Raw genomic sequence first — 72,089 nt, 5'->3', positions numbered from 1 at the left:
GTGTTTATCATGTTTTTTCAACTACTGTAGTTCTCACCAGTCAGTTTATCGGCGGCTTAAAGAGATAAAGTAGCGGTGACCATTTTTAAAAGTTGTTGAAAAAAGAACAAACTTAATGAGTATACTTGTATTACCACTTTTAACACCAATTAATTTTTAGCAAAATAGGTTTATTGTACCATAATTGACATTTATTTTGCAATGATGCTCCAATGAGATAGGACAAAAGTTATCGTTGGGGTGATCAAGTGCCCCTGCACTGGAATGAGACAATCTTAACCATTAGACAGCAACAACTCTTTGTAACTGAATCTAACAGTCACCATTGTTCAGTCCAAAATTTGTTAACAACCTTTTCAATTCTGCGTAAGTGTAACCCCTCATTTTAGGCCTTAGAGTCTTGCCCTAATGCGCCTACCATAGGGAAAAAGTAGATCAGGACAAGAGACTAAAGCAACCCTATCCATTTCTGGAGATCAGACAAAGAGTTGTGCAAATACAACCTTGCTTTAGAGGGACACTCCCAGGGTGCCTCGAGGCGATGCACAAAAACGTTATCCAACCTAATGAAAGAGACCAAGGGATATGTTGTCACACATCCCGCTCCCACTTAGTATGAACATTCTCTCTATTCACCTTAGTATTGACCCACCCAAATGCCATCGACCCACCCAAATGCCATCCTATAAGGGGACACTCTCAGGGTGTCTCAAGTCCGAGGATAGATCTCACGGTGTAAACTTTTAGGGAGAAACGTGTAGAAGTAAGGTGAAGTATCATATACCCTAATTACCTCCCACTGAATGTTCTACCTAGGGATATATTGACTTAGAAAATTTGGCTACTGATTTTATCTAAGTGGATGTTTAATTTGCTAAAAAACAACACTTACTTTTGATGATTAAACAAGTTTGATTCAAGTCTCATTAAACACTTTAACAGACTATCATCAAATTTGCATGCATGCATAAATCTATCTAATTCACCTTTTCAGGTAGGTTCCCAGGTAGGGGTGTGACGTTTTCATCGACTTAAGTACCCCAGCCTTGCAGAGCCAACCTTAGCCAAAAAGTTCCTTATAGATAGATTTGGTACATATTTAATCTTTTATTAGTCAATTTAATCCTATTAAACCGAATTAAAACATTGAACTGAGGTTTCTAATCTCATTATAACCATGATCTTAGGTCTATCTCAATCAAATTTTAAAACTCTTTTTAAAACATGATTAAAGCCTAAATTTCCATGCAACTCTTTCTTATAGATTTTAATTCTAATTTCATTAATTATAACTCTTATAAAAAAAATGAAACAACTAAAATCAACCACATTGCTAAGCTAGACATCCACAAGGTATTTATAACTTTTATAAATAAACCTAAGTGACATGCTTCATGCAATGTTCATTCATTACTACTTTATATAACTTTTATATAACAAAGTAATGAACCAAACATACGTGCTAACATACACCCTTATACTATAACACTTATAATATAAAGATGATGCATGGATATGCTTAATGCATGCATATATTATAACTCTTATATTATATGATGCATGAGCATGCTTTAATGTAATTCAATCATGCAAACTACTATATTATAACACTTATAATATAAAGATGATGCATGAATTTAATGCATAACCTATGGTGGGTTTTAAAACTATATGACATACATTATGGCATATAATTAAACATACATCACATTTACATTCATTAAAAATTGATGGACTGGGATAATTAGCCTCAAAACTAGAAAAATGAAAGCTATCTATTACAAAATGATCGAGTCAATCGGTTCAAACAGGCAAACTGAGTCTTGATCGCCCGGGTGAAGCCTCATTACTTGACTGTGTAGCATCTCCTTTAGATCGCCGAGTAACGCTTATCGAGTATAAACGATCATGAAATATGGATCGCGTGCCTTTGGACTATGCGATGAGCATGAAGGTCAAGCAATCATGCAGCGCACATCGAGCAATGCATGCCATGCGATTAAGTAGATAACGACTATGCGATGAAGCATGATTATCTAAACGATCGAGGAGCAAGCGTCAAGTATCTCATACCGAGTGATCGTGTTGCCAGTGACTATGCGATGACCATGCTGGCCTCCACGATCGTTTAACGTGTGTGCATGCCATGCGTCGAGTATCATATACTCAGCGATCGTTTACCCCGAGCTCTACGAGATCGAGTAGCCAATACAACATGATCGAGTAAACTCTTTACTCGATTGCGTAGCATTAGCTATGCAATCATTTAGCAAATACTACATGATTGAGTAGAACTTCTCTACAAGATTGCATAGCCAAATCTAAATGATCGTTTAGCTTGGGCTACACGATGCGACCAACGATTCGTCTTCTTCCTCGAAGCGAAAAACACTTCCATGCATCTAAAGCTTTATCACGAACGACTCAAACAAACAAAAACTTGAATATAGACTCGATAACAAGTTAATTATGCCCAAAAACGTAGGGGCCCTTACAAATTAACTTATGTAAATGTAAAGAAAGCTTAAACAGAGGCAATTATCCCGTAAACATCCATCAAGAACATCCACAACCACACTTAACACTTAAATGCATTGTAGAAATCATAAAACCCACTAAGACTGTAAATGTAGTTCAATACAGCAATGGAATTTGGAATATCAGAACGACCTGGCTCTGATACCAATTGAAGAAACTCTAAATCTAGAGAACCAGTGACCGGAAGCGGATTGTTCCAAAGTCCATTGTGAAAGAACATAAAAATTTACAGTCATCCAAATAGATTACGCATAAAGATGAATTACAACATGCTTCTTAAAAAAATACAAGGGATCGAGTAAACAATACCTTTGAAGAATCCTTTCTTAACGTATTTCCCTCGATTGTTCAACAACTCAGCAAACAAGCACGAACGCAACGAGCAACTGGAAAATCTTTGATCACCAGTGAGTAAAACTCGATCCTCGATCATCGAACAAAACTCGACACCGCCACAAGATTACCTTGGTATTCTCGGTGTGAGAATCAAGGAGTTATGGTCTCTGTATGAATTTGGATAGAGGGAAGGAGGAAGTAAACGATCGAGTATGCGATGAACAATCATATAGAGGAAGAAGTCTATGGTATAGACTTGATACTCGATCGTGTAGTAAAAGCACTCTCGTATAGTGAACTCGACACTCTATCGTTTTGTCTCTCAAAAGTAATCTGATTACTTGTTTTCGCATGGAATGAATAATGAAAAACCATTTTTCTTCTTTATCCCATTTAGCCATAAATCGTCTAAAACTACCCACTAAGATAGTTATTAGAGAAAAAGGAAATTAATTATCTCATGATTAATAATTTATAAATAAATACAATAACTAATTTATCATATTATATTTATAACCCATAGTTTTAATATTGCATCATATACAACATATAAAGCATAGTTCTTTTTCAATTTTTTGGCATTTAATATAAATCATATTTATATTAATTCCTCCAATCAAATAATAATGTATCAAATATATCATATCAATTATATCATATATAATTCGATTAATTTAATTATATCATATATAATCAAGTTCCTTTTTGTTAATTTAAACATTTCAAACTAACCCAAAAACTGATTTTTAACTTGAATCTATTAAGCTACCAAGGGGACCTTATGGACCTATAGCTTGAAGCTCCAACGATACGTGAATAACTGACTAAACTGTTTAATCACAATATCCACCATCTTTTAACTACCGGACACTCCACTAAAGACTGATAACGCACTCTTCGCATTACAGATATATTTTTGTGTCCATTGGATATAACCAATCAACAGTACGATGACCCTTCACAAATTGCTCGTAAGTACATCTGGACCAATTTATCATTTTGCTCCTATAGTTACATCTAACTTCTTAAGTACTACTGATTCCTCCAATGAATAATAGATCATAGTCCTATTATGATTAAACCTTTCTCGGGCCGAGAGAGGTGTGGCACCACATTGTTCAAGCCCCGGAATCAGCCCTTAAGGGAGTAATTTATCTACTTACCCCTGTTTTAAGGAAGAAGTGAATTCCATCTTGTGTAGCTGAGTTCCCAGCTCCCCAATCAGACAAATCCCTAAAGTGGTAAATTTGAGTCGGCGATCTGGCCACTCTCACCCATACAAATCAAAGGACCGCCCTCATAGACAAGAGTTCACAACTTACTCAGGATTAAGGTCCAGTTACTTATGGCCATCCTAGTGAAATGAAAGTCTCAATTATGAACAACGTTACATAAGCCACTGGGCTATATGGATGCAAATTTTTCACCCCATGTTTACAAGTTGAACAACGCGGTTTATGGCCTCAAACAGGCACTCCGAGCATGGAACATGACGTTGAAGGCTGTCATACTCAAATGAAGATTTGTTAGTAGTAAGCATGATTGCTCTCTATTTATTTATAAAAAATAGTGTAATTTTGCTCCATTAGTGTATGTTAATGATGTTGTCCTGACTGGAAATAACATCCCCATAATAAATTCGTTAGTTACTTCTTTGGATAATGCTTTTGCTCTCAAAGATCTTGGTGTCCTAAGTTATTTTTAGGGATTCAAGTTCATCGTACACCTACTGGTCTATTACTTACTCAAACAAAGTACATTGATGATTTGTTGCTTCATTTAAACATATTTGATCTAAAGCCCACTCTTCTCCAAGTATTGTTGGCCGACATCTATCGTTACACAGTGAAAAGGTTTTAAAGGATCCTTTTACCTATCACATGATTGGTGCCTTACAGTATTTGATTTATACTCGTCAAAATATTTCTTATATAGTTAATCACTTGAACCAATTTCTAAAGCAACCGACAGATGAACATTGGAGTACAGTCAAACGGGTCCTTTGATATCTTGCAGGTACTAAAGGCCATGGACTTCTTTTTCAACTCAGTGACAACACATCTATCACAAAATATTCAGATGTTGATTAGGCTTCGAATGTTGATGATTGGAAGTCAATTGTTGCTTATTGTTTATTTGTTGGGAATACCTTTATATCTTTATCCTTTAAAAAGAAAAATATTGTTGTTCGATCGAGTACAGAATCTGAGTGCCATGCACTAGCATATGCCACAAATAAAATAATGTGGATTTGTCAACTACTTAAAGAAATTGGTCTTCCATACACAATATTCCTATTCTTTGGTGCGATAATATGATGGTTAAGGCCCTTGCATTAAATCCTATTTTTATGCTCAAACAAAGCATATAGAAATTAATGTTCAATTTGTACGTGATTGGATTCTTCACGGCCAATTCTCTAATTGGTACATTCCCTCAACAAATCAGATTGTGGGTTATTTGACAAAGCTCCTGAGTCATTCTTAGTATTAACTATTGAGGACCAAACTTGGTGTCATTGAAATCCCTTCACATTTGTGGGTGTTGGGGTTGATGCCCTAAAGTCTCGTGTCCTGTAGTTTGTACGAATGCTTGTGATGTATAATATATGATATTTTACTTCACTTCTTGATTTTGCTCAGTTGAATATTTTATTTGCTTTACCACAAACCAATAAACCTAAAATCTCTGGTTATCTTTATGTAACTTAAGCATGTACGTGGTGACATACAAGTGGATCATATCTTAAATGATAACCAAAATAGTCTGTAGTATATGGATATAGAAGGGAAACCTTATCCTGGTAATGCTACGGATGCGGCTCGCTTTGAGGAATAGTTACAAATATTGTAACTTGTCACAGATGGTCTGATCCTGATCATTCGTGTAGGGGACATACGAGCTGGGGCGTCCTATATAAAGAGTTTTTATAAGACCTGACCACGGAATGTTAACATCTCGTTATATAACACCGTTCATGACAGAGACTTCACTTCACTAGGATGACCATGGGAAACATGTCCTCAATCCTGAGTGAGTCGGGAACTCCTGCCATTTGCTGACTCAAACCTACCACTTTGGAGATTTGTCTGATTTGGGAGTTGGAAACTCAGCTACATAAGATGGAATTCACTCCTTCCCTAAAGCAGGGGTAAGTAGATAGATAGCTCCCTTAAGGACTAATTCCAGGGCTTGAACGATGTGGCGTCGCACACCTTCTCTTGGCCCGAGAGGTGTTCACACATAGTTGGACTATGTTATATTGTTCATTTGAGGGATCAATGGTACTTAAGGAGTGAGATGTAACTGCAGGGGAAAAACGGTAAATTGGCCCAACTGTACTTACGAGAATCTGTGAAGGGTTATCGTACTCATGATTGGCTATATTCGATGGACACAGAAATAAATCTGTGGTAAGAAGAGTTCAATTGTTGGTCTTTAGTGGAACGTCTGACAGTTAATAAATGGTGGATCTCGTGGCTAACAGTTTAGTCAGCTATTCACGTACCGTTGGAGCTTCGAGCCATAGGTTCATAAGGTCCCCTTGGTAGCTTGGATAAAAGTTGAGAATCAGTTTTTGGGTCAGTTTAAAATGTTCTGACAAGAGGGAGTTTGATTATGTATGATATAATTGAACTAGTTAATTATATATGATATGATTGACTAAATATATGAGATACATTATTTTGGAGGAAATTGGATATAAATATGATTTATATTATGTAGAGGAGAAAACACGATAGTAGATATATGATATCAAACTATAGGTTAAGAATATAATATGATTATAATAATTATTTAATTAATTAGGCGGTTATGAGATAATTGACCGAGTATTTCTCCGGAATCGTACGAAAGTAGGAAGTTTAAATTCAGTTCTTGTAACTGAAGAATAAAATGAATTTTTTTTTTCATTTTGTAAGACACATAGAAAAATCACTCACGGTGTGAAAGTATACGATCACATAGCGTTGAAAGCCTATACGATAGTGCCTATCTTCCTAAACAATCGCACACTCGAGCACTAAACGATCGCCCGCGATTGCTAAACGATCGCTTACGTTTACTACTCGATCGCTTAGCACGCCGAGCAAACCTAAATGATTGCTTACCATTTGATAGACGATCGCTTAGCTAAACCTACACGATTGTGTACCTTTTTCTAAATTACAAGCACCCGGCTATACGATAATCTTTTACTATCTCCCACTTACTTGTTCGTTCAACACGATCGCTTTTCCTCCTTCCCTCTACCAATTCCATCAAAGTCCACCCTTTGGATTCTCACTCCGAGAATATCGAGGGCTTCTAGTGGTGGTGTCGTCCCTGGTTGTTGTTGGTTTGTGCGCTGCTGATCGTGTAGACGACCGTGGTACTGGTAGGAGATTATTTGTTGGACGATAAGAAGCGTAGAGGAGTTTTGGAATGAGTTTGATTGAAGATTGTCTTCAATTGGTACGTTTACTTGGTCTTTTGTATTTTATTGGTTAAAGCATGCCAGTAATTAGTGTTACGATGCATATCGGTTTGTTCGAATATATGTTGTGGTAATTCTGTCACAATGAAATCGAAAAGATCCGCTTCCGCTCATGGATTCTCTTGTTTAAGAGTTCCTTCAATTGGTATCAGAGCCAGGTTTCTGATATTAAAATTTCATTGATGCAAAGAATTGCATATACATCCGCGGTGGGTGCAGCATATCTGTCTTCATTTTAATTGTTAAATCGTTTATGGATGTGCGGATTAATGAAGTTTTCTAGGATGAAACCTCGATTTGATTAATTCTTTTACATTTTTGGTTAATTATAAAGGCCCCTTCATTTTTTGACATAATTAATTGTTATCGAGTATGTAATTCAAAGTTAGTTTGAGTCTTGAGTCGTTCGTGAAGAAGTTCGAAGCAAGGGTTGTTGCTCTTCGAGGAAGAAGACGATCAAGAGTTGATCGAGTTGTGTAGACGATGGGGTAGACGATCACTGAGTGTCGGATGCTCGGGTGTTGTTTAACGCACATGCACACTAGATGATCGTTTAGCTCAGCAAGCTTCATCGCTTAGTAACTGATTAAATGATCGCAGAGCAAATTGCACAGTAAATCGTTTACCTCTTCGCGCATTAAGCGATTTCCTAGACGATCAGGCTTCGCAACCTCGTTGTCGTCTAAGCAATCATTTAGCATTTCGCAAAATCATCTAATGTGCGTTAAGCGATTGTTTACCTGCGGCGTTTACTAAACAATGGAGCTTTGCCTGGCGGTTCAAGACCCAGTTCACCTGTGAACCGGTTTGCTCGATGAAAAATGTAATAGATAGAATGATTTCATTCCGGTTTTGTAAAGGTTCATCCCGATCCATTAATTTTGGTTTATTACATGAGATGTATGGTTATTTATATGTCATATGGTATGCACATATAGTAAATCCCACCTTAGGTTATGCATTGGTCATGCATCATCTCTTTATTGTAAATGTTATAATTTAGAGAAGCATGATTTAATTATGTAAGTGTATGCTCATGCATCATATAATAGAAAAGTTATATTTATGCATGCATAAAAAGCATTGACATGCATCATCTTTATATTATAATTGTTATAGCATAAGGTGTATGGAAAGCATGTTTGCTTGGTTATTACGTGTATATAAAAGTTATGTATAGTAATGACCGGACATTGCATGAAACATGACACATAGGTTTCTTTATAAGTGTTATAAACACCTAGTTATGTGCAATGTGTTTTAGTTGTTTCTTTTTAAAGGTTAAAGAGAAATTAGAACTAAAAACAATAAGAAAGACATGCATGCTAACTTAGGTTTAATTCATGGTTTTAAAATGTTTAAAACTTGGATGACATAAACCTAAGATCACGGTTCTAATATGATTAGCAACCTTAGGCTTTAATCTTTTAATCAGTTTAATGGGATTAAATTGACTAATAAAATGTTAAAATGTACCAAATCTATCTATAAGGGATCTTTTGTCTAAGGCGGGTTCTGGTTAGGTTAGATTATTTAAGTTGACAGAAACTTAATACCCCTACCTAGGAACCTACCTAGAAAGGTGAATTAGATAGATTTGATGCATGCATGCAAGTTAAGGACAGTCCATTAAAGTGTTTAAATGTGACTACTTGAACTTGTTTATTTCATAAACAAAATTTGTTTGTAAGCAGATTAAAAAGATGACTTAGACTAAAATCAGTAGCCAGATTGTCTAGGTTAATGAACCCTTAGGTAGAACATTTAGTGGGAGGTACTTGGGGCATATGATGCTTCATTTAAACCTTTCACGTTTCTCCTATATAGTCCACACTGTGAGATCTACCTCGGCCTCGTGGCACCCTGGGAGTGTCCCCCTAAAGGGTGGTATTTGGGTAGGTCAATATCAAGATGGATGGAGAGAGTGTTCATAGTAAGTGGGAGCGGGAAGTGCGACAGCATATCCCTCGGTCTCCCACGTTGGATTGAATAAAGTTTCTGTGCATCGCCTCGAGGCACCCTGGGAGTGTCCCTCTATAAGATGGCAGTTTTGCGTGTTTCTTTATTTGATCTCCTGTAAGAGGATAAGGTTACTTAATCTCTTGTCCTAATCTACTTCTTCCCTACGGTGGGCTCATTAAGGCGGGACTCTAGCGCCGAAAGCGAGGGGTCACACTTACGCAGAATTGTTAAAAGTTAATAGTTCTAGACCAAATAAATGGTGGTTGTTAGGTTCAGTTCCAAGAGTTGGTTCTGCTTAATGGTTGAGAAGGTCTCATCCCAGTGAAGGGGCATCTGATCACCCCACCAGTGACGTTTATCATGCCTCGCTGGGGCATCGTTGCAAAATAGAAGTCTTACACTTAAGGTACTTGAAAACTATTTTGCAAAATTAATTGATTAAAATGTAGTTTAACAAAATCTTATAAAAGTTTGTTTGTTTTTCAGTAATAAGTTTTAAAATGGCAACAGCCACTTTAGCATTGCCTAGCGCCGAGAAACTAGCTGGCGACAATTTTTCAACATGAAAACACATGATCATGACTATTTTAATCATAGAGGATCTCATGCTTGCTCTTATGGAGGCTTGTCCTCGTATTCCAGCTCCAAATGTCGCTCGAAAAGTTTAGGAAGCATACGAGCAATGGACACGGGCAAATGAGAAGACCCGAGCCTATATCTTAGCAAGTCTTAATGACGTCTTGGCCAAGAAGCATAAGCCTATGGTCTCAGCGCATGAGATCATGGAGTCCCTGCGGGGGATGTTTGGACAATCGTTTAAACAGCTTAAGCATGAGGCTCTTAAGTATATATTCAACTCCAAAATGGAAGAAGGAACCTTTGTTCATAAATATGTGCTTAACATGATGGTCCACTTCAATGTGGCGGAGTTGAATGGGTCTACTATCGATGAGGGAAGTCAAGTTAGCATAATCTTGCATTCTTTGCCCGAGATCTTCATGCACTTTGTTAGTAATGTGATTCTTAACAAAGTGAAATACACCCTTACAACTCTCCTCAATGAGTTACAGACATACCAATCTTTACTGAAAAGTAAGAAGAGGAAGAAGGCTGAAGCAAATGTTGCTTCATCTTCAAGGATGTTCCATAGAGGTTCGACCTCAGGAACGAATCTGCACCTTCTACTTCTAACTCTACAAAGGGGAAGAAGAAGAAGGGTGGTAAGGGCAAAAGAAAGGCACCTGCTAACCCGCCACCTGTCGCCCCAAGAAGGCATCCGCTGCAGGTTGAAAAGGGAAAATGTTTCCACTACAATCAGGGCGGACACTAGAAGAGGAACTATCCTCGCTGACTGAAGGAAAGGAAGACCGCCAAGGCTAAGGCTAAGGCAGATAAAGGTAAATATGATTTACTTGTACTTGAAACTTGTTTAGTGGAGAATGATGATTCTACCTGGATAATTGATTCGGGCACCACTAATCACGTTTATTCTTCTTTTCAGGGGATTAGATCCTTGCGACAACTGAAGGTTGGTGAGATGACGATGCGAGTACGCACCGGGCACGTGGTGACTTATATTTGGTAACATAATTATGTGAAGCATGTCTTAGGTTATGCGTTTGTTCTCATGCGTCGGTGGTCATGCGTTGGAATGGAAAGTATGCATTGATCTCATATGCAATGACCATGCGTTTCTGTCACAAGTTTTCTTGCACTCTCGCCAAGTATAACGAGATCGAAAGTTTCTCGGGTAATAAGAGGTCGAACTTAGGGACTTGTAGCTAAATGGTATGCGATAATGTGTATACGGCGAAGAAATAAAAGAATGATGAGGGTTATGGGCTATGACTACTCCTACTCCTAACTAACAGATTAAGCGGTGGAAGTATGACTGAAAGGTAGAGACACGACAATTGTTAACGCATAGTAAAATGCATGGAAAAATAGATGAAAAGGCGAGGATGTCTTCACTGCAACACTAAGAGTGACCATAAAGGTAATCCCAGCCAACGCAAACTATGCGATCATGCTATACACACTTGACGTAGACGCATGCGATGTATATGCGATAGTGTCGAGAAGCCTATTTCTAAGCCTCTACATTCCCGCTCACGTGCTCTCACACATAAGCAAGATGACCGCATACCATCATATCCTACTAAAAAGGGTACAAACGCTGTGTAGTAGCAAATGGAGCTTATTCCTAAGTTTCTCATTCTTGCTTATGCGATCCAATCCACTCTCTTGAGTCTTAGATTTGGTTTTTAGACTACTCTCCCAAGTATGCCTAAATGATGAATGATGCGCTCATAAGACAAGGTAATCACACAAACCTGGCTGACGTAAGATTATTCTTATCTCTAATGAACACTTGCTTACATTGCTTAATGCGATCAACTACTTACCCTCCCGAGCAGTTAGTTGCTACTGATTCTACTCATAGGCAAGCAATGAGTCCGCTTATAGACAAGCGTTGCTACAAATTCACACTAAGAAAATAAGGTTTTCTCACAACATTCATGCAATGCATATCTCCTGGTGGTTTGCTACATGCTTCAGATCTCTATGCCACATGATTAAGTATGCAATACTCTAGCAGTCTTACTTAGTGTTGCAATGAAAGTAAAGGGTGCTAAGTAAATGAAGATGGAGATGGAATCGAAGGAAAATATGGAAATGCATTGATCACAAAATGTATTAATTCCTTAAGCCAAAATGTAATACAATACAAGGATAGAAGAGATATGGAAGGCCAGATGGAAGCAATGTCTTGCTACCATTAGATGTGTGTCAAGGCTGTCGGTAATGCCATGGATGGGCAGTGGAGTAGACTCTCTCGAGCTTTAACTCTGGGGAAGGCTCCAGTTGTCACTCGGAATGGTTAAGGGGATGAAGAACTCTTAAGCTATCTTCTCACGCTTTCGTCTGGATCCCAAGGATCTGCCCTCAGGCAGAAAACCCCGGATGCTTTGAAGTTATGCTCAACGACTTTTATTTATAGAGCTTGATCGCCGATAGCATTAATGGACCTGCTCTGAATCTGACACTCGCAGCGTGATGGTTCTGTTCTAAATCTCTGTTGCTAACGGCGTGGTAGGTGAAATGTCAATATCATCTTTTTGATAATCCCAGTGTATGCGTTCATGCTTGCATTCCACCAATCTTGTGATCGCCCTTGTATTATGGTTATTCTCTGTAGTCGTAACTTCTACGGGATGACCGCATTTGCTCGACAACCGCAACTTCTATGCGATGGACGCATGCGATTAATGGTCACAACATCCATGCGTCGAACGTATACGTTTGCTTCTGCGATGGAGAGATTCCTCGTATGCAGTCATCTTTGCGATAGCCTGGCTTCTGCGCATGCGATCGCTTTCTGCGATTGCTACAAAAATAAACAATTGAACACATATTAATGCATAATAGTGGGTTAGCCGAGATTCTTAATGCCAATAGATGCAAGCTCATTTTCTCATGAATTCTAAGTATAATCGCCGTACCTTCTACTTAATAGCCCTCATAATTCTAAATAAAAGGCCTATAATGACATTCATTTCTGCCTGTCATCAGCACGTCGTCTCAGTTGTGGCAATGGGAGGGATCCAATTATCTTTACGAAATAGGTTTCTAGTTTTACATGATGTATATATTGTTCCTGAACTTAAGAGGAACCTTATTTCTATAAAGTGTTTGTTGCAATGTAAATACACTATTTCTTTTAATGTGGATAAAGTGTTTAATCACAAAGATGGTGTTAATATTTGTACAGCGTATCTAGAAAGTAACTTGTATGTGATAAGTTTGTTAGCCATAAGTTCCCTCCATAACATAGAGTTTTTTAAAACTGTCGTAACTCAATCTAAATGTCAAAGAATTTCTCCAAAAGAAAATGTCCAACTTTGGCACTTTCATTAGGGCAATCAATCTCAATAGGATTGAGAGATTGGTGAAGAATGGAATTTTAAGTGAGTTAGAAGAAAATTCTTTACCGGTGTGCGAAACTTTCCTTGAGGGTAAGATGACTAAATGACCTTTTACAAGAAAAGGTTATCGAGCCAAAGAGCCTCTTGAGTTAGTACATTCTGACTTTTGTGGTCCTATAAATGTGCGAGTCCGAGGTGGCTATGAGTATTTTATCAGTTTTACTGATGATTATTTTAGGTATGGGTGTGTTTATCATCTACAATGGAAGTCTGAATCCTTTGAAAAGTTAAAAGAGTTCAAGGCTGAAGTTGAAAACGTATTGGATAGACGGATTAAAACACTTCGATTGGATCGAGGTGAAGAGTTTTTGGACTCATCATTCCAAGACTATTTGATAGAACATGGAATCGTTTCCCAACTCTCAGCACCGGGTACTCCTTAGCAGAATGGTGTAGCGGAGAGGAGAAATAGAACCTTGTTGGACATGGTTTGTTCGATGATGAGTTACGCTTCCTTATCAGACTCGTTTTGGGGTTTCGCAATATAGACTGTGGTATACATACTCAACTGTGTTCCTTCCAATAGTGTTGCAAGAACACCTCTAGAGTTGTGGAATGGGCGTAAAGCTAGTTTACGTCACTTCCACATTTAGGGTTGCCATGCACATGTGCTTGAGGCAAATCCCAAGAAGTTGGAACCACGGTCGAGGTTATGCCTCTTTATAGGTTACCCCAAAGGTATACGAGGGGGTTATTTTTATGATCTGTCAGAAAATAGGGTGTTTGTTTCCACGAATGCGAATTTCTTGGAGGAGGATCATATGAGGGAGCACAGTCCACGTAGTAAAGTCGTGTTGCGTGAGCTTTCCAATGAAAGTATTGAAACTTCAACAAGAGTTGTTGAAGAGCCTACTTCATCAGCAAGAGTTGTTGATGGTAGTTCATCTAGTAGGTCGGTTCCACCTCAAGAGTTGAGGGAACCTCGACGTAGTGAGAGGGTTGCGAACCCACTCGTTCGCTATCTGGGTTTCACAAAAATCCTAGCTATGGTAGCAGATGGCGACGTTGAGGGTCTGTTGTCTTATCAGAAGACAATAGAGGATGTAGATCGGGATGAATGGGTCAAGGCCATGGATCTCAAGATGGAGTGGATGTACTTCAATTCAGTATGGGATCTTGTAGATCAGCCTGATGGGGTAAGACCTATAGGCTGTAAATGAATCTACAAGCGCAAATGGGGTGCTGATGGGAAGGTGCAAACCTTCAAGGCTTGACTTGTGACAAAGGGTTATACCCAGGTAGAGGGAGTTGACTATGAAGAGACTTTCTCGCCTGTTGCCATGTTAAAGTCAATCTGCATCCTTCTGTCCATTGCAACTTATTATAATTATGAGATTTGGAAAATGGATGTCAAGACAGCCTTTCTGAATGACAATCTTGAGGAGACCATTTACATGGTGCAACCCGAGGGATTCATAGCCCAAGGTCAAGAGCAAAAGGTTTCCAAGTTGAATCGGTCCATTTATGGGCTGAAACAGGCATCTAGATCTTAGAACATACGATTTGATACTACGATCAAGTCGTATGCCTTTGACCAGAACGTTGATGAACCTTATGTCTACAAGAAGATCATCAATGCTTCAGTAGTATTCTTAGTGTTTTATGTAGACGATATACTACTCATTGGGAATGATGTAGGTCTACTGACTGCAGTTAAGAATTGGCTAGCGACCCAATTCAAAATGAAAGATTTGGGAGAGGCTCAATTTGTTCTGGGTATACAAATCTTTCAGGATCGTAAGAACGAGGTCCTAGCACTATCTCAGGCCTCGTACATTGACAAGATGTTGCTCAAGTACTCGATGCAGGACTCCAAGAGGGGCCTACTGCCATGTGGCCTAAGACACCTCAAGAGATTTAGGAAGTGAGACGAGTCTCATATGCATCTACCGTTGGTAGTTTGATGTATGCAATGCTCTGTACTCGACCAGACATCTGCTACGCTTTGGGCATAGTCAGTAGGTATCAATCTAACTCAGGCTAGGGTCACTGGACAGTAGTGAAGAACATCCTCAAGTATCTTCGGAGAACGATTGACTACATGATTGTGTATGGATCTAGGGATTTGATCCTTACTTGATACACAGATTCTGACTTTCATACTAATAGGGACTCTCGCAAATCCACTTTAGGGTCAGTCTTTACTCTTAACGGAGGAGTTGTAGTATGGCGAAGCACTAAGCAGGGGTGCATCATCGACTCCACTATGGAGGTGGAGTACGTAGCGGCTTGCGAAGCTGCTAAGGAGGCCGTCTGGCTCAGGAAGTTCTTAACAGAACTAGAAGTTATTCCATATATGTCTAGGCCCATTACCCTCTATTGTAATAATAGTTGTTGACCCGTTTACACATAGAGCGGAAGTATCACCTGATCCGCGAGATAGTGCATCGAGGAGACGTGATTGTCACAAAGATCGCTTCGGAGCACAATGTTGCTGACTCATTTACGAAGGCTCTCACGGCTACAGTGTTTGAGAGTCACCTTCAGAGCATGGGTCTACAGGATTGCCCGTGGCTGGACTAAGGCAAGTGGGAGATTTTCTTATACTGAGTTTTTATGCCCTAGTTTATTGTTTTGTACTAGTTTTTGTACACCCCACTTTGCTTTAGGACAAGTGGGAGATTGTTGGGGTTGATGCCCTAAAGTCTTGTCTCCTGTAGTTTGTACACAGTTTGTACGAACGCTTGTGATGTATAATATATGATATTTTACTTCACTTCTTGATTTTGCTCAGTTGAATTTTTTATTTGCTTTACCACAAACCAATAAACCTAAAATCCCTGGTTATCTTTATGTAACTAAAGCATGTATGTGGTGACATACAAGTGGATCATGTCTTAAGTGATAACCAAAATGGTTTGTAGTATATGAATATAGGAGGGAAACCTTATCCAGGTAACGCTACAGATGCGGCCCACTTTGTGGAATAGTTACAAGTGTTGTAACTTGTCATAGATGGTCTGATCCTGATCATTTGTGTAAAGGTCATGCGAGCGAGGGCGTCCTATACAAAGAGTTTGTATAAGACCTGACCATGGAGTGTTAATGTCTCGTTATATAACACCGAAGACTTCACTTCACTAGGATGACCATAGGTAACATGACCTCGATCCTAAGTGAGTGGAGAACTCCTGCCATTGAGGGCGATCCTTTGATTTGCATGGGTGTGAATGGCTAGTTCACCGACGCAAACCTACCACTTTAGGATTCATATGATTTGGGAGCTGAGAACTCAGCTACACAAGATGGAATTCACTCCTTCCCCGAAGTAGAGGCAAGTAGATAGATGGCTCCCTTAAGGGCTGATTCCAGGGCTTGAACGATGTGGTGCCACACACCTTCTTTTGGCCCGAGAGGTGTTTACACATAGTTGGACTATGTTGTATTGTTCATTAGAGGGATCAGTGGTACTTAAAGAGTGAGATGTAACTACAGGGGCAAAACGGTAAATTGGCCCAACTGTACTTACGAGCATCTGTGAAGGATTATTGTACTCATGATTAGTTATATCCGATGGACACAGAAATATATCTGTGGTAAGAAGAGTTCAGCTGTTGGTCTTTAGTGGAATGCCTGGCGGTTAACAGATGGTGGATCTCGTGGCTAAAGAGTTTAGTCAGTTATTCACGTACCGTTGGAGCTTCGAGCCATAAGTCCATAAGGTCCCCTTGGTAGCTTGGATAAAAGCTAAGAATCAGTTTTTGGGTCAGTTTGAAATGTTCAAATTGATAAGAGAGAGTTCGATTATATATGATATAATTGAACTGGTTAATTATATATGATATGATTGACTAAATGTATGAGATACATTATTTTGGAGGAAATTGGATATAAATATGATTTATATCATGTAGAGGAAAAAACTCTATAGCAGATACATGATATCAAACTATAAGTTAAGAATATAATATGATTATATTCATTATTTAATTAATTAGGTAGTTATGAGATAATTGGCTGAGTATTTCTCCGAAATTGTGCTAAAGTGGGAAGTTCGAATTCAGTTCTTGTAACTAAAGAATAAAATGAAAATTGTTTTCATTTGTAAGACACTAGAAAAATCGCTCACGATGTGAAAGTATTAGATCGCATAGTGAAAGCTTATACGATAGTACCCATCTTCCTAAACGATCGCACACCCGCGCACTAAACGATCGCTAACGTTTACTACACGATTGCTTAGCATGTCGAGCAGACCTAAACGATTGATTACCATTTGATAGACGATCGCTTAGCTAAACCTACACGATCATGTACCTTTTTCTAAACGACAAGCACCCGACTATACGATTGTCTTTTATTATTTCCCACTTGCTTGTTCGTTCAACATGATCGCTTATCCTTCTTCTCTTTACCAATTCGATCAAAGTCCACCCTTTGGATTCTCACTCTGAGAATATTGAAGGCTTCAAGTGGTGGTGTCGTCCCCAGTTGTTGGTTCGTGCGCTACTGATCGTGTAGACGACCGTGGTGCTGGTAGGCGATTGTTTGCTGGACGATAAGGAGCATAGAGGAGTTATGGACTGAGTTTGATTGAAGATTGTCTTCAACTGGTACGTTTACTCGGTCTTTTGTATTTTATTTGTTAAAGTATGCCAATAATTAGTGTTACAATGCATATGTGCTTGTTCGAATGTATGTGTGGTAATTCTATCACAATGAAATCAGAAAGATCCGCTTCTGCTCATGGATTCTCTTATTAAGAGTTTCGGATATAAGAGTTAATACAATAAATAATATTAAGAGGAAGGGCAAAGCAGAAAATTCACCAAAATTAATCCTAACAAATTTGCAACCGATTACGCGATGGCTTTCTCTCTCCTGCTATCAAATGAACCTTTATTTGTAATTTAAATTTTATTTATTATTTTATGTAAATATGAGAGATCGTAGATTGGGTATTGACCTCTGTATAAAATGAAGTATTTCTTCCTCATTCAATACAGGAGAGAAATTCAGCATCAAACCTTAGACAATAAGTTGCTCTCCTTCTTTGTTGCTTCTTCTATTTTTCTCTTTCATGGGCATTTTGTGGGGTTGGATTGAAGAAATGAAATAAAGATGGGAAGAGAAGACAAAAGGAGAAGGTATTGTAATTATTCCACATGTACTCCTTTCAATCATATTTTGAATATATTATTTTAGCTTATAGACTTCACATAATAGTTAAATGCTTCTTTTATAACAAGCAATGAAAAATGTAGTACTAGATTGAGTTATTGAGTTGTTAGCCCGGACTCTTCAAGTGCTACCCTTTGATTGGTGTCCCCGCTTTGCGAATGGTATGGCGAGCAGCGATTTATTTTGGAAATGGGGGGTTTTGTTGTGTTAATACTTCTTCTTCTCCTATCGAGAAAAATGGCTGGATCTCTAGTTGTATGTTGGATTGGTTTTGAAGAGGTATGTTGATTGTTCTGGATTATTTTTATGAAATTGTTTGTTATATAGTACTAGATTTTTTTTTTTTGCTAATTCTATGTGTGTGTATAGCAACAGAAGGATGAGATTCTTTAATTTTATATGAGAAAAATATTTAATATTTTCATACTATCTATCACTTTCATTCATTACTTTATTCATTTATTATTTATTTATTTTATATACTTCATATTCATATAATTCTTAAAGTAGTATTGAAATTTTTTCATACCAATCTTTTCGGATATTTGAGAAAATATCTGGTATTACACTATTTGCTATAAAAAGTATTGAAAACGGTTTGATTTATAAATTAAAATAATGTATGTTATAATTACGTGTCACATCTTAAAAAGGAGGAGTATAAAAAAATTTCAGTAGAGTAAAAGTAAAATGTATAAATAAAAGCAATTATCCGCCCGAAGAAAGAAAAAGAAAAAGAAAAAGAAAAAAGCAACGGATAAGAACGATGACGTGGAGTATTAGTTGTGGATAGTGATAAGTGATAGAGTTATGGATGAGCACTAAATGCCGGAGTAATTCTTGGAACTCATGAATCCAAATATTTAAAGCAATAACTCTTTCTCTCTCTCTCGTTACTTCATCATTATGCACAATATTTACTTTTATCTGTACTTTTTTCCGTCAAAAAGTAAAAGATTCGAATTACAGATTGAGGTATATTTTATTTTCTACTCACAATTTTTTTATATTTTATCCATTTTCATATTAAATTTAACTCAATTCATAGTATTAAATCTCAAATTCAACTATCCAGTTTAGAGTAAAAATTAGTTTTCCTTTATATTTAATGGATGAAATGTGCCATCAAACTAGATATATCTCTGGTTTACACATTAAGTTTTGAATAGCTCACTTAAATTAAAAATCTTTAACTATACATAAAATAATCATTTCTATAAATAATTCAATTAATTATGATATATATTATCTACTAAAGTCAAAATGAATATACCTCAATTAGTACTATCAATCTCAAAATCTAAAATTTCATCCCACACTCCACATATTGTCTAAAAAATTAAGGATGTATTTGGGTGCCAACTTGGTTATTATAGTCGGTAAGTTATACTAGTTTGTGTTTGAGGTACAAATTTAAGTACTGTAATAAAGAGGGAAAGAAAGAATGGATAAGAAATAACAAATTCAGCAACAAATAATAAATAATGTAAAGAAAGGATTTAAAATTTGTGTTATTATAGTTAATTGTAAGGTATAATAATTGATAATCCGTATAATTATAATTGGAGTGAGTTAAGTCAACTCCACCGATTTAACATTAGGGCCTAAATACCCTCCAAACATTTTAGAGGTTTGAAATCAATATAACTTATGTAAATGTATTAAACAACCAACAAGAAAAATAGGGAGACGTGACCAATAGTAACATAAACTCTTCACTTTTTCTATTTTTGTAGTAAATTTCAATTTTGTATACAAACTAAGAACAAAATAATGAAATGAAACAAAAGTCCTTTTTTTTTTTTGATAACAAAACTATAGTAAAGAAGATTAGTATATAGATATCATTATAAATTATTTAAAAAAATGATTGAAATTTGTTAATAGTTTCGACGTGGGGGCCAAAAAAACGGTGTGCAGTATTATAAAGTTTTGTCGATTAGTCAAAAAAAATCAACCTGTTTTAGAAACCTTGGGCCGAACTCCATCTTCTATTTTGCCTTTAAATAGTGTCATTTCCGTAATAAAACTAAACTTTCAGTCCTATTTCACTTTTTCATTTTATATATTTCTTCCCAACCTCTCCATAAACCTTGTCTTCTTCATCTTCAAGCTTCGATCAGTTAAGCAAGCAGTGGCTATGGATGTTGTTACTCAAAGAAACTCCTCTTCCGCCGTTTCCATGTTGAACCCTAACGCTCCCTTGTTCGTTCCGATGGCGTACAGGACGGTGGAGGATTTCTCCGACCAGTGGTGGGATCTGATCCAGTCGTCGCCCTGGTTTCGTGAGTATTGGCTTCAAGAACGCTTTCAAGATCCTCAAAATGATCATTCGTTTGCTGAAAATGAAGAATTTATCCTTCCGGATCTCGAAAGTTTCCTAGACGACTTCACTCGTCAACGTAAGTACCGAAATCGAGTCATCGAGTTATGGATTCAATCAATTCGTTTTCCCTTTCTTTACTAATTTGTTGTTTCTTTTGTTTTCTTCTTCAGAGGAAGAGGAAGAATTGGAATTCTCGAAGGATTTGGTTCCAATGGGAGCTTTCAAATGGCAGAAGGCTCGATCTGGAGCGGAGGTTCCTAAGTATGCTCAAAAGGCTCCCAAGATCGTGAACGTGAAAGTGAGTCCGAGGACGATCCACCAGCCGAGATAGACTCCAAATTCATCGAGTACGTTTCTTCATCAGAACTCAGGAACCAGTTTGAATTGTTGTTGATTTAGGGTTTTGATTTCGTTTTATGTACAGAGTCTAGAACTTGATCTGTTACAAATTAACTCTGATGGTCTGTGTTTAGTTCATGTAAATTTGTATCAAGTCTTACTTTCGATCATAATATAATAAAAAGAGTCCCAACATTCTCAACAAAGTAGATCCATCACTAACTACATCTAAACCTCAAGTATTATTCTCTCTTCTGCAATCAATCAATGTTGTTGAGTCCATCAGCTTGCCATGGAATTGCAGTTTTCCTAATTTTCTGAAGAACTTTGATGACTTCTTCTTTAGTGACATTGCCTGTAACAATCACCTTGTTCATCTCCATATCAACATTATATGTCTCTATATCTGCAAATGGAGAAGAAAAGAAAAGACCCAAATTAATTACTCAATTGTTTTGAAGATTATGGAACTTAAACCATAGAACACAAACCTTGGATTTTCTTGATGGCTTTGAGAATCTTCTTGATGCACTCCTCACAATGCAAAAAAACCTTCAATTCCACTACCTATGGCCAGAAAACAAGACCCATTAGGACTGTATGAAATCAAATACTATGAACCTCTCTTAGAAATACTTGCATTAGCCATTCTGACTGATCAATTCCTGATTGAAGTGCAAAAATGTGAAGTGGGTTGGGGATGGTACAAAGAACAGGAAGTGTTTTGATTTAAGATTTTCAACAGAGATGAAAGTCCCAAGCAAAGAATTTATGTTGATAGAGGAAAAATGAAAAAGAAGGAATTGGATTCTTCATTTGTGGGACTGATTGATGCATTTCATCTAAAAAAGGTGAGATTCTTGATTTAGGAAGAACAGAACCTGGAAAGATTATCATTTTACTTAGGTGGGTTGTTTTGGGGATGCCCATTTCTGAATGCTGTCCCCGACATTGCACTTTCGGTATCCACTCCCCCACTTTTGTCGTTAATATGACCCACTTTCTCGGCAAATATCTTTCTTTTTTTTTTTCACTTTTGTTATTAGTATTATTATTTTATTATACAAAGGCAGACCCTATCTAAAATTTTTAAATTTTATTTTATTCCCTCAACTTTCAAACTTAATCTATTAAAAACGTTCATTTTAGTCTCTAAATTTCTATAAAAGTTTAATTTTTCATTTTAGTCTCTAAATTTCTATAAAAGTTTAATTTAGTCTCTACTATTAAAATTAGGTTAAGTATTCAATAGAAATGTGAGGAAGCTCGTATTTTTGGATGATTATGTTCAAGATGTATTGAGCAAGATGAAGGTGAAATAAAATGTTAACAACACACAAATGACCAAAATTTTGAACTAGAAATATCTTAAATTCTTCTGGTTTTTCACCTTATTCAAACTTGAAACTTTAGATTCTTTTAATGTAGTTAACTTATTTAATAACCTCATCTGAAAAAACAAATCACCTTGCCACTTTATTAGAGAGTTAACAAAATATTAATATTGTAAAGACTAAATAATCAATTTTTAAAAGTTCAAGACTAAAATGATTAATTTTAAAAATTTAGGGATCAAAATAAAATAATATTCAAAATTTAAAGACTAAAATTGATATAAAATTTCATTTTATTTTTATTTATAGAAATCCTCAATTTCTGTTTATATATTGACGTGTGTGGTCGGGTAGTTTATGTTGGAAAAAGGTGGGTTGGATGGACAGTTATAAAAGGCACGCAAATTTAGGCCCATTTAATTTTGTTTTAATGTCGGTGCGGCCCACGCCGTTAAACGGATTAAACCCTAAAATAGGGTTTTGTTTGGCAAAATATTATCAACGGTAAAATACTTTTGGTTCCTAGTTTTTTTTTATTCTATATCTAGTTGGTTAGAGTTTTGAGTTTTTTTTTTGTTTTAATTTGGTCTATCGATTTTAAAATTTTATATTTTTAATCTCAAATTTTTATTAATAGTCGCTTTCAACCATTCACATCAATTTTTATTAATTAATTAAAAATAATTATGAAGTGAAAATTTGATTTTAATTTTAAAAGTGAAAGAAACAATCGAACTTAATTAATATAATTTTTTTCATAATTTTTAATTTATTAACATAAATTAATATTAAAGATGAAAAATGAGTATTTAGTGAATAATCAAATTTAAAAGTGAAAATCTAACAATCAAATTGAAACAAAATTCAAATGTCAAAAATGAAATTGTAACATTTTGAAATTTATAAATTAGATTAAAATCAAATTTAAAACTTATGAATTAAATATGTAACATTTTTAAATCTAAAAACTAGATAGAAATTTGACCAAAATCTAAGAATTAAAAAGATATTTTTCCCTAGTATGAAACTTCTTTTGGATAGATGCAATATATAAGCAGACAAATAACTTTTTGGGTTTGGTTGTATCTTTTGAAATGACCAGTCCATGTGAAAGTTAAGATTTTTTTTTTCTCAAAGTTAACATGGTACATTTCTTTTTTTTTTTTTTTACTAAATGCTAAAAGGTGATATTTTATAAATATATATATATATATATATATTAGGAAAAATTATGGTACTTTTAATCTATTTGCTTTTTTATTGGTTATGAACAAATGATGTTGCAAATTTGAAATAGGGTGTTGAAAATCTAAATAATATTTTAAGACCCAAACTTTTCAAGCAAATAAAATCTCCAAACTTTTCAACTACAGAAATTAAAATAAAAGGTGAGATTTCCAAAAAAAAAAAAAAAAAAAAAAAAACCTATGGTATAAAGTACTTTCTAAAAGATTTAGTTGCACAAAACTCTTATGTAGGAGCTTTACAAACAATATATTGTTCACTACCTAGAAGATGATCTACTTTGATGATGCCTAGATCATCTTTGATAAATCATGTCTTGTCCACAATTATCGTATCCTAGGTATGTGATTAATCTTCATCCCAACCTTCATTATGGACTAAGGTTATAAATTGATATTGAAACCAATCTTGGGTATGTGAGGACTGATCTATGACCATAGTAATAATTCTTAGATTGTCAAATGACGGGATTTTTGGATATGAACCAATTTTCATAGAAGGTTCATAACGAATATAACTGGTGTGGCATTGTTTAGTGATTTTTGGGGCGTGATTGTGCATTTCATGTGCAATTGAATTATTGAAATGTTGAACATGACCATCTTCCTTCTCATATGGTCTACCTCTATCCAAATATTAAATTTCATATATAGTTGTGAGGTTTTCTACATACCTCTAACCAATTATACCAAGATTTTCAATACTAGTTTGAAAGCAAAAGACACAATTTAAGGCTTATTGCATCTTTCCAAAAGACCAGTAAAAAAATTTACCATATTTTTACATAGTTTTTAAAGTATCCATACTTTTTGCTTATATTTTGCTATTGAATCCTATTTAGACATTTAATCCCATGCTAAACGGTTAGTTGTTAGGGTAATTACAAGGAAGAATAGTTTTAGGACTAATAATTAAGTACATTGCAAGCAAAAATCTATCCACAATGTACTCTATCATTATTAAACTTTTATCAATAATATAATCTATGTAGCAGTGAAAGACCAAAATAATGATAATGCATCCTCTTTACCCTAATATGATGCAGAGAGGATAATATATATAGAAAGGATTGATGGCAGGTATCTAAAAACAATTGGATACAAAATAACAACCAGAGCAACGGAAATAACAACGAATTCAAATACAAGGATTGAAAGCTAAATAACATAAATTATTAATATCTTTAGTAGTCTATCACTAATAGATCCCGAGAGATAAATCTAAATTTTGTTATATTCACAAATTCTTTTATATTGTGCTCTACCAATACGTTGGGCATGATTGTTATATTTGTAACTCCGTTTTTAAAATAAGTTCACGTCACCACATGTTTTTTTAAGAGAATTTAGAAAATATTTTTCTAGTAGGCAAAATTAAATACGGTTAAATAAAAACAAAAAAAATTAGGGTAATGGTAATTTCAATTGATTGAGAAATTTCATAAACCTAATTCTAACTTGAGCGTTAGAGTAGATTTGGCTTAACATCATACCGGTGTTCATAATTATTTATTTTGCAAGACTTTGGGGCTACGAATATAAATTTATCATTGGTGTGATTTTCGATGACAACATCTTTCTAAGAAAACATTAATGAATAAAAGTAAAGTAACAATCAGCATAGTTGCAAAGGGTAAACACAAACGACATGACTATGAAAATTAGGATGCAGAGTACAGAAAATATATATGAATTACAACAAATTTTAAAAACAAATCCTGATTATTAACAAAAGAGAGGAGGGTATGGACTATGAATATAAACAAAATTATGGGCAAAATCAAAATACAACCAAATACACTGAATACTTTTCTGAAAACAAACAATTTTTCCACACCAAACAAAGAAATGAAGTTGGATTAGAATAAGATATTAAAAAAATAATGCTATTAGAAAACATAAAAACAAACAATGAAAATGACAGCACAGCCGGTAAAATTCAATGAAAAGGAACAAAATTTTCCATCTAAATGGCCCTCTTGATGATTTGACATATTCACAACCTCCCAAATAACACCAATAATTTGCATCATGTTTCTTTTAATCAAAACATAACATCCTCTTCTAATTTTCAATCACTATATTCATGGAAGACTTTTGATCTTTTTTTAAAAAAGTTACAAAATATCTCAAGAAAGTGCTTGGTTTTACCTTGAAGGAAGCTAAGCCTCAATTCCTCATGATATGACATATGTATTCTTAGGTTTTTGGAAATATATTAGGAGCATCATTATTCCGATAGCAAAGGTCTCCAAGTACTATAAAAGATAATATATACGGTTAATTTCTAATCTTCCCAATTTAAAATACTTTTAAATTTGGTATACTATCTCAATTATATGAGTGGTATGATGTTTTGAAAGACCGTTCTTGTAATTGAAGTTGGAAAGAGAATTTTTTTTGTGTGATTGTAGTAATTTTTTACATAGAGGATTTTTTTTCTAGTGAGTTGTGAGTTTTTCTCCAATTTTGGAGTTTTTTACGTAAATATGTGTTTCTCATTTGGTTACTTTCTTTTAATTTCTCGATTATTTATCTGCTAAGTAATAGTAGTGGGAGATTTTTCTAACATGCATATGAATATGTGTTTTATACTATCTTTTTTCTATAAAATATCGTATTAAATGATCTATTTTTGCTTTTATTTTTGACATGTCATTAAATTGTCTAAAACTTAGATTTTTTTAGAAAAATGATTTCAAATGACAAAATTGTTGAAAATATTTATAAAATATAGCAAAATTTCAGAATCTATCAATGATAGATATTGATAGACATTAATACGCTTTTATCAATGTGATAGATTTTGAAATTTTACTATATTTTATAAATATTTTAATTTATTTTTTTATATTCGAAAATATATATATATTTTTAATTATTAATGCCTTGTTTGACATTCATTCCGACTTGAAATGCCAAAATTTAGAGTATACTTGATGGGAAAAGCATATGGGTTTAGATTCTTATGGTGAAAAATAATTCTCAAGTTGTGCTTATGACTTTTATTTAAGTGGGCCAAATATGATCTCTTATATTCTACATATTTATCTATAAGGATGAGATTTTGGATAAATGTTATATTCAGCTATATAATTATGGTATACTTTTTATTAAAGTTTAATATTGTTTATTTGATGCTTGTCAAAATGACCTCAATCTTATTCTACTTCCACCAATAATTTTATTTTAAATTCTCTCCCTTTCCCTTTTTTTTTTTTTTTTTTTTTTTGAAGATTTTTAGATTCTCTTTTCAATGTATATGCCTAGAGATTTAAGATGTGAAACACAATAATTTTATATATTTAATTAATTTTTTTGGTAGTAAAATGTATATATTTTAATGTATTGTTTTTTCAAAAGAGTGAAGAAGAATGAAATTTGAATCTTTATTAGATGTTTAAATTCTGTCCTTTATTTAAAAACTATTCTTTCAAAATTTGCGATATTACTTTGGCCTTTTATAAACATTTTCAAACTATTATTGTAATAGAAATCAATTAAAATTTTAAAGATAGATAATTAGGATACAGAATGAGTATGACGTTTGGATCCAATTTTCGTCGAGTCACTACTATACCATTCTAGATCTCAATTTTGTCCAACATTCTAACCATTTAAATTTATACTTAAAGGAAAGTTTTGACATGTTTATCAAAAGTTAAAAGACAATGAGATATTTTTTTAAACGAAAGAAGAAAATTTTTTTTTTCCAATTTAGACATTAAAATATTGTTATTATTATGTTCTTGCAATATAAAATCCTTATACCATATGGTAACTAAAGGAAGATGAAAAGTTATGATTGTAATGTTTATTTATTTTTAAACTCTTACATCACTAAATTATTTTAATATGTGGACTTTTAATAAATTTTACATGGAAAAAATTTGCGTTGTATGGTGAAAAGGTTTGCATGATGATATGATATTGTTGATGGTTGAAGCACTCTCATTGGGTAGCATAAAGAACAAATAATAATAATAATAATAATAATAATATACCTGAAACAAAAAAAGAGAATAGAGGGAACAATATTCCCTAAGATCATACAAAATCTCATTTTATTATAAAATGAAATCAAAATACATGTGGTGGAATGAGTATGTTGACAACTTATAAGTTATATCCCTAGCCATTCTTATATTATCGTATCACATGATCTTATATAAATTAAATAAAATTCCAACCCAATCAAATACTTATTGTGATAAATAAAGATTAGTATATAAAGTAAAACCATAAGTGATCCCAAATATAAAACATTATGATGGAGAATGATTAGATGTTTGATCATTATTTCAGTTTCTTTTTTCACGATAATAGTTGTTTGAAAGTCTTAGAAATTGTATATTAATAAAAATCTGTCATGTGGTAGATTTTTTAGATTTTTTTAATGATAAATTATATTAGTTTTATTTTTTTATTATGTAAAAAAAAATTAGATATATGAATTAGAAATAGGAAATATCTATGGCCCAACTTACTTTTCACTCTTAAATTTGCGTTAAATATGCCATTGAAACTTAGAATATTATTTTAATAGAACTCTACACTTTGATAATTTTGTATTTAATAAGTATAATATATTATACAAGTATCGGATAAATCCATAGAAAAAATATATGTCAAAATGTTTATTAGACACAAAATTAAAAATATAGAAATTATTTAATGTCGATACGTACTATTCAAATAATTATTAGTAGGGGTGATAGTCGGTTTGGTTTTGTCGATTCTGGGACCAATAACCAATCCAAACCAATCAATTTTATAAAGAAGAGATCCAAACTAATGTCTAACAAAGAAAAAATCATTGGATTGATTTTTATTTTGTTCGTTTATTACCAGTTTGGTTGTTGATTTTTGACATTTTTTTTCTTCCAAGTTCTAATTTTTATTTCCAACTTTGTTTGAATTGGTCCTTGCTAATTTAAAATTAAAATTGGGTTCATTTCTTTATCTATAGATTGAAATTAGACATTTTTATTTTTTTTCTTAATACTTACTAAATAAAAACATAAACACTCCATAATAATTGATCTTTTTTTTCTAAACAATAAATATATGTGCATAATTGAAACACTAAAAGAAACCTAATGTTAGAGTTTACTTTTAAGAGTATATATACCCTCAGTTCAATTTGGTTTTGAGTTTTTCAATCAAAATTCGATCCAAACCAATACTTTTTTGTTTTCTTCAAATAGAAATTAATATATCTATTTTATATTAAAAAACCAAACCAAATCAGTGGATCGATTTAGATTGATTTGATTTTTCGATTTTTCAATTTTTTTTTTTGTTACATTCCTAAAGACATTAAATGTAGCTGATTGATTACCGCGCAAAAGGTTGATACACCCAAATATTCAAGGCTAAATTAGTAAATTAATCCAAAAAAATCATAGGAAAAGACGTAATGAAATGTAGCTGATTGATTACCCGCAAAAGGTTATAAAATCCTCATTTGCATTCCATTATACATTATTTATGACTGAATATTATTCTAAGTATAATAATATAATATATAGTTACTTTTATGCTTCTCATTTTCATGAAAATGTTAAATTATTAATGGTGACCAGTTCAGCTTTAATTTGGCTTTTAACTAATTTCATTGACAAAGTGCTGTAACACTCTTCATAAAAAATAATAAAAATAAATAAACCTAAGTGTTGTATGAATCAGCAGCAGCTTTGATTAAATACATCTTCCGAGCTCCAATATGAAACGCATTATGTCCAATCGATAAATTGTCAACAGAATTATAAAAATAGAAAATCTTAAAAATTATCTTAAAAAAATAACAAATATATTTTTTTAAAAAATATATATTTGTTATTTATATTATTCTGATTTAGTGGCTTATTTGTTATATTCAATGGTTTCCATTGTATTGATTTTGAATCACAAAAATATAGAAACATAGATGAAAATATCAGCATTTTAATAGAAGAATCCTGAGTAACAATTTTTCTTTTCTTTTATAAATATAATATTACTTATAAATATGATGGTATAAGTTGTTTAAGTTACAATAAAATACCATTAGTTGAACTATACCAAGCTATTTTTTTTCTCTTAAATCTGAATGCTTCTCTGTTGGAAATTTAAATATATTTAATAGTTAAATCAATATATGTTAGGAGGATTTTTAAAAAATAGAAAAATAAGTAAAACTATTTATACAAAATAATAAAATTTTAATCTTCTTTGATAAAGACCGATAAAAGTCTATCAATATCTATTAGTAATAAAAACTAATAGATGTCTATCACTAATATATGTTAACAGAAGTCTATCAATGTTTATCAGTATTTTTTTTTTTTTTTACTATTTCTATAAAGTGTATATAGTTTTCTATCTGTGAAAATTTTCCTATATTATGTAATGATATATTCTAAAGAAAAAATTGTTATATTAAATCTGGACTATTTTCATAAATATTTGATGTATTATAGAAAAGAGAGAACTGTTTTTAGTACAATATTCATACGAAAGGCTTTACAACCCTAACCATTAAATTATTTATAACGTTTACATTGGTAAAAAAGAATAACTCTCTGTTTTATCTTTGAGAGCGTTAATATATGATAACAGGTTCATTTTTATGTTTTTTTTTTTTAAAAAAAATGATTTTATAATTTATATAGAGAATTTAAACTAATTAATGTCTCATTAACGTTGGATTAGCTGAAGCATACTTAAATTTACATAAAGATTATAACTTTCGTGCAATACACATTACATTAGGTTTCTTTGACGTGCCATTTGTGCATTTGAGCTTATTGCTTTAATTATTTTTTTTAAATGGGGTTATTTTTCAATATACATTCTTTTTTTTTTTCCCTTTTTTTTTTTTTTTATAAGAAAAAGGCAATTTTAGCACATTGAGTATTATATTCCAGTTGATGAGTGTCTGTCTCTTCAAATCACAAGAGGTTTTTATCATACTTTGACATGAGCTTATGTTTTGTTGGATTATGAAATTTTAGATAGATTTAGTTGCCCTCTTTTTGAAGTAGTTGAGATTAGGTAAATATACTTTTTAGTTTTTAATCTCAATATATTTTTTTTATTTATATCCATACATTATTTTCTTCAAATTTACTTATATCTTCAAATCATCCCATGATCTTTTTTAATAAAATGATAATTTTCACAACATGAACATACTACATAATGAAATCACATCAAGTAGTTGACCTTGAGAAGTTGATTATTTTATTAATATCTCTTTATTTCGAAATCAAATTGAAAATCGAGAAATACTACTGTTTTTATTCACAAGTCAAACATAAAATCATAAATATATGCTAAACAAAATTAACAGAAGAGAGATTAGAACCAGTGAAACCAAAAAATTGGTATCCCAACTCAATGTGATTCACACCTACCTCTGGAAAACACTTGTCCTAAATGAAAGGGTTCTATTAGTAAAGATAAGTAATTAGAAATAAATATTTTTTTGATATAAAAGAAAAAAAAATCTATCTTGAAACAATAATAACTTTCTTCTAATGAATTGTTTAGGCTTCTCCTAAACTTTTCATCATTCAATTGTACAATCCTTCAACCAAAATCTTTACTGTAAGAGTCTAACACCAGAGTCTCTCTAATTTGAATACCCACATCAATCTATCATTGCACTACAATAACACTAGCAATCTCGTAGAAGAGCAATTAGGAACACAATGATGTCACAAACTTTTTTCCAAGAAATACAATGCGACTAATCAAAAGCTAACCCTAAAAGACAAGAACATGAAGTATATATCCAATCACAGAAGGCAAGAGATAGAAATGATAAGGATTCTAAGAACAATAAGTATATATCCAATCACATAAGGCAAGAGATAAAAATGACAAGAATAAAATCCAGTCACTAGAAATAGAAAGAATAATATAAAATTTGTAATCAATAAGGAAATATAATTCAAGAGTCAAGGTCACACAATCCGTCAGAAGCCAGATACACAACAAGGTACATAAAAGAAAATAAGGACAATGGACAACAACTATAACACAAATAAAACGTGTATGCATTCAATATATATTCTATGGTTAGTTTTGGAATTTATACTTTTTCTTCATTAAGACGTGGAGGAGGATAGCCAGTTCAGGTTTAATATAAACTTTTACATATAAATTATTAAACTTTGAAAATATGTGAAAAAGATGTTAAAAAACAATTAGAAAAAGGAAGTCGCAAATGCCGCCAATAACCAAACTAACAAATCAAATTAATTGATTTGATTATTATTATTTTTTAAGTTGAAAAAATCGATTTTGATTTTCCAACTTTCAAAAAAGAAAAATAAATTATTATTATTATTATTATTTAAAAAAAATGGACAACAAGAAAGCCACAAACACCCATAGATCAGACGGCGAAGAGTGATTAATCATTTGTAGAGGGCCCCACAGAGAAGGCAGATTCTACCCAATCCTGATAAATCTTGACCGTCCGATTTCTCAGATTATACATCCTACTTGTCATTTCCTAGACCCACAAGTGGTTTAAAAGAGCCCCTCACGCTAGTGGACTACACGAGAACCTTCTGGATCTCAAATCACATCCAACTATACACGTGCCAACAAACTATAATCTCTCACAAAACATTTTCTTTCTTCCTTATTATTATCCAAAAACATTTTCTTCCTTTTTGAAAGAGAAGAATTTGTTGTTTGGTAAATTTTTTTTTATCTTAAAATTTAAAGAATAGGTGAGTTTATTGGTAAAATTACTTTTCTTTTTATCTTAAAATTTAAAGAATACGTGTTTCTTGAGTTTATTTCCAGTGGTTAAAAATAAATAAATTCGATTTCTAAAATTTTAAAAATACACCTTTTAAGTCCATGCATTTTCAAGAATAAATTAACAATTTCGATGTAATTTTTTTAAATTATTATTAAATAATTATATGATTTTGAAGTGAACAAATTTTTTTAAAATTTTATCTTCTCTATTCTTTTTTTTTTATAAAAAAAAAAAAAAAAAAAAAAAAAAAACTCAAATATCCAAAATTTTCAAAATAGAATAATTAAAGCCCATTTTAAAAAAAAAAAAAGTGGTGAAATAGGTGTTATCTTTCAAAAAAACAAAACAAAAGTTAAATGTATCATAAATATTATATACAAATTTAGGTAAACATGTTTAGTATCCTTATAAAAGGAGTTTTTTTTTTCTTTTTTTTTTTTTAAAAAATATTGTGATTAGGAAAACAATTTAGGGAAATATAGAGGTTTTGAAACTATTTAGAAATCTATGTTGTTTTGGAGATTTCGAGGCGGGGATTTTGTTTAAAATATTTTGTTGAGGGTTCAACCCTCGACTAGTCGAAAATTAAAGAAGAGATCAAGAGTTTGACCCTCGACCTAAAGGAAATTGAGAAGAGGTTAAGGGTTCAACCCTCAATCTATCGAAAATTAAAGAAGAGATCAAGGGTTTGACCCTCGACCTAAAAGAAATTGAGAAGAGGACGAGGATTCAACCTTCGACCTGTCGAAAACTAAAGAAGATCTGTAAGGAAAAAGGAGAAATTTTGATAGAGGTCGAGGGTTGAACCCTCGACCTCTAGAAAATTATAGAATAAACCCTCGACCTCTAGAAAATTATAGAATAAACCCTCGACCTAAAGGAAATTAAAGAATCGTTTAGTAATTATATACACGATCACACACAATCGTTTAGTAAAATTATTATGCGATCGTTTAGTAATTCTTTATTAACGTAACAATAGGTGCAAACTTCCGGAAAAAACAAGTGAATGATGAACAACTTCTTTATTAGACGCTAAACGATCGTTTATAATCTCTCCACGATCGCTCAGTATGACTAAACGATCGCTTACTAAATCCTCTGCGATCGGCCACAAACTCCTATACGATCACTTAACTATTACTATTACACGATCGCTTTCTCAAAACCTATACGATCGCATACCTTTTACTATACCATCGTATACCAAATGCTACACGATCGCTGAGCTTTACTATACGATTGCCTAGTGGAAGTAAACGATGAGTGGCACGCTGCGATGGCCTCTTCTACCAAATGCTACACGTCTTTCGAACTCCCACTCTCGAGAGCTCTCTTTCCTCACTACACGATCGCTTAGCTATTACAATTAGATGATCGCATTCTCAAAACCTATACAATCGTCTACCTTTTACTATACAATCATGTACCAAGTGCTACACGATCACTAATCTTTACTACACGATTGCTGAGCTACTACACGCTCACCTAGTGGAAGTACACGATGAATGGCATACTGCGATGCCCTCTCGAGAGCTCTCTTTTCTCACTACACGATCGTCCACAAACTTCTACACGATCGCTTAGCTATTACAATTAGACGATCGTCTTCTTAAAACCTATATGATCGTGTACCAAGTGCTACACGATCGCTAAGCTTTACTACACGATCGTTGAGCTATACTACATGCTCGCCTAGTGGAATTACACGATGAGCGGCACACTGCGATGGCCTCTCGAGAGCTCTCTTTCCTCACTACGCGATCGCCCACAAACTCCTACACGATCACTTGGCTATTACAATTAGACGATCGCCTTCTCAAAACCTATACGATCGCTTACATTTTACTATATGATCGTATACCAAATGCTACACAATCGCTAAGCTTTACTACACGATCGCATAGTGGAAGTACACGATGAGCGGCACGCTACGATGACCTCTCGAGAACTCTCTTTCCTCACTACACGATTGCCCACAAACTCTTACACGATCGCTTAGCTATTACAAATAGACAATGGCCTTCTCAAAATCTATACGATCGCCTACCTTTTACTATACGATCGTGTACCAAGTGCTACATGATCGTTAAGCCTTACTACACAATCGCTGAGCTATACTACAAGCTCGCCTAATGGAAGTACACAATGAGCGGCACGTTGTGATCAAGTACATTACACTAAACCTAATTGATTATTTTATACACATTTTTATTGTATTTGTCTTTAATGTTCTCCAATATAATATTTTTTGTTTTAGGTTATTTGGGAGCCGCACAAGATTATTATGCATACTTTACCCAATTTCTGTACGAATGGTCAAAACATATGGCGGACGATAAGTCCTCTTATATGTTTTCACATTGGTGAGTGGCATCTTCTTGATAGGGTGATGAGACGATTTGATTTTCAGCAGGATGTCCCATCGCCTTGTAATACTGAACTCTTACCGCATGATATCGACTTAAGGACTGTAAATTGGTCCGAAAAAGTTGCACTTTTGGTAGTACGATGGCACTATCGTGCAAGGTTTATTGCAATGGGGGTTTCTATTGAACAATTTGATAGGGATGTCACTCAATATTACATTCATTGATATAATAATATCACAAGACACTACGTCGCTCGTCTGGGAGCAGTTGTGGGTCATCTGGTAAATAAATGAATATTATATTTTTAATTTAAATTTATTTTAAATATTATCTAATTGTTTTATAATTCACAGAGATCGAACAACAGTAGACTCCATGATGTTGCGAATGATTCGAACTAGATTCTTGTTATATGTAGTGACAACCAAAGCTATATGGAGGAGATACATTATATGTACGATATATCTATTGTTCCTCCATTAGCTTCTAGACGTAGAGGACCTGTACGGGAAGAGGATGAGTTTGATGAGGTTGCCCATAATGTGGAAGAGTTGCCCCCTGTGATGCAGACGTAGAGTCAAACTGATTATGTTAGTCTGATGATGATGATGCCACCATTTGGTTCAGGACATTATGACTCAAAGGCTGGTCCTTCGCCTTCATACGTGCATGGACATGGTTGGGGTCGTGGAGAGCATAATGAATATTTATATCATGAACGGCTGCAGAGGTACCAGAGCAACACTAAGAAGAACCAGAGCAACACCAAGAAGAACCAGAGCAACCTAAAATTTGAAGTCGACGACGACAACCAGCTCGAAATCGACGACGTCCGCTTCGTGGGACACATTGATTTTTGTAATTATTTTTATATAAATGAGATATTTTAATTTACACTTTTTTTATTTTTATGAGGTATTTTTTTTAATTTGTTTTTTTTAGAGTTTAAATAAAATAATAAAATAATAAAATATTTTTAAAAATTGTTTTTATAAAATAGAAAATTTAAAAAAAACAAAAACAAAGGTCGAAGGTTGAAAATTCGACGTAGGTGGGTCGAATTTTCAACACTCGATGTTTAAATTATTAAAAAGAAAAAAAAAGGTAAAGGTCGAGTGTAGGTCGAATTTTCAACCATCGACCCATTAAAAAAAATAACAATATTTTTCTAAATAGTTTCAAAAGTACAATATTTTATAAATTGTTTTCAAAACTACCATATTCTTTTAATTTTCTCCTTATAAAAAATATTTTTTTTCTCCTATTACTCATTTGTTCTTTTTACATATTATTTTATATGTTTTATGACTATACATTTTGTCCAAATAATATTACATTTTAATTGCCAAATTTCTTATAAATAATAGTCATTCGTGAATTTTGTTGAAATATGTATATTGAGGAAAATTTGAAAAGAAATTTCCATATTTTTCTATTCTCTTTAATTTTTTTTTTCAAATTTAGTTATTTATATTATTATATTGTATTTTTTCGTGGTAATTTACAATAAAATGAATGTTACATAAGCTTAACTAGGCCTTCTCTAGAAAAAGGATAAAAAAAGAAAAAGCTTAATTAAGCCTAAATTTTCCTATTTTATTTTATAAGTCTCATAGAATTTTAAAAGAGAAATAACTAATAGATGTCGTTTCGTGCTTATCCGAAAGTTCAGTTTTTTTTTTTTTTTCCTCTTCTTCCTTTCATTTCCTTCACGTTTTCTTTCCCCCAAAACATTGGGCAGATATTTTAAAATGGTTGATTTTGACTTAAAATTTTTTTTAATTTTTTTTTTTAATTTAAGAGTAATCTCATTTTTAAAATCTATTTTTTTTTTATCTCTTTCCCATCTTTTCAGCCTCCGAGAGATCCACCACATGAATTTATCCTTTTATCTCTTAATAAATGGTCATTCAATTATCTTGAATATAGAATCATCCAAGTTACTAATTCACATATCTTAAATTAGAAATTTTAATCTTCAACTTTACATTTTGTTTTCAAGATAAAAATATTTTAGGAAGGTCACAATTTCAAAGGAATAATTTTTTTAGAAAGTCTCAAGTTCAGAAAAACAATTTTTTTCTAAGAGTACCAATTTTAATAGTACCAAACGAGACAGGTATGTTGAAAAATAATATTTTATATTTTTATGTTAAAAAACATTTGTCTCGTAAAGTTGAGTTCGTAAGTAAGTCTTTTGTCTCGTGAAGTAACTTTACAAGATAAGTTTACAACATTACAAGACAGATAAGATTATCTATCGTTTATTTTGTAAAGTTATAAATCCGTCTTATGAAATTATTTCACGAGACAAAATCTCGTGAAATAACTCCACAAGATAAACTTATAACTTTACAAACGACAGACTATCTTATTTATCTTGTAATATTGTAAGTTTGTTTTGTAGAGTTAACTAACGAAACAAAAGACTTACTTACGAACTTAACTTCACGAGACAAACGATGAGTATCTTATATAATTTCTTTTTTAAAATATCTGCCTCTTTTAAAACTCTAAAAAGGAAAAGAAATTATTTTTTAAAAGTTAGGACATTCACATAAAATATTTTCATCTTGAAAACAAAAATGTGAGACTGAAAGTTAAGTTTTTAATTCAAGACATGCAAGTTTCAAGACATGCAAGTTTCATATTTAAAGCAATTGAAAGATTATTTATTAAAAAGGAAAAAAAAAAAAAAAGATAGATCTCTCTACTTATGGAGGAAAAAGAGGTTAAAAAGACACCGATTTAAAAAATGAGGTTACTTTCCCATTAAAAAAAAGGGTCAAAATCCGGTAGATATTCGGAGTTTAGAGCTCTAAAAAGAAGCCATCAGCCACACCACTCATCCGTCCCTTCAAACTCTGCTCAATTTTCCTGTTTTATGCCAAAATCCATGGCTTAATAGACCACTGCCACAGCAGATTTTACGTCACTAACAACATTACGCAAAAAGGAAAGAAAGAATAAAAATAAGAGAATGAGGGGCTTTGTAAGACAAACATTGGAACATGTCCTTATTAAAAACGTTACAAATACATCGGGAATCGACCAATAGAATCTCATCTCCATGGTATTTACCCAACTCCACCACACACAATATCAAAACCTTCACAGAAACGCTAAATACCAAACGACACGGCGGAAACAAACAAACAAACAAAGCACACACACAATCCCAAGTTTCTTACATCTCTCTATTTATTTAGTTACAGTAGAAACGGCCGCACCCAATCTTAGAGATTTGATTAAATGGCCAAGACGAGCCCAGGCACCGATTTACCCACCTGATTGGACAGAGTACTTTCCCAAACAGAAGGGCAATGATGCAACGACGAAGCAGAGGAAATCTCCGATGCGGCGGCGGACGACGACGGAGAGTCAGTCGGATCTCCAAGACGAGTCACAGTAAGGGAAGTATTGAAATATTCTCGAAGCTGTGTGATTATCCCATCCGCAACAGTCCAAGCGTGGATCCAGGAGATTGAACGGCTAGGATCGCAGCCTTCGACGAGGACAGTGGATCCGAAGGATGTGATTGATTGAGGAACGAATTGAAAAGATTGGCCGTTGGATGAAGCTCCAGTGAGAAGGCGCATCAGAAATTGGTGAGACGGCGGACCATGGAACCACCACTCGAGATCAGGAGCGAGGATTTGGTGAACGGTGTTCACGTTTCGAGAGCTTAAGGCTTCATATAGGGCGAGAACCACCCTTTGATTACTGGAATCTTCAGCTTCCTCCAGAATTCCTTGAGAGTTAGCCAGTTCTTGAAGAAGTTTTGCCTTAGCCTAAGCCTCGGACTCCTCAAAATTTTTGCGAGGAAGAATAAGAAAGAAGATTGTTGATGGAAACCAGAGAAAAGCCGGTGAAGATTTCACGAGGAAGGAAAGGGAATTTATAGGGACGAGCATATCCGGACAAGGAATTGTCTACGTCCTCATCCCTTTTGGGGATTTACACGTGGCCAATCAAATTGCACGACGAGTTTCATTTTGGGTATTTTGGTAATTTGCGATGGCGACGTGGCGTATTTTGATTAGTGGGATGGGTTGTTTTATGAAGCGCGGTGCAGGGAACTTGAGATGAGTCCAAAAGGCCCAGAAGTAGAGAATGGTCAAGCCAACTCCCGTTGACCAAAAAACAAAACAAAAATGGGTTCTAATGAGATTACGCTAGCTGCTACTTCACACTAACTACCTTTAATTAGCAGATTCACACTCTTTTATAACATTTTACTTTCTCCACTATAATATCTATTTTCTCTGCCATCTATAATTTGGCACATGTCACTATTTTTATTTTGTTTCTTTATAATTAATTAGAGTACAACGTGTAAAAATAAGTGTAATTCATAATCAAGTATTAGTAATTGTAAAATCATTTTAAACATATTTGAAATTATTAGTGTCGATGCGTGATTTTGATAACAGGTGTTCTAGATTCTACGTGTACCTACCAAATAAAATCCTTAATATTGGTGTGGTACTCAAATCAATACAACTCAAAGCTTAAGTTAATATATCGGATATAGTTAGTGTCGACAAGGTGATTTTTCATATCTCTAATGGAGTCAACACATGTCTCCTTATTTATATTTTTTAATCAACATTACTTTGACATTCTTACATGAGCTTTGCCTGTATTAGTGGGAAAAATGTTATGGTTGGTTGTATGATTGGGTACTTATCAAGGTTTTATTACTTTTTTCGGGTGTCAAGCTACTCCCTAGTTGGACAATGAGATCCTTGAGATCTTTGTCCTCCACCTTCTTAGTGCTTCGGCCGGTTAAACCTTGTAGATTGTAATGGATGGACCTCTAATCTGACCTTAATTCATCTTATAATAATTGGTATTGACAATTTTAGATTTCGGATAATTATTATTCGCATAAACTTAGAATATATAATTCATAAAACAAAAATAGCATTGAGTTAACTTTAAAAAAGAAAAAAAAAAAAAGAAGAGAAAATAGGTTTATTCCATTTGTTGGGCATGGAATTGAATCATGGGAATGGGCATAGATACCATATTCTCCTGTCTATTTTGTAACATATGTTGGAAGGGAATGAATCTAATATGAAATAGGAGATACCTTTAGTTGTTATGGGCATATGAAACCTTCCAAAATGGATAGGTTAATAGCTTCCCTCCCCTTGATTGCCCATGATGCTGGTTATAAGGATAATTACATATTGTTGCCTTCCAAGTGGCAATTTAGCTGTTTATATTTGACAAATTAGTTTTAAACATTTAGAACCATTCTTATAAACATTTGTAATGAAGTTTAGTCCCCACTTTCTAAATGGTGTCTATTTTAATTACCTCTATTATTTCTTTAATTTAACTGGTTTTTTTTTAATAAAATTGTTCTATTTATTTTGTATTTGTACTTTAATTTTTTTTTAATAAATTAATTAAAAAAATAATTTTGTATGTAATGAATTCTGGTCTAAACTTTCTTAGTTAAAAATTTATGTCAAAAAAATGTGTAAACTATTATACATACACTGCTACAAAAACTACATTACTTGACAGTTATAGTTTTTAATTACTCGACGTTTCTTTGGGAAAAAAGGTCAAGTAATGACCTTTTTAAGAAAAAAAATGTCAATTAAATGGATTAAAAAAGCGGAGATTGACATGATGTTTTAGATATTTTCACACGAACTATTACTTAATATGTTTTTTGTGTCAAGTAATATAAGGTCTTGCTTGACACGTTTTTCGTGTTAAGTATAAGAAGCTCTTACTTGACATATTTTTCATGTCAAGTAAAATGTAAAAAATAATATTTTTTAATCTTTATTTTTTGTTTCTCTACCTCCCCCATTTTCATTTCCGTCTCAAATTTGGTTTCCCTTCTACCAAAATTATTAAATAAAATATAAAAAATAATTATCAAATTAGAAAATCCCCCTTCTTCTCCCTCTCACGCACTAACCTCTCCCACCCCCACGATAACTCTCTCTCTCCCTCTACTGTAACATTCAGTGTGTCCGTAAATTAAATTCAGCATTTTTGTAATAATTGAGGACATTTTTGTTCATTTTGAAATTTAATTCGTTTAAAGAAAAATTTGGGTTTTATGTCGAATTTATTTTATTTTTAAGTTAATGTAAAAAAAATGAAGTTATATATGGAGAATTGTTTTATTTTGAAATTTGGGTTTTGAAGAGGAAGAGGAAAGGATTTTGACTATATATATATATATATATATATATATATATATATATATTTGTGTATTGAAGTAAAGGGTAAAATAAAATAAAACAAAATATAATGGAATAAAATAAAATAAAAATTTATTTTATTTTATTTCTTTTATTAAAATAATCTTTTTCTGTTTTTTTTTTTAATTAAAAACTCATTCGCTCCTCCTTCACCGCCCCACTCATGCGACCCTCCCCTTCTCCGCAATTTTTTTTCTTCTTCCATGTGCTCGAGAGCCCTAGCCGTCGTCAACCTTCACATCTGAACCGTTGTTCTTGCTCGCCGCTCTCCATTCTCCCCTCGCCTATGTTCGCGCCACCACGCCCGAGCACCTCTCCCTTGCCGTCAGCTCAGCAGCACTAGCCCAGTCGTGCACGTCGTTCACGAGTCTTCAGCCCCGCCCAGATCTGTAGCCGAACGCCCCCAACCGCTTTCATCGCTTCTGCCAACGCCCAGCCGTCCGACACTCGCCCCCCAACCTCAGTCGATTTTGTTGGGTCGTTGTTTAACCGCCGTTCAGACATCGATCTTGGCCAAAATCCTTGTTTTGGGTAAGGTTTGGTAATTTTGTGGGTTTATATGCATAATCTTGATTATCGTTTGATTTTGGGTTAGTTTTGATAAAAACTCATTATGTTTGGGCCATAGATTCAGGTTGTAGCTAAGTTTGAAGATTGGAAGCGTGTTGTGCGGGGTTACAAGGTTATGACTTTGACAAAATTTAATAAGTTTTAGTAACTTGGGCCCTTTTGGATTAAGGGTAACCGTTTAAATCTTTGTTATTAAACTTTGATCTGATGTATATCCAGACGGGAAAAATAAATCGGTCTATGAGTGTTTTTGTTCTTCTTTTATTTTTCTTTTCAGGCAAGTTGGTTGAGGCTCGAGTGAAGCGTCGATTTGAGCAAACACTTCGGGTAAGTGTTTTGGATGTATTAGAATGAATTTGTGATTTGGGTTTTAATATAGCATCTTCTGTAATGATTTGCTTGTTTGAATGTTTGAAGATGAGAATGATTTTGAAGTGTTGGAAGAAGTTGAGTTGGTATCCAATAGGTTTGAGATCAATCTTGATAAGGTTTGGTAAGTTTGGAGGTTAGTATTAATAGTTCTTTGTTACCCATTGAAATATTGGTCTAATAATTGAGTTATTTTCAATTTTTGATGTTCAATTCAAAGATTTTGAGGGATTGGAGCCACTATCCAACAACTTAACAATGTTTGGATATTTTGATAGGTATTAAAGGCCTTGAAACTCTTTTGGAATTGTTACATAGTTGCTGGAATTTGCATTTTGTAACCATTATTATAGAACTTTTCATAGGTTGGATTACTTTGTTGTAGTTTTGAAGTGACATTCAAATCAAGTCACACTTTGGATAATCTATTTGGAGTTAATCGGTTATTTTGGTGAATGAAATTTTGAAGAATTGGGCTTCCAATATTATGTAGTTTTGAATGAAATTTTGTAGATAAGATTGGATTACTTATTTCTATATTTTGAAATTTGAAATTTGATGTTATCACCCTTTATTCTATTTTGCAGGTTGACTTGCTTAAACATGGCTTGCTTGACCCTTAGTTCTCGATATTTAGACTTCAAAGCTCAATGTATATATTAAATAATGTACTTTGTTGAGAGGTTATTTATTAAACAGTAGTTGAGATTTTGTGTTTGTTGGAAGTTGAGTTTTGTATACGAAAGCAATAGCTGAAATTTTATTTTGTGCATGTACATGTGAAAGAGAAATATTGTTGTAATTTGTGAGGAGTATTCATATGAAAGGTCATAGTTGAACATATGGAATTTTTAGTAAATATATTGAGTTGATAGATCTTAAATATATAATGTTTATTTAGTCGATGTAATTGTATTGTTGAGACAGAAAATGAGAATATCAATTGGGACATTTAATTTGAAAAAAAAACATATACTTGACAAATAAAAAACGTCAAGAGTTATCATATATGATCTGTAATTAATGTCAAGAATCAATAAACTTGACATACCACCAATGTCAAGTGTATTATCTTTCTTAACATGAAAATTGTATCAAGAAACATTTGTACATTTTTTCGGAGTCAGGTTACCATACTATACTTGACAGTCGAATACTCGACACTTTTATAAGCGTCAGGTATACCCTTTACTTGACATTGGAAAAACGTCAAGTAATCCAATTTCTATAGTAGTGATAGTTTGTTAGAACTTGATTTTTATTATAGTTTTTTTATTATCAACTATTGTGTAAAGAAGCCATCTCATTTAATTCTGTATTTCATGAAAGAATAAAACATATTGAATTACTACTATTTCATTTAGAAAAAGATTATGGAGGAAGTTCTTGAGCTTATGTCTGTAATGGTCACATCTCCAACTTGTTGATATCTTCACAAAAGCACTGATGATAATATTGCTATGCCCTAAGTTGGGGGTCTTAGATGTTTTTACTCCAATGTGAAGGGGAGTATTATACATTAAGTTTGTTAAAACTCGATGATTTCCATTACAGTAGTTTCTTAGTTGAAATCAATATTGTATTTGTTACAATTTTGTTATAATCTATTGTTTCCTCTCTTATTTATGCAAATAATTATAACGTTGTGTTCACTAATTGAGTTTTTCTCTATTAAACTCTCACATAAAAGCCAGTATATATTATTAATATAAACCTACATAGTTTCTCATTTAATCCTTACATGATATAATTGACATGCTATGTAAGGACTAAATTTAATAAGTCAATTAATAATAGAAAATTATTAGATTGAAAATTAAAGTTTATAAATATACATCTTACTTTGAAATTTTTTAGACCCATTAAATTTGTTAAGAAATTTTATGGACATAATTTTAGAAGTTCAGACTACATTTTATAATCATTCAGCTTTCTAAAATTAAGTTTTAAATTATTTTAATTTATAAATTTATTTACTTTGTAAGAATATTTACAAAACTAAAAAATAGTTTGTTTAAGAATTCAACTGCCTAATTTATTAATGAAGATGGTAAAAATATCGTAAAAAGATAAGTATAATTTTTAAAAACCTAAATAATTATCAAAGGAGGCTTTAATTTATTAACACATATTACCGATCAAATAGGTGCTGAAATTTGATTGAGAATATTATTATATATGCCTTGGCTTATCTACTTACTGGCAAATATGCGATTTTAATATTAAAAAAGAAAAAGAAAAAGCTCCCATTTACTTTTAATAAACAGGTCGCGTGCAAAGCATATACTTTTTTCTTTTTGAAAAAAAAAAAAAGGAAATATATTGATACCCAATACTTTATTTTCATTTTAATGCAACAAAAGACTTCTGAATTAAAAAAGTATAATAGATTAATTTAATTGAAACTCAATTAAATATTTTATAAAAAAATTATCCTTTTGATCGCAAGGTTTGGAAGATATGTGTGTTTGGTCCTTGAGATTTAAAAATGTACTTTTTTTAGTCCCTAGATTTATAAGAATAGATCCATTTGATCTCTAAATTTTCAAAATGTACATTTTTTGTCCCTAAAATTTTAAAAATATGTTTAGAAAGTCTCTCAAATAACTTTATACTATTATTTTAAATAATTATATGATATTTTAAATTAGAATGATAATTTTAAAAAATCACATCCCTTTAAAATTATTTTTTTCCAATTTTAAATATTATAGAATTATTTTTTAAAAATCAAACAAAAAATATTTCAAAGACCTTTTAAACCTATTTTCAAAAACTCAATAACGGAAAAGTTACATTTTGAAAATTTAAGGACTAAATAGACCTATTTTTATAAACTTGGGGACCAAAAAGATACATTTTTAAAACTCACGGACCAAACACTCATATTCTTCAAAACTTGGAGACTACAAAGGTAATTTTTTCAATAGTGTATGGTTTTTTTCCATGGACATTTTTATTAAAAAAATCAATTTCTTTGTCAAAAAAAGAAAAATAAAAATGTGTTTGGTGAATTCAATTTAGCAAACAATTGTCTACATTCTTTCCCTACCTTCAATCTCACTAGATTTATGAATTTTTTTTTTTAATTTTTTACTTTAACGATTATAGAGCGAATGATTGAACTACCTATTGACTTTGAAATGATGATGTGTTTCATTTCATTGAGCTATGCTCGAATTATATTCTACAAGTCATTTATATTAAAGTGTGGATAGTTGGTTCTAGAATTAAATTTCCTATCCAAAATGTGTGGTTGGTTCTTAATCTATATCCCTAGTATTTGGTGAAACGTGCTTTTACTTCATCTTTATTCAGCTACCAGGTCTCTCTCTTCTATTTCTCCGTCCCCCATTCTAACATTTTTTAGTACAATCCAACTCTCCTTTTATGTGGCCATCTCGTCTTTGATGTTCAAAGAATGGACAACTCTAATAAACCTATAACTCTTTTTTTTTTTTCTTTTTTTCTAGACCAATGAAGTTTCTATACAAGGAGGATTTAATAGAATTTTTTAATCTAAAAAGACAAGATATATATATTGTTAAGAACAACGTTGATCTTTATCCACTCAATAACAGATCTCCACCTTAACTATGTCTTCCAAGGCTTGCCACTTTTTTGTTCGACGTCTTTCAAGAACAATAGCTTAATCAGAATTATAACTTTTTAACAAATCAAGGATAAAAATGGGAGTTTCATTCAATCACGAACAAAATTTATAAATTGTATATACTTTAGGTAAAGAATGTCTACCCTTAACAAAACAACAAAATAAATAAGCAACATATTAAACTAAATTACTTTTTTCGAATTTAATATTTCAGGGTAAAGCCATTTTTTAATGTCCGAAGTTTTTTTTTTTTTTTTTTTTTTTTTTTTTAATAAAAAAAAGCTATTTATTTACACATATCTAGTGGACGATATGATAGGACATTAAATATTCGCATAGCACTAAGGCATCATTTATAAATAAAAAGCAACTTGTTTCTTTTTTTGAATTTGGAAAATGAGGAGAAAAATGCAGTTTATTTTAAAAAAAATAATTTATAAATGATAGGAGGACGCAAATTTCGTAGCTAATATAAACAAGTTTTCAGCCATAAATTATGTTTGGGTGTGTTGTGGAGAATAGTAGCAAATTGTATGTCTAAGGGGCGGCTCTCCTTTTTGACTTCTCCACAAGAAAACGACTGTTCAAATATCTTCCTATTTTCAAACCAACCTTTTTCCCCATTTCTATCCAAACATTTATTATTATTATTGTTATTATTATTAATAAGGTAGAAAATCGGACCTCTAACTTTTAAGTTGATAGCACAAACGTTAGTTGAGATATATTATTTTTTATGTTATTATTTTATATAATTATTCTCTTTCAAAATATGAGAATGATATTTAATGAGATATAATTTTTCACCTTATTTGTAAATTTACATTTTCATTTTTGTACCGTTGTTGAATTTCGTAGGACATATGTTTGGCCCAAAGTATAAGTTGAAAGTATTAGTATTGTAATCTAACTCCTCATTTGATTCAAGAAATTCTTAAACTCATCACATGTCTCACCATTCAAAAGCATCAATTTCATAACTTAATTAAATTTCGTCATACTATATGTCCACAACTAAAAACCTACTTAAGAGGTGGTTAAAGAGCGCCGATTATTATTATAGTTTATGAGTTATAATAATTGTTTGAGATGCATATAATTTTAGTTTGGGTTATAATAGTCTATATTTGGAATGCAGACTATTTTAAATTGAGTAGGAAATAGTAAACATAATAAGAAAGAGAAAAATAGAAGACAAATAGAAAATAGTATATACTATAATAAAGAGAGATTTCAAATAGTACTATTACAATTAATTATATGTTATAAATAGTCATAAACACCTTCAACATATTTAGTATTCCAAATATTGAATGGAGTATAATAATTCGTCGATCAGTTTCAAAATTGAGAGGCTAAATAGGCACTTAATAATAGATAGAAGTAAACAACTTTGCACATTGCCCAAAACATTGAATGGATTTGCAATGTTTAGGCTTAAAATAAAGGTAAAAGGAGTAATTATGCAGCAAACGGACCGAACTCAATTATGAAGGAGTTTGGTAAATAATGAAGAAAAGTGGGGCATTTTCATAATTAAATAAAGCCAAATGAATTTTGTGTGAATACGAGGGATTTTGCTTCTTTGGCCTCCATCCTCGATATGGTGACAAGCAAAAGATTGGTTACAGCCCATGATGATCTGTCACCTATGGCCGTCATGCCCGATTCTGGACCACATGATTTTGATCAGATGGTCCACCTCCAAACAAATAGTGAAATTGGATGACATTTCAAAACATTACCTTTTAAGTGAATTTACTTTTTCAATATAATTTCGATTTCATGGTTTCAAATTAATATCTATTTCTTTGTCCAACTATAATTTGTATCCAAAATCTAGAAAGGAAAAAAAAAAGTATTTTTCTTTTTATTTTTCTTTTTCGTTTTTTACATAGCTCTAATCATATATAGCTATTAGCTAACAAACAAAATTAGAAAAACCATTTTTTTTTTCCTTTTATAAAGTTGAGAATTATATGAGAATGTTTATTAAAAAAGTTTATTTAAAATTCAGATTAACTAAAGTAAACCTAAGAACCAAATTGAAATAAAACTCAAATATCAAAATGTATATGCAATACTTTACTATATCTAAAATGTAGAGAGTAATAATTAGCTATCTTTTTTCTAATTTTGTTTGGAGAGTGAGAGAGAGTTAAAAAAGGAGGGGATGAATGTTAATGGTAAAGGGACCTATCTCTCCCTAAAAAGACAAAGATAAAGGCAAAGGAAAACAGTAAGAAAAGAGTAGTACAAGTTGATTGAAATTTGAAGGGACCAAACCAAATAAACAAAGGTACACCAAATCTATTATGTATACTTATGAAAGGGCAAATATATGAGCAGTAGAAGTTTGAAGGGAAATATGGTCTTAAATGAACAGCAGAGGAAGTGAGGGAGAAACACATAACAAATAATTGGACAATATGGAATCACAACCAAACATTATGGGATTTTTGCATCTCTACCACACTCTCCCACCATATCATAAATTCTTAATTATTTAGAGTTTTATTAAATCAAATGCAAACAAGAACATGGCTGTTTTCATCTTTGGTTTGTCTCTTATGTTAAACCTACCTCCATGGATATCACAAACTTAATTGCACACCCAATCTTGTTATAGATTAGAAGTATGGTTAACAAAGTCTCACATTGGTTAGGGAATAAAGTAATAATAGGTATATAAATAAGGATAATTATCTTCATTGATACGAGGCCATTTGAATAGTATCAAAAGCAAAGAGTCATAGTCTAAACTTAACTGTGTAGGTCAAATCATCATACTTTAGACAAAGAAATTTAGTGAGCCTCGTTCATGTTCTATTTAAGAAGCCTTGTTATTTCCCCTGCCTTTATGAAGAGCAAGTGGCTAAATATAAAGACTTCACAATATTTATAAAATACATAAATTACTCATAATTGCTCATCTTATTGTTAATTGTTCTTGAAATAATGGATTTTCGTATTTATCTAGTACGGTATCAATACTCATGAAATCTAAATAGATATTTGGCCCAAGAAATTGGGATCTTATCCAACAATTGATCTTTCAAATTTGGCTTACAGAGATCTATATAGTTTCAAAAACTTTTTTTTTAGAGAGAGATCTACCACATTCCAATTTTAGTGAGAAGATTCACTTAAAGTGGTGGGAGGGAAGTTTTCTTACCATTTTAAGTTTAACCAACCCTCAAGTAGAGATTAAATCATCGATCTTTAAGATGGTAATTATTGAGGATCAACTAGTCAAGCCGAAGAAACTATATCAATTGAGAAATAATTGAGTCGGACACGACATTAACGCTCTACAACCTCAAGGGCCACAATCATCCTCACATCACAGGCGTTATGCGTAACCCAAAGCAGGTGTCAAATGAAGGGTCTCATAAATTAGTCTTAATCAAAAACTCCAAAAGGGAGAAGTAAGTAAGCTATAAAGGAGAACTCTAACCTTATTTTCTGTACTTAGTGGAACTAAATACTCTCTATACTAACTTAGACATTGAAGTGTGGTCAACTCAGCACCATATCGAGTTGACCACACCATTGCCAATGCAAGTACTCTCTCGCAAGACAACTCAAATTAGAGGAGCAAGCCAATAGAGCACCCAATGCCACCACGTTCGAGTTTAATTTCCCACTCCAACAGTATTGATGTCACTTCCTTAAGTTATGGTTGAGTTGATTGTATTGTAATACTTAAAAAAACAAAATGAATGTCTTATTTCATAATTAATTAGTTAAGTTATTTTATCCATTCTAAAGAGTAAAATTAAACTCAATGAATATTACACACATGTAGAGTCATTTTCTCTGTTTTAACAATATGTAAAGATACGATTCAATCCTTTAACCTCTAAATGAATGGTGTTACACAACACATGTTTGGTTGGTTGGTCTAGAGTCAGTGAATGAGTAATTTCTTCTCTCAAATTATGTTCTTCAAAAAGGTTAAAAAAAGGGTAGAAAACAAAAATAAAACAATCTCACTATGGACTATAGAATGGTACTAACACATCTAGTCCATTCATTCAGAACAACCACCGAACACTTGCACCAATACTCACATTGTCACGTGCCCATCATGTGACATTATTAGCTTGGCTCCATTTGTAAGTATGCCCAATTTTAATTACCTTGACTTGAACATTGCCGACATATTTAATTTATGCCTCTCATCAGTCATTTCAGTTCATCTAACATCAAACCTATCACACAAAACTCATGCTCTCTCTCTCTTTCTTTTTTGTGAAACATAAATTCATAACAGAGACCAACCAAACAACACAATCCAACACGAAAACTATGAAAGGAAAAAACATAATCTAGAAAAGCATCATTTTAGACATAAAAGAGTCCCCAAGAAGAGGCCAGAGAAGCAATATTATGGGCTAGAACCATCTCTAAGAACTTTACAAAAGTAAACAATATTTATAGAAGCGAGGTTTAGAACCTCTTTAACAAAAAAAAAAAAAAAAAAAATGATATGACAAATTGAAGTCCTCAAGGTTCAATAGATTCACAACCTCTAAAGAATCCGATTCGACTTCCATTGAAAGATTTTGGCCTGGATCCAACTCCTTCAAACCTTCCATGATCGCCTTTGCCTCCAGCACCTTCACATTCCAATTGTGACATATTAGCCTACAACCTCCTAAAATAGGTTGGCCAAGCGAGTCTCTTAGGATCCAACCCAAACCTCCTCTCCCAAGAGAATACGACCAAGCCACACCCATGTTAAGCTTTCAATGACCTTCCGCAAGAGCACGCTAGCGGCTCTTTATTGAACTGTCTATGATAGTAAGAGGCTAAGGAGATTCACATGAGAATCTAGCATCAAAAATGGCTAAAGAGAAACTCTACAACATGGAAGTTAGCTTTATCGTCATACAAGCCTAGTGCTGTTTCGAAATTCATACTTACATTAGAAACTAGACTCAAACAAACTAATTTCTTTTTAGTTAAATTAAAATTAGAATTAGTTTTAAAAGGGATTACTATGAGTTACTATACTAAAAACATTGGCCCAGTACAAGAAAATAAGGAGTTGTTGAGTGTCACAATTGCACTTTCGGAAGCTTCTCTTAGCGATTGTGCGACACTTGTTTCCGCTCATGAACAACTCAGCCAATCCGAATACGGAACGTCGATGGCACACTGAGTGCCTCTCGCAACCTCTACCACCATTTTAGGGAAAACGGATTTAGAAAACGGGTTTGGAGAAAAAGATTTTCGTAAGCATTTTTTAGTATATGAGTAGAGAAGAGAAAGATTGTAGTAGGCTAGAAAGCAATGAGCAACAACAACGGCTTTACAACGTACTACTCCTGGTATGGGGAAGTGATGATTAGTCTTATCCCTATATAGTGCATTTTGAACAAAAAGCCAACTGACACCCTTGTATATGCAAAAGGACACTTACAACAAAAATACAAGGAAAGCAAACTAACTTAACTACTGCAATACATGACATGAAAATATGATAAAAGAGGGTTGGATTGGACATGCAGCCATGGGCAACAGGTCCTAGACAAGCATGACCGTGACATTCTCCCCCACTTAATTGGTTAACGTCCCTGAAGGAACTCTTATTCAAGAGTGCCTACGAGCGGAAGCGGATTTTTCCAATTCATTGTGGCAGAATTACCACATGTACATTCAAACATACTAAAATGCATTCATAATGCTAAAGAGATCAAAAGATCATACCAGTTGAAGACTTCTTCTTCACAGCAAATCTAAAACCCAATCATCTACTTCGAACGATCTTCACACAAATAGAAGGAAGCAAAGATGACACTACCACTCAGAGCTCTCAGTATTCTTGGAGTGAGAATCCAAAGGGTGGACTTTGTTTAGATTTGGTAGAGGGAAAGAGGAAGAGAGATCGTACAAAACGATCAAGGAAATAGGAGATGAGCTCGTCTATCGTATAAACAAGATAGATATAAATCATAAGTTATTTATGCATCTCAAAGTGATCTTTCAACTCACTCATCCGTTATTAAAACAGAAGAGACGCCGTCCCATTTCCCTAACCGTTCAATGAATGTGATCTCATCATATTCATAACATATAAATTAATATCATTAATTATAGTATTTTCCTCCACTAGATATAAATTATATTTATATCCAATTTCTTCCAAATTAATGTATCTCATGCATAAAGTTAATTATATCATATATAATTAGCTAGTTCAATTATATCATATATAATCGAACTCTCTCTTGTCAATTTGAACATTTCAAACTGACAAAAAAACTGACTCTCAACTTGTATCCAAGCTACCAAGGGGACCTTATGGACCAAAGGTTCAAAGCTCCAATGGTATGTGAATAGCTGATTAAACTCTTTAGTCACGATATCCACCATCTGTTAACTGCCAGACATTCCACTAAAGACCGACAGTTGAACTCTCTTTGCCATAGATATATTTCTATGTCCATTGGATAGAACCAATCATCAGTACGATGACCCTTCACAGATGCTCGTAATTACAACAGGCTAATTTACCATTTTGTCCTTGTAATTACATCTTCCTCCTTAAGTACTATTGATCCCTCTAATGAACAATACAACATAGTCCTATAATGTGTGAACACCTCTCGGGCTATGAGAAGGCGTGTGGCGCCACATCGTTCAAGCCCCAGGATCATCCTTTAAGAGAGCAATCTATCTACTTACCCCTACTTTAGGGAAGAAGTGAACTCCATCTTGTGAAGCTGAGTTCTCAGTTCCTAAATCAGACGAATCCCTAAAGTGGTAGGTTTGAGTCGGCACTCTGGCCACTCCACCCATGCAAATCCAAGGATTGCCCTCAATGGCAGGAGTTCCCAACTCACTCAGGATTGAGGTCATGTTACCTATTGGTCATCCTAGTGAAGTGAAGTCTCAGTCAAGAATGGAGTTATATGACGAGACATTAACACTTCGAGATCAGATCCTGTACAAACTCTTTGTATAGGACACCTCCATTCGCATGTCCACTACACGAATGATTAAGATCAGACCATCTGTGACAAGTCACAACACTTGTAACAATTCCACAAAGCGGGTCGTGTTCGTAGTGTTACCAGGATAAGGTTTTCCTCCTATATCCATATACTACAGACTATTTTGATTGTCACTTAAGACATGATCTACTTGTATGTCACTACATACATGGTTAAATTATATAAAGACAACCAGGGATATTAAGTTTATTAGTTTGTGGTAAAATAAAAACATCTAAATGTGATAAGTCAAGAAGTGAAGTAAATATCATATATACATCACAAACGTTCTTACAAAGTTGTTTACAAACTACAGGACATGAGACCTTAGGGCACAAACCCCAACAGTCCCTGTCAACCGACCCTTCTCGAACTCGACGATCGCTGAAGCAGCATTGTTCAAGTCTTCCGCGTGCTCCCAACTGATTTCTTCGTCGGGGAGGTCTTTCCACTTCACCAAGAACTCTGTCAGTTCTCGTCTTGGTCTTCTAATACGGAGAGTACGTCTATCCAGAATTTGTGTGACTTCCTTTTCAGCTAAATTCTTCATCGTGACAGGTGGGCGCATCAACATATTTTGCTGCTCGTCATCAGGATCGGGGTGATAGGGCTTCAAAATACTCACATGGATGACAAGATGGATCCTCATCCATGAGGGTAACTAAACCCTATACGAGGTTTTCCCGACCTTCTCTATCACTTCCACTGGCCCTTCATATTTTCGTACTAGATGTTGGTCTCTCTGGCCTAAAAAATGGAACTGTTCTGGTCGTAGCTTGATCACCACTTTGTCTCTAGCTTGGAACTTGAGGGGCATATGCTTCTTATCAACCCACTTCTTCATCCTCCTTGATGCTTTTTCTAGACAGGCGCATGCTATCTTAGAGATTTGACTCCACTCCTTGGTGAAGTTATGCGCCTGAGGGCTTTACCCACATAGGGATGGTCCACTAGATGTGGCATGAGTGGTTGTCTGCCACATACTATTTCGAAGGGCGTCTTTCCAGTTGCGGAGCTTTGCTGACTGTTAAAGCTGCACTAAGCAACATCTAATAACTGAACCAAGTTTTTCTGTCTAGCGTCGATAATGTGACGCAGATATTCTTCGAGCATGCTGTTAAAGCGTCCCATCTGGTCGTCTGTTTGGGGATGGTAGCTAGAGGAAATGTTTAGCGTAGATCCCAATATCTTGAACAATTCTGTCCAAAAGGTCTCAGTGAATCTCCCGTCCCGATCACTAACGATGCTCGCGGGGACACCCCATAATTTCACGATGTGTTTGAAGAACAATTGGGCAGTCATCACAGTTGTACACATCTTCGGCATTGGGATAAATGTGGCATATTTTGAGAACCGGTCGATGATAACAAGGATCGATTCAAACTCTCTAACCTTGGGCAAATAGGTGATGAAGTCGAGAGATACACTCTCCTATGGTCTAGAAGGCACAAGTAGGGGCTCCAATAGACACGCTAATTTCGCCCTTTCGACTTTATCTTGTTGGCAGATAAGGCAAGTTTTGGTAAATTGCATGACGTCGTCTCGAAGGCTCGGCCAATAGTAACCTTGTTTTAGGAGCGCATAAGTTCTCTCCCAATCGTTATGTCCTGCCCATGGTGTGTCGTGACACTTTTTCATTAGCGATCTTCGTAGCTCCCCAAATTAGGGAATGTAGAGGTGGTTCCCTTGGTGTATAGTAGGTCGTCTTCCACCCAAATTGGCGTGTCTTCCCCTCTTTGGCCAACTGCATAATGGCCTGTGCCGATGTGTCATTTGCAAAGTGTGCCTTGACAGTTTCATGCACTGTTCCATTCAACATACTTGCTTTCAAGTGTGCGAGCATGCATAGGGCTGCATGCTCACTCTTCCGGCTAAGGGCATCAGCCGCTTGATTGCATTTCCCCGGTTTATGCTCAAATCGGAAATCAAACTCTGCTAAACACTCCTGCCATCGTGCTTGCTTCGACGATAACTTTGGCTGGTTGAAAAAGTGGAAAATGAAGTTGTTGTCTGTCTTGACTACGAATTTGGCCCCTAAGAGATACTATCTCCAGGCCCTCAAGCAATAAACTACTACCAACATCTCTTTCTCGGAGGCAACATACCTCCGTTCTGCATCATTCAATTTCCTGCTCTCATATGCGATGGGGTGTCCGTCTTGAAGGAGAACACCACCCAACGCAAAGTTAGAAGCATCAGTCTCAACTTCAAAAGGTTTGGACACGTCGGCAATTCCGAGGAACTGTCCTTCGATCATCATTTCTTCAAGCCCTCGAAGGCGACTTGACATTCGGGAGTCCAACTCCAATGGTTATCTTTCTTTAACAACTCAGTAAATGGTCCTGCTCTTCTGGAGAATCCTTCTACGAACCGCCTATAGTAGTTGGCTAGTCTGAGGAAGGATCGTAATTATGTCACGGATGTCAGCACCTTCCAATCTCCGATAGCAGACACCTTACCCTCTTTCATGCCTATCTGACCACATTCAATCACGTGGCCGAGGAAATTTATGCGCTTTTGAGCAAAGGAGCACTTCTCTCTCTTTACGTATAGATGGTTTTTCCTCAGTTTTTCGAAGACTAGTTGGAGATGGTACCAGTGGTCTTCCATCGAGGCACTATAGACCACGATATCGTCCAGATATACTATGAAAAATTTGTTGAGGTACTTGTGAAACACCTGATTCATCAAAGTACAGAAGGTTGTCGGAGCATTAGTGAGGCCAAAGGGCATCACAAGAAATTCGAAGGCTCCATACCTCGTAATGCAGGTCATCTTTGGTTCATCTCCTTCAACAATTTAAACCTGATAGTACCTCGACCATAGGTCCAGTTTTGAGAAGTATCAAGCACCGTGAAGCCGATCAAATAAGTCTGTGATGATAGGAATGGGGTACTTATTATAAACTGTGAGCTTGTTCAAAGCCCGATAGTCAATGCATAGCAGAAGGCTTCCGTCCTTTTTCTTTTGAAACAACATTAGGCCCCCATAGGCCTGTTCAAAGCTGATGGTCGATACCAACTGTCACAATCGCACTTTCGGAAGCTTCTCTTAGCGATTGTGCGGCACTTGTTTCCGCTCATGAATAAGTCAGCCAATTCGAATACGGAACGCCGATGGCATACCGAGTGCCTCTCGCAACCTCCACCCCTGTTTTAGGAAAAACGGTTTTAGAAAACGGGTTTGGAGAAAAAGGTTTTCGCAAGCATCTTTGAGTATATGAGTAGAGAAGAGAAAGATTGTAGTAGGCTAAAAAGCAATGAGCAATAACGACTTTATAACGTACTACTCCTGGTATGGGGAAGTGATTATTAGTCATATCCCCATATAGTGCACATTCTGAACAAAAAGCCAATTGGACACCCTTGCATATACAAAATGGCGAGCGGTCACTTATAACAAAAATACAAGGAAAGCAAACTAACTTAACTAATGCAATACATGACATGAAAATATGATAATAAGGGGTTGGATTGGACATGCGGCCATGGGTAACAAGCCCTGGACAAGTATGACCGTGACACTGAGCAATGAGCCAACTTACAGAGGAAAGATTGGAGGTCTTTAAAACAAAAAAATCCAATGACCCAAATAACCCAATCAACCTTGTAGGGTTAGATTTGGTTCAAATAAATAAAAATCTTATGGTGGATTGTTTCATAAATTCACTTAAAATAATCCGAATCAAACCGAACTTATTATTAATTTTAAAAAAATAAATGTTTTACTTACCATACTTATACATATATTTATTTTAATTTTATGATCTTTTTAACTATTTATTTTCTAACTACTCTTAAAAATAATTTACATTTAAAAAAAAAACTCTTAAAAATAATTTAATGCAAAATGAGTGGTTAATCATAATTTCGTTTTTGAAAATAATTAAATGAATTTTTACATATTAATATTTTACTTTTTTTTAAAATAAAATAAAATATTTCATAGTTGATCTAGATTGATTTCATTAATGGTCATTTGAATTGACAAACTTACCACTCAAACAATGAGATTGAGTCTAAGCTCCAACCAAATCTAATCCAACCTGCAATCTCCTAGGATAGACCATAATTTGAATGAATAAATAAATAAATAATGTAAATTTTTTCGCAAATAAACTTTCTGAGGAATAATGGCAGAGTTGGAATGTGGAGGATCAGCAAATGGGTGATGTTACAGGTTCTAAGGTGGGCATTGAATCCACCTCCATCACAGACATTTCATAGGACAGCTCGACCAATAATGGCCATGAAAATGACCCATCACTAACATTTGATACTAATCTGACATTGGGATACTTTAAACACCAACAAAACTCTTTATTGCACACAACATATCTGTTTCTTCATTCCACTGTTTCCTTCCCACGCTTGCAAATATGAAGATACAAATCAGTGATGGACAAATCCACAGCAGTAACAGTGTTCGTGATATTTTTTTAAAGAGAAAGAACAGCACTTGCAATATCTGATGATACAAACTATTTATTTGCACAGGAGTGTCAGCAGAGAAGATATTGTGTGATGGTGATTGCTGTGAGTTAATATGAAAAGTTTATGAGAAAGATATTCAATGAGAAGATGTCCAATTCATGGGTGAACATGAAATTAGTAAGAACCCTTTTGTCCTGGAGCCATTTAAATGAGCAAGATACATGATAGGAAGGACGATCGTTAAAGTTGCTCTTTCAAACAAGATTGTTCTTGAGTTGGTCTTGAGTTGGGGAACTGATCTGGATTTCTGGGTTGGTCTAGAGTTAGAAAGTCTGTACTTGGGGTACAGAATTGTTTTGTCTACCGTTATGAAACATTAAAGGGAGGGAAACAGAGAAGATAAAGATCCTCAATAACTTCAATAGTAGACATTATTCAAGTTAATGGAATTGAGTTATTTAACACCAAAATCGGTGGACCAAACATACACTTAAGGTCCGTGAGTTATCAAAAATAATTGATGCAAGTCTAAGTTTAAAATGAGCTATAATAGAAATATTGAGAGACCTGTGGCTTGTAACGATACAAGGGACCGATTTTAAGACTTTAAGCTGTATCAGATACTTTGTACATCAAGGCCCTGACTAAGGTAAATATAGAGAAGGATTTTGGTTAAAGATATTATAAGAACATCCAGGGTATCAACGTACTTCAGAAGGTAATAGCTTCTTTTGTTAGACAATATAAACTAAAGGGCAGAGAAGATGACATACATGCAGTAATCACTGACAAGGGTATAAACTCTGCATAGTTCTTTCTAATCTTTGAAATCAGTTTGATTTGATTCATTCATATAATAACATCATCAGATAATAAACAAACAAGGAAGAAATGAAGCTTCTCAAAATGGTAGCTATATTATCATATCTGTTATTTGTGAGGTTTCACCGTTATCTCTTCTGGAGTCCGATGAGCATTTTCTTTCCCACTCAACAGTTGTGTTAGCTCTTTGCTTCAATTGTTTCAAACAATATAAGGAAAGACATGTTTCCAATAGCAGAGCCAAACCAGAACAAACTATCATCATAGTGCATACCAAGCAGAAAATGCCGGTGTTGATCTTTGAATAAAACTCAAAATTAAAATAGTATGAAACAAATTTCAGTAGGAACTCTCTACGTGTAAGACATAATATTCAAGAAAAATGAAGCAATTCCAATTCATTATAAATACAAAATAGGACAAAAAAACTCTACATATTTCCATCCACATACCACAAGTATAAGCCTTTTCCTGGACTGAGTCATATCGTTTCTCTATGAATCAAAGAAGGAGAAGGCGGCATCATAGTATTATCTGTCCCTTCTGGAAGTTCCTCTTTCACTGAAGCAAGAGGCCTTTGTGGACTAAAGTAACTCTTTGAGTTAGGAGTAGGAGAACCTCCTGTGATAATTTTAGATGGGCTGGAAATGTTTGGCAGTGGAGAACCTGAACCAGATTTGTTATCTTCACTAAAGACCTGGTTACTCTCGTCTGTCTCTGTGTGCTTCCTGCAAAACTTCTCTTGCATTATATCATATGAATTCCCAGTCCGTACCTCCTGTGCCAGAGTACACCAACAACAGAAAAGCCATAGACTGCAGTCAGCCACAGCAGACTTGCCAAAACAAAAGTTATATGCTGGCAAATTGTATCTCTTTCTCATCTGTATCCGCCAAAAACCGCCGTAAAGTAAACCAAATACACAAAGAACAATCCCAGTGACGGCCATAAGTGTCCTAACCGTCTCGTTATCAATGTTTACAGCAGCTAACAGAAAAATCCAGAAAGGAGCCATACAGAACAGAATGAATGTTGCAATATGGACATACATATTTCCAAAACCTAGTCTCTCCATATTCCATCCAAATACACAAAAACTACAGAAAAGGGAAAGATATGCTAGAGATATATCATCCCAAAAGTCAAGTATCCCACCACTCCATTGTGGATTGGTCTCAATAATTCTGTGCTCATCTCTTGTAGCAAGTGAATATTTTCTCTCTAGTGATTTCGACCTAAGCCGTTGTCGTTGATCACCAATAACTGTCTGGATTGGAAGCTGTGCTTCCTCGTCAATATCAGAATCATAATCCTTCCCCAAGGGGCTAATTATAGAATAGACACCAGCAACGGCCGGTGCAGCAATTGCAACAGATATGCATATTCCTACTCCTATGGGTGGACGCTGAGACCTCCTGTAACCAAGATTCAGACCACAAAGTGCATACTGTGCAAAACAGTTAACATTTAGGAGAATTATAACCACCAACATGTGCGCCCATTCATGAGGCTTGTAAGTTCCATCCTTGCAATAAAGCTTTCTAAGTCTAGTAACATCTTCAGGTTTCCATCTAGATAGAAGTATGAGATGATAGATCCGCTTTGGATGTTGGTACAGACACATAAGGGTAAACAATGCATTAAGAATTTGATTGTTGACTTCAAACCAAACATCTCTCTCGGACTTTTTTGGCAATGCAGCATTTAACATCCCAGTCATGACAAGAAACAAGATTGCACCTGACACAGCAACACCGATTATCCAAATGAAAAGAGCTATGTTCATTGGGTCTCTAATCCATGTTTTACTCATGTTCAGGAGTGAATCCCAATCAATTTTCTTAGAAAATACTTCACTTATACGCTCTCGAATATGATGACCACTTGATGAATGCACAGATCGTGAAATGTCGTCTTTCTCCTTAGCAATCTGCTGGAACCTAGCAGATGCTGAACCAAAGTTGAAGAATCTTTTCTTAATAGGAGCCACCACAGCAATGGAAATAGGGGATCTTCTTTGTGTGACTTCATCATGCAATAAGGTTTTTTGAGATGTAGAGAAGAAAGCATTTTGAGCTTCTCCTTCTTTGCTGTTAGATATTTCTATTTCACCATTGCCATTTCTATCGTTGGTTGAGGTCATTGCTGCAAAAAGTTTCAAACATGTTCAATCAATACAAAAATTGTTGGCCCAAAAATCTCTGTTAGTCATTACAGCCAGAGTCAAATGTTGGAAGTTAATAATGAAGGGAGAACAATACTACATTAAGCACAAGAAATGGGAAGCCTACAAAACTAGAAACATGGAAGCTCAAGAAAACCCCCAAAATAGAATAATCCAAACAAAATCTAACCCAGAAACATGAACCGTTGGCAAATGAAACACACAGTCGAAACGAAAGTTAACCCAGAAAAACAAATCAAACCTTCCCCAAAACTAAGAAACCAACACCATAAACAGGATGATTGAAAAACCCAATTCAGTAATTCCCCCAAACTCTTAAGTCTGATTCACACAACATACAAGTTTACTTATAAAATACCAAAGTTCAGGAATACCCAGTTCGCCTCTTGAAGAATCAGAACAACCCACAAACTGAATGGAAAATTTACAAGCCAGAGCCAATACAACTTACCTAAAAACTGAAAATTAGCGGATCCCACGAGGATTCTCCCAAGAACAGAAGAGTTCAATCATCCGATTACACAAAACTATCCTTAATCATCAGCAAAGCTTCAGAGAAATATGGAAGGCTAAAGCAGAGTAAGTTGTTCACCACCACATAACGCAAAAAATGGCATTGTAAGAACCCAAGTTCTTCGATAAACTGAGAGTCAAAAGAGAGAAGGCAATGGTCAAACAAGAAAGCGAGTTGCAATGCAATGGTGGGTGAGGATGAAGCCGAAATGGGTTTGGCTCTGCAATGAACGACGTCGTTACAAGCGAAGCATCCATTTGACCCCATTGCCTTTCGAAGGGAGGCATCTGGCACTTGCAGCCAGCGAACAATTTGCCTTTTTGGGTTATTTTATTTTATTTTTATTTTTATTTTTATTTTGTAATATACCGAATCCTTCATTATTGATATACAAACGTAACCCATTGCCTTTATTTCAAACTTCACAATAAAATGGTCTAAATTATTGGTTTTGTAGAGAGAAGTCATTTTATTTTCATAACTACCTTTTTCTTTTTCTCGCCCCCACTTCCCAAACCTATCTTTACTTTGACGCCTTTTTATGATTCAAATTGTTAATTGATTTTCATTTACCAATATATTTTGTCTATACTATTGCACCTATAATATGACCAAATTTTAGGAAATTAATGTACAAATCCCTCCATCTAATCCAGAGACTGTTTTGTATTTTTGAAATTAAAAATTTGATTCTCCACTCCACATATTTTGTCCAATCTCTTTTGAATAAGATAAAGAATCCTAATTTCTTTCTTTGTTTTCAGTGATGAAAGTGTTTTTTCAATTGCATAAAATCTTTAAACCTACCGATTTTTGTTATTTCACCGATGAGAAGCGTTGATTTAAAAAGAAAAATGTCTTTTTCTTGTAATAGTCAAGCCATCTTATTTAGAATCAATTGAATAATAAATGTTAAAATTCGCTTTTGATCTATGAATTTTTCATTGAAGTAATGATTTAATCTACAAACTTTGATTTGTAAATAATTAGTCCATGTACTTTCATATTTATAAAAAAAATAGTCCTTAAACTTTAGCACGTACAATTTAGTCTCTAAACTTTCAAATATGTGACATTTTAGTCCTTATCATGTAAAATCTCGTCAAATTTAATTGTCAAATTTGGTTATGTAATGAATTAGTCTTTATAATATGTAAACAAATTTGACTCTTATTCAATTTATCAACCTACCTATGTTAGAAGTTTCATTAAATTTTTATAGAATTTTTTACTATAAGTACTAAACCATTATAAATTATGAAGTTTGGGGATTAATTTATTATAAATTTGGAGGGTTTGGAGACTAAATAGTTACAAATTAAATCTGTTAGTAACTTTTATTTTGGTAGTTCATTTAGGCTCTAAAACATGGTGGTGGCTAGCTAGGTTGTAGGACAAGCCTTCTATTTTCTCTTCATAAATGAAAAGTTAATTCGAAGTAAACGTTCCTAATATCAATATTTATTTTTTTTTCTTATTTTTTTTTATTTTAAATTTTTTTTAGAGATTTGTTCTCATTTTTATTAATTTATTGTTAAAATATTAAATACTCTTCCGACCCTATATCCGAGCATAAAAAATTAAAAATAACCAAAGGCTTCCCCATTTTTGGCATATTTGTAACATATCACTCCTGCGTTATAGGAAAAATTAAAAATATATTGCACTTTTAAAAACAATTTAAAAGAGTAGGATACTTTTCAAACTATTTAGAAAAATATTCTTGTTTTTTTAATAGGTCGAAGTAGATTGAATTTTGAACTCTCAACCTTGCCATTATTTTTTTTCCTTTTTAATTTTTTAGACATTCGACCTTCTTCTTTCTTTCTTTTTTTTTTTTTTTAATTTTCCATTTTATAAAAACAAATTCTAAAAATATTTTATTATTTTATTTAAACTCTAAAAAGAATAAATTAAAAAAAATAATATTTCATAAAAATAAAAAAGTGTAAATTAAAATATCTCATTTATATAAAAATGATTACAAAAATCAATGTATCCCACAAGGCGGACGTCGTCGACTTCGAACTTGAGGTTGCTCAGGTTTTTCTTGATGTTGCTCTAGTACCTCTGCAGGTGTTTCATAATATAAATATTCATTATGCTCTCCACGACCCCGACCATGTCCATGCACGTATGAAGACGAAGGACCAGCCTCTGAGTCATATTATCCTGAACCAAATGTTGGCATCATCATCATCGAACTAACATAATTAGTTTGACTCTGCGTCTGCTTCATAGGGGGCAACTCTTCCACATTATGGGCAACCTCATCAAACTCATCCTCTTCCCGAACAGGTCCTCTACGTCTAGGAGCTGGTGGAGGAATAATAGGTATATCATACATATAATGTATTTCCTCCATATAGCTTTGGTTATCACTGCATATAGCAAGAATCTGGTTTGGATCATTCGCAACCTCACGGAGTCTACTGTTGTTCGATCTCTGTGAATTATAAAACAATTAAATAAATTTAAATTAAAAATAATTAGATAATATTCATTCATTTATCAGATGACCTGCAGCTGCTCCCGGACGAGTGACGTAGCACCTTGTGATATTATTATACCAATGAATATATTCTTGAGTGACATCCCTGTCAAACTGTTCAAGAGAAACCCCCACTGCAATAAACCTTGCACGATAGTGCCATCGCACTACCAAATGTGCAACTTTTTCAGATCAATCTCCAGTCCTTAAGTCAATATCATGCAGATGGGTTCAGTATTACAAGGCGATGGGACATCCTGCTGAAAACCGAATTGTCTCATCATCCTGTCAAGAAGATGCCACTCACCAATGTGAAAATATATTAGAGGACTCATCGTCCGCTATATGTTTTGACCATTCGTACAAAAATTATGCAAAGTATGCATAATAATTTTGTACGGCTCCTAAATAACCTGAAACACAAAATATTATATTAGAGGACATTAAAGACAAATACAATAAAAATATGTATAAAATAATCAATTAGGTTCAGGATCAGGTTGAAGTAGATCAAACATGTATCTATACTGGCTGACTACATGTGTGGTTGTCCTAGTCACACAAAATTTGTCTCTCCACCTAAATTTTTAAATTGATAATTTAGAATCTAAATTAACTAGATTAGTGATATAAAAATTAAATTGAATTAAAACAACATACCGAGAACCGTACGCTCGTCCAACTAACTGAGCATTATTAACATGTTGTAGCTGTGGAGTCATTGTTGGAAATCGCTTCTAAGCCCATAGTTGCAAAAGTATGAGAGACCCAACTATCTCTCGAACCTTGGGTCTTGTTGCTTTGCATAGTTGTCTATACAACCATGCCAAACATGCTCCACCCCATGAATACCGCCCCGCATCATGGAAGTTAGCTAATAGTGGCAGGAACATCAAGTGAACAAAATGACTTTATCTGAAAACAGACTTCCACCCATCATTTGTAGTATATATGCTTGCACATATCTTATGACGGTTTCCTCGTCTGCATCATCTGTGAGCTCACGGAATTGTGTTTTTAACCATATCAAACTTAACCTCGATCCTTTAATCTTGTCGGCTGGTGGGGTCGCACCGAGGTACAGTTGACAAACTTGTGACCAGTCATCGTACATCACTCCCGTGACCTGCTCACCGTCAACAGGTAGCCCCAACAACACTTCTATGTCTTGTAGAGTGATAGTGCACTCTCCAACAAACATATGAAATGTATACGTCTCGGGCCTCCATCTCTCGACCAAGGCCGTGATCAGATGCCAGTCCAACTGAATAAATCTCAATCTAGCAACCCCATAGAATCCAGATGTGCACAGTAGCGATAGTATTCGAGGGTGGAGCGGGATATTGCGCTGGAGAATTGTCTCTCGACGCCTACAAGATATTTCTCCAGTAGTACGATCTCGCCATACAACAGATGATCGATGAATGGACTGGTCGTACAAAACATCAGGATCAACAGGTCAGGTTTAAAGCCATAATCTGAAAGAAAAAAAAATATTTATTTCTCAATTAAAAAAATATTTGTTTTTCAATTAGAAGAATAATGTACAACTTAATTAAAAGAATAATGTACAACTTTATAAAAAAAAATTGAATATACAATAAAAGTATCTACACTTAATTAAATAAACATGATAAAAGAAGAATTTATTTCTCAATTAAAAGAATAATGTATAACTTTATAGATTACAATAAAAAAAATTGAATATACAATAAATTATTATAAAAAATGAATATACAATAAATTATAATAAAAAAATTGAATATACAATAAAATGAATATATAATAAAAAAATTATTTATTTTCAATCCCTAACTATCTGGAGCCCTCTTAGTAACGAAGGACACTTCCTTTGATTATGGCTTAATTGATTACAAAATCCACATCGTTGTCGAGTGGCTGGTTCTGTCCAATCCATCTCGTTGTGATAACGTGAACTTTTCGGTCTACCAGGTTTTCTCAACAACGATGGATCAGATGTAAGACAGGCATATTAGGGTACGTGATCCAGTAATCTTCATGCGGTATAGGTTGAAATTGAGGAGAGTAACATTAAGCATACGTTGACAATTTATAGTAGTCCTCAATAAATCTTCGTAGTTCATGTTAAAATGTGAGCAAACAGCCATAAAATGCGAGCATGGAATGCCGAATGCTTGCCACTTGTTACATGAACAGTACTGCTCGGACCTATTTAGCCTCAATATTTGAACGATTCCTCCTTTGGCATTGAGACTATGACGTCCGATCTTCACATGAAACACACCTTCATACCGATCATATGATTATACTTCATGTTTACTAGATCTTGCAGCCCATTTATTTATTTTCTCGTGTACGTACCTGGATTTTTACTCCACTTAGTATTATAAAATATGTTTGAAATAAATTGTTAATAACATATATATATATATATATATATATATATAAATAATATTACCGGGTGTATTTATCTTGACGCTCTAATGCATCCCTTATTTCTTCTCTTCTTTTCTCGAAATAATTCACGCATTTGAAGAATGTTATTTGAGCAAGAGCATTTATAGGCAACATTCGAGCTCCTTTGAGGACTCTATTTATGCACTCTGATAGATTTGTCGTCATCTACCCATATCTGAATCCTCTATCATGTGCTTGAGTCCATTACTCTAAACTAATGTTGTCAAAAAAACTAAGATAGCTCTGATTTATTCCTTTGGTATCTTCAATTGCTTTATTGAACTTTTGAATTTAAAACTGACACCCGACACGAAAAACATAATTTTCAATGAATTAAATTTATACTTTTTATTGAAGTTGTTGACGATATATCATAAGCAGAAACGATGGTGACATTTCGGTCCTGTCCAACCATTTGCTGAATTGTTCACTATTACGATTATACCAGCATGTCGATCTGAAATTAAACACACCTCTTCGAGATTGGTTTGCTACCATATATTATCACCTGGGTAACAATTTATAAGACTCATCCCAATCACCGAACACTTAAGCCAATACTTTTCTTTTGCCTTCCCATACCCCATGATAAGGAAATGGTATACAAACTTTAATTTGATGTCGAACTGCAGTTGTGTCACACTAATAGATGGTTTTTCTCTCACGGCATCACAGAACTCTAGTGCAATCATTGATGAATCCAATTGCACATGACTTTGACTTAGTTCTGAATAAAAACATGTATGCTGCTCATCGTACTTAATGATCTCGAACAAGCCATGCGATTTTTTCTTTATTGCACGAAGTCTCCACTTGCAACCTTCCTCCCACTTCTTACACCGAATTGTCCAAATCGTCGGTGTAGATTCAACAACCGCATATGGTGCATGACATTTTATTGCAAAATATTTGACCGCGTGTTGTAGCATTTTCTTGTCTTGACAAATCATCCCTTTATACAATTGAGTATTGTCAACGTCCACAAGGGCTACAATTGGGTCATGTTCTCGAATGCTATCTAGTACATTCATATCCAAATCGTTGAATGTATCTGAAAGCATCTCATATTCACGACCATTTAAATCCAACTTTTCAAATTCAGGATCAATACATTGAGTTGGATTTTCAACCTGGTTAAATGATGTATCAAGATCCACTCCTATCCTATTTACATTTACATACAAATGTACTAAATTCGGCAGTGGCATTGTCATTGAGAACATCAAGTTCATAGCTTGTGCATTTGAAATAGGGAATGACATAAACCTTATTGATCATGATGGTTCTAGATTAGGATGTCTATATATTATTTCTATCTGATTTGTTCCCATATCTACACTAAGTAACATCCCAACCATTTCAATGAATTGTTCAAATACAATTCCACTGTTCACATTTATGCTAAAACTCCTACTTGGTAGTTGGTCATAGTCAACTCTACTAACAAAAATCCCAAACATTTGCCTGCCATTTTCTTGAAAAAAAAAAAAAAAGACGAACATCAACTTTTTGTATTATACTTTTTATAAGAAGTATATTAAAAAATATTAAACTTTTTAAAAAAATCACAATAATTTTACTTTTTATAAGAATATATTAAAAAATCACAATAATTTTGTATTAAACTTTTAAATTTATAAACAAAACTTTTTAAGTTTTATGAACATCAACTTTTTAAACATAACAATAAATTAAACTTTTTATAACTATTTTTAAACATAACAATAAATTAAACTTTTTATAACTATTTTTAAACATAACAACAAATTAAAATTTTCAAATTACAATTAGGAAAACTTTTTAAAACTATTTTTTTAAATTTAATAAAAATTAAAATTAAAATAAAATTAAACTTTTTCAAACTATTTTAAACTATATTTTCAAAGCTAATACTAGAAAATTAAATATCATAAGAAATATATTTAAAAAAATCACAATAACTATCACAATAATTTCGTATTAATAAATATCAACTTTTTAAACATAACAATAAACTAAACATTTTAACACTATAAACATCATCAAAGTTAATACTAAAGAAATCAAATATCATATGAATAAACTAAACTTTTCAAACTATACTAAACTTTTTAAACTATACTAAACTTGTTAACTATCACAATAATTTTGTATTAAACTATAAATATCAACTTTTTAAACATAACAATAAACTAAACATTTTAACACTATAAACATCAAAGTTAATACTAAAGAAATCAAATATCATATGAATAAACTAAAATTTTCAAACTATACTAAACTTTTTAAACTATACTAAACTTGTTGACTATCACAATAATTTTGTACTAAACTATAAATATCAACTTTTTAAACATAACAATAAACTAAACATTTTAACACTATATACATCAAATTTAATACTAAAGAAATCAAATACCATAAGAATAAACTAAACTTTTCAAATATCATAAGTTCAACTCACAGATTCGACGGTAGTTCTCTTTTTTCCTTCAAAGTGATAACGTTCACCCTTTTTTCCTGTTATTTGTTATCTAACAACAACTACAAAAAATTTTAAAAAAATTAGAATCTATAAAAAAAAATTATAATATAAGAATAAAAAAAAAAATTATAATTATTCTTAAAAAATAAAAATTTAGTAGAGTAACGAACCAGTATAGTTTGTGATCAAGGGTTTTGTGAGAACAATTTGTATTAAACGAAATACAAGAAGAGAAATGGAAATGGAAAGCAGTGAGTTAAAAAATGGGAGGAGAAGGATATTAAGAAGAAGAGAAATGGAAACGGAAAGCAGATGGGAGGAGAGGAAGATGATTTCGAAGGGTAGTGAGCAATTAGTAGAGGAAGAAGCAGATGATTTTAAGGCAGTGAGCTCGATGATTTCGAAGGCAGGCAGTGAGTAAGAGATGATTTTCGAAAGCAGTGAGACTGTGAGCAAGGGAAGCAATGAGGCAGTGAGCAAATGAATGGAAAATGTGGATTTAAAAGCACATAGATCGAGTGCTCAACACTCGACCCACGGGTTACAAAATTAAAGTGGTGGTTGAGGGAGGCAGGCATGCATGTTTAAAACTGCGGGAATCTTGGTCAACAGCGGCAGAAATGGTCAGTCATGGCAGCGTCAGCGGCAGTGGGTGGCAGGGATGGGACACGTCATAGTGCTTGTTGAGGGTTGAAATTTCGACCTACATAAGTCGAAAGTTCTACGTTCGACATACCTTGCTTGTCGAGGGTTGAACTTTCGACTTACAACCCTTCATGCAAACTATTCCTCCACTTTCTCCTTACTTATCGAGTTCTCAACCTTCGACCTCCATCTTCGTCGAATCCTCAACCCTCGACTTCTAGCCTTGAACAGACAAAACAACCACATTTCTCTAATTAGTTTCAAAACCACCCTATTTTCCTAATAAGTTTACAAAAGGATAATTAGCAAATATAACAATCAAATTCAAAGTATTAGTAAATATAGCACAATGCAAAAAGATTTATAGACATAGTAAAATTTAGATGTAACTCTCGAAGTCTATTAGTTATAGACTATATCAGACACTAATATTAGCGATAAAGTCTATCACATATAGATTTTGCTATATTTGTCATTCTTTAAAAATATTGCTATACAGTTAATTATTAGTTAAAAAATGCTACCCCTTATAATTACATTAAAAATTATGAAATGAGGATTTTTCGAGTCCAAACCTACTCATTTTTCCATATAAATGAAAAAAGATGCAAGGATGATAATTTGTTTCTATTGTACTAAACCGTGGTCAATTTTATTTTTTATTGTTTTGACAAAATGTACTTTTGATCTCTATAGTTTGAAATTAGTGTCTATTTAGTCTCTAAAGTTTCAAAATGAACATTTTAGTCTTCGAGATTTGAAAAATACATCTAGATGATCCCTGAGGTTACTTGGTCCTTAGTTTGAAAAAATGACAGAACATGTTGAGCTGGCAGGTTTGAAATGAGGTAATATTTTTACTAATAATTTATTGCTTTTTTAATGAGGTGGAATTTTCTATTATTTTCTCTTTTCATTTCTCTCCTCCCTCATCTTCTCTCTCTCCATCTCTCTAAAAGCTTGTTCTTCGTAGAAGCAAAGCTTTATATATGTATATATATATAGAAGCAGAGCTCATTTTTAATTCATATCCTTTTCCTACTGTCAAAGCTTCCATGGCTAAACTTGATAGATACTTTTTTTAAAAGTAAGAATTACAAATGACAAACACTAAAAAAAAAAAAAAAAATAGAAATTTGTTCCCAAGAATAGGGATTATGTTTTGCTTAATTATATATATATATATATATATATATTTTGAAAAGAAAAAGGAAAATTCACTTCATTAAATATATATATATATATATATATATATATATATATAGTAAAAATATTACCTCATTTAAAACGTGCCAACTCAACATGCCATGTCATTTTTTCGTTGGTAAACTAACGGTCAAGTTAACTCAGGGACTATTTAGAAGTATTATCCAAACCTTGGAAATTATAGTGTTCATTTTGTAATTTTATGGACCAATCAAAATCTAACTTCAAACTTGAGAGACCAAAAGTGTATTTTGTTCCTTCTTTTTAATTGTAAAACAAAATAGCAATAATCAAACAACCAGAAAAAGAAAAAAAGGGTTTCGAATGAAAAAGAATAGAGATTTTTACATAAAAACCATCTTTAGGTCCTATATTTCAAAAATATTTTTAAATTCGATTTTCAAGAAAGACTTTTAATATTGTTTTTGGACAAATTTATCCTTTTATATTATTTTTCTTTTTGAATTTTATATATATTTCACTATTTTCAAAACTTTCTTAATAATGGAGAGATAAATTGCATTTATTAAGGAGAGAGAAGACTAATTTGATATGATCTTTTTTTTTTTCATATTTTCAAATGAAGAGAAAAAATGTATTTATTTATTGAGATTTTTTTCTTTATTTAATTTAATTGAAGAAAGAAAATATATTTAATGAATTTTTTTTCTATTTTCATTGGTTTCACGTTTGTTTTTCTGCGGATTCATGGTTATTTAAAATATACCTTAGAACATTTTATTAGAAATCTAAAAATATTCTAACCAATATATGAAATATACCACAGTATATAAATTCAATGTTTGATATAAATCACTATATAATGCATTTATTATAGAGAGAGAAAATGCATTTATTATGATTTTCCCCTTTTTGGATTGAAGAAATAAAATGCATTTGATATATTTTTTCCATTTTTATTTGGAGAGAAAATGACATTTAATATGATTTTATTTTTCATTTCTTTTTTCATGTTGATTTTGTTATTATGTGAAATATTTTATTGTTTGTTCACTTGTACATGTTCTGTTATTTATTTGTACATATTAATTTATTGATTTTTTTTAACGGATTAATGATTATTTTAAATATATCTTAAAACAAACATTTGGATGGATTCATGATTATTTTAAACATATCTTAGGTATTTGAAAATATACTACAGTTTATAAATTAGAAATTGACTCAATGGTTGACATAAATCATAGTATAAACCAATATATGAAATATACTACAATATATAAATCTTTATAAATTTCATTTATACTACAATATATATATCATAATACAGTAAGTCTAAATAAAAAAAACATTCGTTTATATCAAATAAATGAATACATATACCACAGTATATAACAAATTTCCTACCAAAACTAAAAAAGTACATATATATCATACTATATATAAAAAATAGGAAAAATAAAGTTCATCTTCATATGGGGGTTTATAATACATAACCTTCCGTCTTCTTCTCTTCTTCTTCAACCATTGTCGCCACGGATCTCTCTCATCGTCACCGTCGATCGGATTTGCTCGCCCCACTGTGCCGTCAACCGAATCTGCTTAATCTGTCACCGTCAATTCGTCCCACACCGTCCGTGCCATCTATTTGTCCCAAGTCGTTTGTGTCACCTCGTGCCAAGCCATCAATTCGCCCCACGTCGTTGTCTACTACTTACAACTTACATCGCCGGAAGGAGAAAAGAGAGGGAGGGGAAGGAGAAAATAGAGGGAAGAGGAAGAAATGTGTGAACTATGAGGAAGAGAATATATGAAATATATTACTGGGGGAGAGAGAATATATGCATGGAGGAAAGAAAATATGTATGGGAGAGAGTATGCATGGAAGAAAGAGAATATGCATGGGGGAGATATATATATATATATATATATGGGTGAGGGCTAAATTTTAAATAGAGAGGTCAATAGTTCTTTTTTTTTTTTTTTTTTTTTTTTTTTGTAAATAATGAAATGTTCAAGACATTAGGTAATATGTGCTTATTTTTAAGACCTTTTAGAGTAGGTGGAGTGTGCTATAATAGCCCACACCATGTTTGGGCTCCAATTATTATACCCCAAATTAACAATAATATTTACTATTTTCTAACCCACGATTTCTACCGTGTTCACTGTTTGCAACCTTTCAATCTCATCTCTCTCATCTCTTGGTTCATCTCTTCCATCTCTCTTTCTTCTCCGTCGAATGTAGTGCTCAAATCTTGGCCCGTCTCTTCCTTTCTATTGATTCCACTCCTCATATCTGTTTTTTCTCTTTATCTTTTCTCTGTTGATTCCACTCCTTATATGT

The 72,089-nt window shown here is 33.4% G+C and overlaps 4 protein-coding genes across 4 annotated transcripts; 1 reads left to right on the top strand and 3 right to left on the bottom strand.

Annotated features, from left to right (window-relative positions):
* Nucleotides 1–20,515: 20,515 nt before the first annotated feature.
* Nucleotides 20,516–21,880, bottom strand: LOC120075013 (Heavy metal transport/detoxification superfamily protein). The gene is made up of 3 exons (XM_090312866.1): nucleotides 21,722–21,880; nucleotides 21,577–21,648; nucleotides 20,516–21,491 (listed from the first exon to the last, which is right to left on the bottom strand). Exons 1-3 carry the CDS (start codon nucleotides 21,732–21,734, stop codon nucleotides 21,346–21,348), a joined length of 231 nt encoding a protein of 76 aa, XP_090168992.1. The 5' UTR covers nucleotides 21,735–21,880; the 3' UTR covers nucleotides 20,516–21,345.
* LOC120075014 (protein EARLY RESPONSIVE TO DEHYDRATION 15-like) lies at nucleotides 20,531–21,291 on the top strand. The gene is made up of 2 exons (XM_039028150.2): nucleotides 20,531–20,822; nucleotides 20,917–21,291. The coding sequence occupies exons 1-2, from the start codon at nucleotides 20,561–20,563 to the stop codon at nucleotides 21,075–21,077; spliced, it is 423 nt and encodes a 140-aa protein (XP_038884078.1). The 5' UTR covers nucleotides 20,531–20,560; the 3' UTR covers nucleotides 21,078–21,291.
* Nucleotides 21,881–37,785: 15,905 nt separating the features above from the next.
* SAG20 (senescence associated gene 20) lies at nucleotides 37,786–39,224 on the bottom strand. The gene has a single exon (XM_039030847.2). The coding sequence runs from the start codon at nucleotides 38,393–38,395 to the stop codon at nucleotides 38,045–38,047; it is 351 nt and encodes a 116-aa protein (XP_038886775.1). The 5' UTR covers nucleotides 38,396–39,224; the 3' UTR covers nucleotides 37,786–38,044.
* An 18,950-nt stretch (nucleotides 39,225–58,174) lies between these two features.
* Nucleotides 58,175–60,873, bottom strand: LOC120075993 (uncharacterized). Its single transcript, XM_039029763.2, has 2 exons — nucleotides 60,474–60,873; nucleotides 58,175–59,982 (listed from the first exon to the last, which is right to left on the bottom strand). Exon 2 carries the CDS (start codon nucleotides 59,978–59,980, stop codon nucleotides 58,319–58,321), a length of 1,662 nt encoding a protein of 553 aa, XP_038885691.1. The 5' UTR covers nucleotides 59,981–59,982; nucleotides 60,474–60,873; the 3' UTR covers nucleotides 58,175–58,318.
* Nucleotides 60,874–72,089: the final 11,216 nt, after the last annotated feature.

Source organism: Benincasa hispida, chromosome 4 (assembly GCF_027475165.1).
Source record: "Benincasa hispida cultivar pf3 chromosome 4, pf3_genome.v1.1, whole genome shotgun sequence".
Classification (NCBI taxonomy): domain Eukaryota; kingdom Viridiplantae; phylum Streptophyta; class Magnoliopsida; order Cucurbitales; family Cucurbitaceae; genus Benincasa; species Benincasa hispida.
The sequence above is the reverse complement of the archived record's forward strand: the minus strand, read 5'-3'. Positions and strand labels throughout refer to the sequence as shown.

Excerpts from the sequence above, each read along its gene's own strand:
- LOC120075993 (XM_039029763.2), bottom strand. The coding sequence starts at position 59,980 with ATGACCTCAACCAACGATAGAAATGGCAATGGTGAAATAGAAATATCT.
- LOC120075013 (XM_090312866.1), bottom strand. Across the intron at positions 21,492-21,576 it reads AGCCATCAAGAAAATCCAAG|ATATAGAGACATATAATGTT; the intron begins GTTTGTGTTCTA and ends CTCCATTTGCAG.
- LOC120075014 (XM_039028150.2), top strand. The coding sequence starts at position 20,561 with ATGGATGTTGTTACTCAAAGAAACTCCTCTTCCGCCGTTTCCATGTTG. Across the intron at positions 20,823-20,916 it reads AGACGACTTCACTCGTCAAC|AGGAAGAGGAAGAATTGGAA; the intron begins GTAAGTACCGAA and ends TTTCTTCTTCAG.
- SAG20 (XM_039030847.2), bottom strand. The coding sequence starts at position 38,395 with ATGCGCCTTCTCACTGGAGCTTCATCCAACGGCCAATCTTTTCAATTC.